Here is a 58,969-nt window from a genome sequence, read left to right as displayed (position 1 = left end):
TCTTTTGTTGTTTGCTACCAAACAAGTAAGAATTTCTTAGATTCAGTTTATATGTAAAAAAGAAAGTGCAGGATGTAAATATACGTGATATTGGCTATGGCAAAGGTGGAGCTGTGAAAACATCCAAAAACATTTCTCCATTTAAGGTGGAACTGTTTTATTGCTATGAATTAATCAATTGAAGGTCTACTGATATTGACCATAGTGTATTAGTGACATAGTAATGGTAAAAATCAATCTGAATCTCACTGACTCAAAAGGACCATATAGTTGTAACTCTGTAACAGTCAGTCAGTGATGGAAAGTACACTTCATCAAGTATACACTTATGTATAAATGTGTACTTCTTCTATCCCACTTTATTACTTAAGTGTGTTCATTGTATGCCACTTCAAACTATTATTCCACAACATGTCAAGAGATATATATTATAATACTTCGTTTACTTACATTTAAATAATTTATTTAGCAAAATAAGATTTCACATATAAAACATTTTATAAGGAAGGTTTCCCTAACCTTTTCACATCAAGGACCCCTAAAACTGACCCCTTTTTGATAAGATTTTGTCCCAGGGTCCCCATCTGATAGGATTTTTGCTTTTATATGTTTTCTGTCATTGTGTTGCTTATAAATGCAATTTTAGTCAAAATAAATGATTTTCCTTTGTGCTGGGGACCCCCCTGAAACCCCTTCAAGGACCCCCTAGGGGTCCCCGGACCCTACCTTGGGAACCCCTAATCTAGATTAAACTACCTAACGGCATATAAAGTATGCCGTTAGCTCCACCTTGACCAACTACAATAGTAAAATGCTACTTACACCTGAATGCATCAGTAATAACATTGAAATGCTATAACATGTTATAATACAATACTCTCAGGTGGCAGCTTTCTGCATAACAAGTGCTTTATCCTCTCAGTACATTTTCCCATCAACACTTCTGTGCTTCTGCTTAAGTAAGATTTTGAATGGAGGACGCGTAATGGAGTATTTTTACATTGTGAAATTGCTGTGAATATGTGGTGGAAGCAACCACTGCAGTGAGTAAGCAGACACACAACCTGACAACACAAGGCCTTTAGAAGATGGGGCTCGGCCAGTTGTGATAAAGTGATCATCAGAACACATCTCTGGGTCAGGTGTTGATTGGAGTCCAACTGTTGCACAGAACAAAAAAAAACTTACAAGTGCACACACACACACACACACACACACACACACACACATACAGTTTTACTATCTTTGTGGGGACCCGTCATTGACATAATGCATTCCCTAGCCCCTTACCCTAACCTTAACCATCACAACTAAATGCCTAACCATAACCTAATTCTAACCCTAATCCTAAAACCAAGTCTTAAACCTCAAACAGACCTTTAACCTTGGGGGGTCCAGCATTTTGGGCTCCACAAGGCTGTGCAGACCCCACAAGTATAGGCTACTGTATTCCCCGGTTTTTGGACCCCACGAATATAGTAAAACAAGCCCCCCCCCCCCCACACACACACACACACACACACACACAGAGTTATGTTCCTCTTCTTGGATTTAGATTTATTTTATGTCTCTTTATTTAGTGTCTACAAATTTCATTTTATTTAATTCTTTATTTTATTTTGAAAACGTTTAATATTTTATACCGTTTCAATCTCAAAATACAATCCCATGTCTTATTATATCATCTGTTTTATATCTGTGAATGTAGGGTGTGTTTTAATAATTATTTTCATAATACATTTTTTTTGAGGTCAGTGTATGATTTTTCATCTATTGTGAGCCAGGTAGGGCTATTGTCATTATTAACCAATCTCTTGATGCTTTTCTGCCTACATGAATATCATTTTATTATTCCTTCGTGTAAATAAAAAAATGAGCACTGACACAACAATCTACTGTATGCATAATCTTCTTTGGCTCAATAAAGATGTTTAAAACAATGACACATTTTTGTGCAGATTATTTTTCTTCCCTTTTTTTGGAGCGCGTGTGCGGTAGGAGGACCCCACTTGTTTTTGACACAATGTAAATAATGGCCGGTCACGTGACACCGCGGGTATATTCGAGGCGGGACGTAAACACCGAGAGAGCAGAGAGAGCGAGCAGCAGAACAGGGCTAACCGTCCAGTGGAGCGGCGCTCACTTCAGCTCCTAGCTTTGTGCTTTTGCGACTAACGCACTTTTAGCGCATAAAACTATTTCTTTCCGACTTCAGCTACAGTGATAGCTAAGTTTGGAAGGGGGGAAAGGGGGATAAACGCCGTGTCTTTTTTAGTTTCTTAACCGTTACCGACAGTAAGATGCAGTGATAGCCGGGGTCCGCCTCCTTCACAACATCACAAAAGAGGAGACAGCGTCAAGCTAAAAAAAAAAAAAAAAAATCAATATTCTCTTGGTTATATTTTTTGACATTTGGACAGCTTTAAAATGGATAACCCTGGACCTAAAAGCTCATGCTGTGGTAGGGAATTTTTCATTGCATGCCATATTACAAAATATGTCCCACATCACTGGAGAAGGATGGGTATAGTCTATGGACCACCAGCTGTCTGACCGTTAACGTTACATGTTTTCTTCACAGAGTCTGTCCGAGACTTCTTCACTTCAGCTAAATTCCTTATTTACATGGGACATGCTCTGTCAACATGGGTAAGTGAGACACTGACACCATTGCAATTGGCCACTGTTGTTGCCTATTTAAAAGACATTCCATCATACTGTATGTGTGTGTATACGCTCATCGTGATGAAAGGCTACATATGCGGTTTTTCAGTATCAAACTTAATGCAATACAACATGCATGTGATATTGTTACATTATGTGCTGCTATTATAACTGTCATAACAATACAAAATCACATGCTTTACCTGTGTAGCTCACCACACAAAACGGGTCTTTACAAATACAGCTCTAAAGGATAGAATAAAGGGAAGAGGGTGTTAGTTGAGTATTGTGTTGAGTATTATTTATTTGTTTCTTTTTAGTTTTATGTGTTGGTTTCTGTGGGCATCGGCATCATTGAAAATGAGGGAGAACTCAATGATTTCCAAGATTTTAAATAAAGGTTATGTAGTTTTTCAGTCTATGGAAGCATTATTATTAATTATGCAAAGCTCAGTGTCTATCAGCCCTAACCTGGATGTCTTGAATCAAGTACCAGCCTTGCCTTTAAATAACCACATTTTGAATTGCCAGGGTGACCGAATGTGGAATTTCGCCGTGGCTGTTTTCCTAGTGGAGCTGTATGGGAACAGCCTGCTGCTCACGGCCGTGTACGGGCTGGTGGTGGCCGGCTCCGTGCTGCTGCTGGGGGCCATCATTGGGGACTGGGTGGACAAAAATCCAAGACTCAAAGGTAAGGCAGCACAAACCAAAGTATAGCTGGAGGGATTGTCATAACACAAGTTTGTCATGAATAAAAGGCCATTCCTTTGTAGATTTGATCCTGAAAATAGATATTGAGCACTTCTAAAGGATCTGGCATTACAGTGCTGTATACAGTGTGCACATGTGCTATTCCCCCCCTCATTTTCACAGTTAAATGCACCTCTTTTGAAATGTTTATTCAGAGGAATTTGGCAAAGACACTATTACATTAGCTCAGGGAGCGGGGAATGTACCCAACCATCTCGTGGAAGCGCTCTAATGAACTAGTTATCAGACTGAAATCTCTTGTCTCTGATTACATTTCTGTCCCTAATGTTGGCCGCGGTGTTTCCACAGTGGCCCAGACTTCGCTGCTCGTCCAGAACAGTTGCGTCATCGTGTGTGGGATCCTCCTGATGGTTGTTTTCCAGTTCAAAGAACAGCTCGTGGAGCTTTACAATGGATGGATTCTGGTAAGATCCCCCCCTCTGCTTACACACTCGCCCGTTTCAACGTGATCTGATGGGCTTGGAACTGAGAGCATTTTTACCCCTTTTCCTCAAGTACAACACTCTGACCCCGGGATTGAAAGTTGCTTACGTTTACTGATATGGATTCCTGCGTCAATATGATTTATGACCACTTGAACAACTTTTACAGATGATTGTGGTTCCCCTCCAGAAGACCTTTGACTGTCCAGCTAACTTAAACTGACAAGAGTACTTTTAGTATTTTAGTTTTCAAAAATTGCCCTATCAAAGATGTTCTCCTTTCATAATGCTCATGGTACTCTTGCAGTACAATATTTAATTATTGAACTTGTGTTAGTATTTTGTAATCACAAGAGTACAAGGCTTGCTGTGACGCAATCATAAACAATTAGGGTTTTTTTAAGCATGAGAGGTAATTACACACACGTGCTCAACACTTGGCTGTTGGAAAAGAAAATTTGTGTGCCAGTGTTTTGCACGGGACACTTGTTGAGCTACGTTGCTACGGAAGAGCTCCCTCACCACAAAGATTTTGGACCGGCTTCTGCAGCTGACCGAGATACAGAGCTGCAGACCAGAAACTGGTTATGGCGTCGGTTTGAAACACAAATGCCTTGCAGCGTTGCCCTCGGAATTTGTAGGAAGCATTTTGGGTCTTCAAAGAAAGGGGGGGGGGGCGGTGTCAGAGTGTGTGTGGAGGTGGAGAGCGGTCGGGAAAACAAGAGATTGAGTGTCTCGTTGAAGGCTGTGCAGTCAGCAGGTTCTTCGAGGGCCTGTCACATGACCGAGAGAGAAATGTAGTCTGGCCTGGTGAAGCATTTCAGTTGCTTTTCAGACCAGAGCAGCTGTGTCGCCATGTTCGCACAGATCCAAAAAATAAAGTAGCCGACTAGTGTGCTTCAATGTCTTTGGGGGCACTGTCATCCAGTGCTTCTTCTTTATTACTGCTGTTGAGGTGACATGCAGTAATTTTTTCCCAGAATGTTACTGATTTTTCCACAGGGCCTTATTGATTTCTTTAGTGTACATAAGATGACACTAGTAGCACTTGGGCTTTGACTTTGGTAATGACAAAAAAAGTATTTGGTTGTCAGTATCAGGTGAAATCTGTACTTCCAAACTAGCAACTCTTTAGCAGCCAAGTCTCATTTTACAGTTAGACTTTTGATGTTACAGAGTTAGAAAGGGGGGGTTTAACCCATAAAGTTGCCTGACATTCTTGAATTTAAATCATAAAAATACCCAAAATCTGGGTCATTGCATTTTTACAAAATAGTGACAATCTAATGAACACTAGATGCAAGTCTTATAATTCCACATTTAAAGGACTATTCCGGCGCAAAATGTACCTAGGAGTTAATAACATGAGTACCGAGTCGACTGTTCTCTGGGATATGTTTTCATGCTAATCGAATGTTTCTGTAGCTTGAAACAAGCTAGCGCGAACCGCTGATTAGCTTAATGCTAGGCATTCAGGGCACTGGTAGAGTAAAAAGAAGTCGCTATTTCTATACCACTAACAAGGCTCAAAATAGCACCACACTTCCACGGTAGCATAATGAAGGTCCCTACATGTAAACACAAGCATTGAGAACTTTGTAAGTGTACAGACAGTTTATTAAAAAGACGGTACCTTCGGGTATACAGGCAATCGCCATCTTGGTAAAAACAGTCATGATCAGTCGAAGGACAAACGTAATTGTCCTTTTAAGGATACTGATTGGTTGATATTTTTCTGTATTTTATTGTAAACAAAGCCCATGCAAATACCAAAACAGTATTAGTCTGTCTCTAAATATGTGTGTGGCACTCCGGCACAGGTTTCTCCTGAAGGTATAAAGTTACTTTTCTGAAACGGCTCAGCACTGTAGGTTACTCAACCAGTGGTAAATACTGCCTTTGTTGGGGACTAGATTAGGCCGTGGATTAATGCACATTTGATCTAGTGCAGTGGGGTGCACTGGAAGATGATTAAAGGGATTATAAAAAAAAAAAAGAGCCTACATATTTCTGTTAAGCAAAAGTTTTTTTTCTTCTGTTCTTACTTTTCAGACTTTTTTGCTTGGAAAAATGCGGAATACTTTCACCCAGGGCTGGGCAATATGGCCAGCATTTTCTATCCCGTAATAGGTCATTTCATATCTTGATAACGATAAATATCCCGATATAGCATGTTTTCTGCTAAACAGTTATTAATAATATCAACTCTTTGTTGGTTGTAGGCTTACCAGCCTTGTCCTTTTAATGACACAAAATGGATCATGTTGATAAAACAACAATACATTCAAATGTAAAAAATACCCTTTAAAACGGTTGAAGGAATCTGAGGCACCCGGGAGGTATTGATTAAAACAACTTTAATATCTTTGGCATGTTTTAATGACTTAATAGCCAAGAAGATATTCAAATATTTGTAATCATTACCCTCCTGAGTGCCTCAGCTTCTAGCCAACCTTTTTAAACTAGCCGTACCCCCCCAAACTGAAAAGCACCAGAGGGACACTTTCTGTTTCCACACCCCCGAGCAGCACTCCACGCAGACTGGATTGTGGCTGAGTGAAAATACCCTTATTCTGTTGTTTTTTTCAGACCACCTGCTACATCCTGGTGATCACCATCGCCAACATCGCCAACCTAGCCAGTACGGCTACAGCCATCACCATCCAGAGGGACTGGGTGGTGGTTGTGGCAGGTCAGGACAGCAGCAAGTTGGCAGGTCAGTGTTTCTATCCCGCCGCTGGCTTATCATCGCATGTAGCGTCACATGACCCGTTATCGGATCTCTTCAGCAGGGCAGACTTTGAACCCCGGACGCTGACTCACTCTCGTTTTAGCTTTTATGTCCCTGATTGTTATATGATATTTAAAAAATTTGCTCATGTGGTGGAAAACACTCATGAACAGCTGAAGAACTCGATGACCTCTATCATTGTGCCGTGCTAGGACCTGTGGGAGGGAAAGCATTTGGACTGAAATATGTTCACTTCATACATCTATTACATACATACATACAGTACATACAAAAAAAGGGGGACTTGAGGGGAAGTGACATCTTATTTCCACTATGTTTTGTTCACCATGGCCTATATTATTTCATTTATTGTTAAAATTCAAATAAAAAAGAAAATTGGAAAAAATAAAGACGGGGAAAAAAATCCCCAAAAAAGCATAATAGGGGCTCTTACCCTTCCACCCCCTTCCACTCTTGTATCAAACAGACATGAACGCCACAGTGCGGATTATCGACCAACTGAACAACATCCTGGCTCCCATGCTGGTGGGTCAGATAATGTCCTTTGGCTCCCATTTCATCGGCTGCGGCTTCATCTCTGGCTGGAACCTGTGCTCCATGTGTGTGGAGTACGCGCTGCTGTGGAAGGTCTACCAGAAAACGCCGGCGCTGGCCGTGAAAGGCGGTCAGAAGGAGCAGCAACAGGAGCTCAAACAGCTCAGCCCCACCAAAGGTAGCTGCGAGTGTTTGATTTGTGCTGGGGGTGGGGGAAGAAATCCATACAGCATAGTATCGCCATATTTCACGTGGACAGCTTTTATTGCATACATGTTGGTCAGTGTGTCTGCTTGACAATCCCATTTAGCAGCAATGATATTGAAGTGAGATAAACAAACAGAGAAATGTATCGTTTTGGATGAAACAGATGTTGACAAAGTTTCCCTTTGGGGACATAATTTAAAGTTGAAAAAAAAAGTAATGAATTGCAGTATATTGCAGAATATGTTTAAAATCGCAATAATATCGTATTGTGACATAAGTATCGTGATAATATATGGTATCGTGGGGCCTCCTAGCCACCCCTAGTTTGTACCATCAGATAGTAGGGGTGGGAATCACCAGAGGCCTCACGATACGATATCATCACGATACGATATTATTGCGATTTTAAACATGTTGCAATATTCTGCGATATACTGCAATGTATTACCTTTTTTCCAACTTCAAATTTTTCTCAATTTCAAATGATGTCCCCCAAAGGAAAATGTTGTCGACATCTGTTTTATCGAAAAAGATACATTTCTCTGTTTGTTCATCTCACTTCAATTTTAAATGTTGCAATATGGGATTGTCAAGCAGACACACTGACCAACACATATATCTTAAATATACTTGGCGTCTGTGTATTGATACACTATTGCCACGAAAAATATCACGATACTATGCTGTATCGATCCCCCCCACACCCCTATCTGAGAGCTCCTGGTTGAACTCATTGGTTGAGTTTGGAGAGTTGTGCCCTTTTTGTGACGATTCAGACTGAATGTAACTAAATCTTTCTCAGACTTGGAGATCGACCAGAGTCCGGAGGAGTCGTCTCAGCCGCTGATGAACGAAACGTCAGCCGTGGCCACGCCCGACTCTCCCGAGCAGCGCGGCTGTTGCTCCCAGATGATGGAACCCCTGCGCACCCTGAAGGCCGGCTGGGTGGCCTACTACAACCAGAACATTTTCTTAGCCGGGATGTCCCTGGCATTCCTCTACATGACGGTGCTGGGCTTCGACTGCATCACCACGGGCTACGCCTACATGCAGGGCCTCAACGGCTCGGTGCTCAGCCTGCTGATGGGCGCCTCGGCCGTGTCGGGCATCTGCGGCACCGTCGCCTTCACTTGGGTCCGAAAGAAGTGCGGCCTGATCCGCACGGGCTTCATTTCAGGCACGGCCCAGCTGTGCTGCCTCATGCTGTGCGTTGCCTCGGTCTTTGCCCCCGGGAGCCCCTTCGACCTCAGCGTCTCGCCCTTCAAGGACCTGTACACCCACCTGATCGGAGAGAAGATGCTGCCCGAGGCCGAACACAGCCTCACCAGCGCCCTCACCTTTGGGAACGCCACTACTGCCGCCCCCGCTGAAGAGGTGTTGCCCCTGCAGTCCTACATGTCTGTCAGCCTGCTGTTTTCTGGCGTCATTGCTGCTAGAGTTGGTGAGTAAAAAAAAGCCTAGAGCTGAAAAGATGAATTGATTAATCGATTAGTTGTCAACTATTAAATGAATCGCCAACTATTTTAATAATCAATTTATCGGTTTGAGTCATTGGTTATGAAAAAAAATAACTTTACTGTGTGTGACAGTAAAGTGAATATCTTTGAGTTGTGGACAAAACACAACCTCATTCTTCACCCTTTTCGGACATTTTATAAACAATTAATCAATTATTTGAGAAAAATTATTAAAGTTTGCAGCCCTAAAATAGTCCCCCTTAAATTTTTTATCTAAATACCATGATATTGTATTTAATATGACTTTGTTTTGGAGCAGCGTAGACGCTCCAAAGTGCAAATGATAATTGATTGGCATTGGTTCATGGTCATTGTTTTATTGTTTGATTTGAGAGGAAATTTGAGTGTTTGTTGGCATGTTCACTTCCTTTCATAAGATTAGAAAAGGCTGTTTCACAAATTATGACTTCCTACAGGTGACTCACGGAAGTCCACAGGTTGAACTTTTACATAAGTAACCGGAATTTCACACAAGACCTGTAAAGATGTGCCGCGGATGTCAGAGCAATATTTGCAACCTTTGGTTCCAATAATATCGGCTGAGAATTTGCCGCCACAGCTGCCATTGTCTTCCAAAAGCGGTTACAACGTGGCGGTAAAGACTTGACGAGGGCTGAGCGTTTCTGTCTGTCTCTGTCCCGCAGGCCTGTGGTCCTTCGACCTGACGGTGACCCAGCTCATCCAGGAGAATGTGATCGAGTCGGAGCGTGGGGTGATCAACGGCGTCCAGAACTCCATGAACTACCTCTTAGACCTGCTGCACTTCATCATGGTGATTCTGGCCCCGAACCCGGAGGCCTTCGGCCTGCTGGTCCTCATCTCCGTGTCCTTCGTAGCCATCGGTCACGTCATGTACTTTTGCTATGCCTTCAAGAGCCTGGGCAGCCGCCTCTTCCTCTGCTGCTCGCCGGAGCACAAGGAGGAGACGGTGGACAGCCTGTCACTCCCTACCACCGTCTAAACCCCGTTAAAGAGACTCTGTCCTGGGTACATATCTCTCAAGCCTTACCCTACTCCTGCATCTCTTATCTAGCTAACTAATGTCTTTGCTTGTAGCTGGCAGAATGCTAACCTAAACCAGAGAAAGGTAACTTAACATGCTATGCATACTGAATACAGCATTAATCGTAGAAAGTGGTGAGTAGAACGCTTACGGTCATAGAAAAACGAATCCACAGTGAAACTTTTAGACGACGCTAACTTTTTCAGGGCCGGATTCAGACGAGAGCCTCTGCCTCCCGCCTGTCCGTGCTCCGCGATACATACGTGCAGGAGGATCCATCACTTCCAGGCGTTTGAAGTAAGAATTCAGGGGACACGGCACTGCACAATATTCGCCTTCTAGCCAACAGCCTGGATCTAGCTGTAAAGATTTTTAAAAGGTGCTACAGCTAACTAAAAGGCGACATGAGAGCGAAATCCTGCAGGGAAGCGGTCACTGAGGCTTGGATTGTGAGGGACGACTGTCTCAGACCCCCCAAAAGAGAGCGCGCGTCCCCTATTTGTGACGCTTGGCTCTCAGTGACTGCATTGGTGCTGTAGCTGCGTCTCCTAGCTGTTCTCTGATAGCCGGGGCTTTACACATATATGTATGATAAGCAGGTTGGAGCTTTTTTATTTAACCAAACACAAAACTGGGATCTAGTCTCTTTAATACGCAGGTATGAGGGTTAATTGTATTTATTCAGGAAATGGCGGACGGTGGTTTTTATAATAATCGTATACTCAGTATTGTGTATCGCGCGGTTGTGCCCTAAGAAAGAAATGAGAAACCCTATGCACCCTTGTCTATAGCTCTCTCAGTTACCAAAGTGAAAGTCCATATGTGGCATAAAAGGAAGTGAGGGAAAGCAGATATCTGTTCGAAGCCTTCCAAATGTAATTATTTACATCAGGTGACAGTAGTTGTGTAGGTTCACTAATGCATTTATACACCCTTGGTATACCTGAATATGTCTAACCCACTCGGAGATTGTACTTCAATTTAGTTTTCGGTTTAGTTTCCATTAACAGCTTCGTTTTGTCACCTTTTGATTTTTTTATGTTCTGAATTAATTTTTTTTTAAATCATGATTGTTGTTACACAGGCACTTTAAGTGATCGACGTCTGTCATTTACACCTAACGCGTGATCAGGCATTTGATCAATATTTTTGCACAAGGCTGAAGTCCCGTAAAACCCCTGCACAATCTTACACACAATCACTTTGATTCTCTCGGTCAGTCTGGTCAGACGCTGTGGTTTAAAAAAAAGAAATAAAAAGAAATAAAGGCACATATTGGAACACTTATGAGGAAAAACTGTACCAGCTCCTGTGAAAAAGTCTGGAAAGTTTACCTCAGAGACCCATGTTTCCTCAAAAAGTCAGCCAGGAAGCTCAGTCAGCAAAACCTCCCGGATCTCAGACTGCCAACAGAATCTGGACCTGGACTCAGTTTGACTTCTAATTGCTGTAAGCTTCAACAGAGGTGGACCCATTTCACTCAAGTCAAAGTTCTTGCACTTATATTGACATCTCTGTACAGTACTAGTCTAGAAAATGTATTTTCATAGTATCTCATGAGCGTTTGTGGCTCTGTTTGCATGCTACTTGTCCTGTGAAGTGATTTTGTAAGTAAAAGAGTGTTTCCAAAAACAGCTAAACATCACCGATATTTGGAAAGTAGCTTTGCTACAAAGTGAGCCTACTATACATAACTTTATCTGATACACGTTGAAATTGCAGGATAGTGATGAATGCTAAAACATAGTGTAACAAATAAGTCATTATCTAAAGTTTTCTAACATCAGCCACCATAAGCTAAGTAAAGCTGTAGCAGCAAAACCCCAGAGTTCAACTTTTGATTTGTAAGAGGAATAATGGGTTATTTCGTCTGAATTTACATGATATCACCCAAATATAGTTGCTAATTTAGCAGTAACTAGGCCCTTCAACTTCTGACCTTCCATGATTTCCGTTGCCTTACTGTAAACTAGCCTTGACCGCTGTTATGCGCACACATGTGGCTACATCAAGACGGTTACTAGCCGCACCCTACCCATGAAAAATCAAGCCAGTCTAGCCCAGATTTTGGTAAGTGCGAAGGAGAAATATTTAGGTTGGAAACGGAGGTAGCCACACAAGATGTAGGAGAACAGAAGGCCACTTTTTAGCTGCATGTGCTGAGTCAGGATTCAGTCTGCAGGTGTGCCATTAAGGTGCTGACTCACTCATGTTCCACTCGGGTTTAATGTAACCTTAAACTCAGTCTGGGCATGGAAACTAAACAGCTCTTACAACGCTTGATCTGCTGATTCAGGAATATCTCACATAGCCATAAATCTATATTTTTTATGTAAATAACATTAGCAGCCAGGCGATACAAAAATTTACTTTAGTATACAATAAATAAAAAAGGATATTGTGTATACTGTTGTCATGCTGTTTTTACATGTTTTTATACACCTAGTGTTAGCATTTTGTGTCAGATGAGGTTTCTTAAAGATTTTTGAAAATTGTGTATAAAGCAATTACTATCTTTTCTTTGAATACATTTGTATCATACTGCTTTAATCTGACAATATACACACATTTCTGTTTGTATTTATATATCAGTGTTTTAGATCAAAAGCATCAAATTTTAAAGAAATCATTATCAAATAATCACACTCCATGGAATATAAGAATGTTGGTAGGTACTGCTTGTCTAGCATGAGGTCTCCTAAATAAAGAAAATCTTCACAAATGCCTGTCTGTATGGTCTTCTGTATGGTCGTGTGTGTCTGTCTGCTGCTGTGTGAGGTCACATACCACAGCAGAGTTAGCTGCTAATTTCCTCCCCAGAATCCCTTTCTTTCAGGCAGCCAGTGTTAAACTGGCTGACTTTAAGCTGAGCTGGATGATCCCGACTCGCATGCCTGCTGAAAAGACAAAGAGTGACCTGGTTTTTGTGACAGAAGGTCTCGGCCTGGGGCACGTTAGTGGGGCCATGACTCAGCATTATGTGCTCATTTAGGCATTTTAACTGATTTGGCTTAAAGTGCTCACATTATGCTCATTTTCAGGTTCATAATTGTATTTTGAGGTTATATCAGAATAGGTTTCCATGGTTTAATTTTCAAAAAACACCATATTTTTGTTGTACTGCACAATGCTGCAGCTCCTCTTTTCACCCTGTGTGTTGAGCTCTCTGTTTTAGCTACAGAGTGAGACATCTCACTTCTGTTCCATCTTTGTTGGGAGTCGCACATGCTCAGTAGCTAGGTAAGGACTACTAGCCAGTCAGAAGCAGAGTATGAGGGTGTGCCCTGACAGTACCTAGGTAAGGACTACTAGCCAGTCAGAAGCAGAGTATGAGGGCGAGCCCTGACAGTACCTATGTAAGGACTACTAGCCAGTCAGAAGCAGAGTATGAGGGCGTGCCACGCTAGCAGCTAGGCGAGCATTATAACGTGTGTTACAAAGTGACCACGTTTGTGAACAGTGTTTTCTGTTGGAGATGGTAAGTCCCTTTGGGGGGGACTTTGGGCTTTTTCACTTTGTAAACCTATAAAATGCACAAAAACATATAACACAATAAAGGAAAAGCAAAAAGGCCAAAAGCCTAATATGAGCACTTTAATATGTCTACATGTTATTGCTGATATGCATTAAAGAAAACCGTGAGCGTATTGTAATGGTCCTATCAGGAGTAAGTACCACTTTAAGAGGTTTACATAACACCAAATACCAATGCACTGCTAATCAGTGCTACAACAGTGGCTGTTTGAGTCTCTGTACGGAGTTTTTACCTTTCAAATGTTCTATCCCAGCATCAGACACCACTTACAGGAATAGCTTTCATTTTGTACCAAGGAAACATCACACACACAAACCATTACATTCAGCCTGAAGAGGGATGCTTTCTGGTACAACAGCGTATGACATCAATTAAAGAAAGAACACACCTTTGGCTTTGTACCTTAAAGCATATGTTATTTCATCTGCTGCTTTATTTCCATATAGGACTCTAAATTACCACACGTAATTCACCACACATTTTTTTAGAGCGTAATCCGCAGTAAGTATTAAAATGGGACTATTTGTGCTGTAGACCTAAATATGTTTTTTAATGACGGCGGGATTCATACTCGAACAGAAAAATACAGCTGACTGCAGCGAAAGTCCAATATCTCCAGACAGGAACTGGGATTTATTAAGTGTGCCCAGGGAAAACATATCTTCCTCTTTATGGGCAACATCTTTAGTATCGTATCTTCTAAAATAACGAGCACTCACACAGACGCAGAATCTCTGGAAAACGGTTTTTGCATGCATGGTCAGAACGGCAGTTTTCCTGATAGAGGAAGTGAAAAACGCTGAGATGAAAGTGTCTTGACCAAAACGTGACCGTCAGGTCAAGACTCAGCGGAGTCCGACCTGACTTTACAGCACCAATAACGGGACATTCCAAGGTCCTGGTTTATGCCCAACATACATTTCCAAGAACTCAACCCGAAGCTGTGATATGAAATATCATGGGTTGCATTTCCAGGCATTATTACAAAAAAATGTTATCACTCTTTTCTTCTTTAATTTGGCTTTATTTCTTAATCCTAATTCTTGTTTTTATTTATTAATGTTTTTTTTGGGGGGGGGGGGAGAATAAACCTCTCCGTATATGTGCGCCCGCTCCACCAACTGAGCTGATTGTCAAAGTTCACCTGCTTATACAACGTGAGAAATGTCATCTATACATGGAAACCTTCCCTGGCCACGATGCTGAATTACATCACACAGAACCTGACAATGGACTCTGGAACACGCACTGCTGTTGTGTTAAAAAAATAAGTGAGGGGACGTGGCAAAAAAGCTTTAAGAAAAGCTTACATCTTTTTTATTAAATTCATTCATCAAAGTATGGAAAAATGGGTAATTGCACATACTGCATATGTGTGTGCATACAGAAAGTTTTCACCTCGCAGTTGGACTTTTTCTGGTTTAATATGAATCACAATGGATCTGATGTCTACTTTTTTTTCTTTTCAACGAAAAGTATCCATCCATCCATCTTCGTCCGCTTATCCGGTGTCGGGTCGCTGGGGGAGCAGCTCCAGCAGGGACAAAACAACAAAAAGTATTTCATGTGCAAAAAAAAAAAAAAAAAACTTCACCCTACAAATAGATCAAAACAAATGATTGCATAAGTATCCCTTTAACTATGATATACCAAAATCAACACTGGTGCAGCCAGTTGTTTAAAGTCACATGATAAGTGTTTAGTCAAGGCATGGCAGTTAAATAAAGCTGTATGTGGCAGGACCAGGTGTATTTTAGGATTTCCCCAACTATGGGACGATTATGGATTAGCTCAGCTGATATGAAGAAGAAATTATAAATGGCTATAATGAGCACACTGCACCAAATTCCTTGCAACTTAGTTGCAAGGGAATAGAGCATTGCATCTTGAATTGAATCTTAATTATGTCAGACAAGAAAAGGGCGGGGAAGACAAAACGTTTTCAGCCAAGTCTGTGACAAACAAACTGAAATGAACAAGCCAGAGGAAGGACACACAAAACATTTACTATGCGCCCAGTCTCCCTCCGAGTTCAGTAAGAACAGAAATATGGCACGGCCATAGCTGTGTAAGTCAAAGCTCATAACATACTCTGCTAGTTATTAACAGCAGGCATGCAAGACTGAAAAAATAAGAGAAGGTTCTGTGGTCTTTTGAAGACAAAATTGAGTTTTTTAATAAGAAAACTAAACCGGAGATCAGTAAAAACACACCATCCCCTGCATGAAGTCTGGTGGTGGCATCCATCCCTTCTCTGCAGCAGCAACTGGGAGGTCCCGAAGTCAGCACGTAACAGGGAGCCATTTTACAAAAGTGATTTGCGAGCACTGGCTCTAGCTGGAGAGCGAGTGTCACAAATGGTGGCCGTTGACCATTTCAAAAAAAGATTCAACGTTGCTGAGAAACGTGGAAGTCCTACGGAGCCTTTTGCGTGCTTGGATTTGCAAGTATAGTGTTGGTCTAGGCAGCATCAAAAGAAGAGAGAGAGGGAAAACCTGCACATTGCAAATGTGGTGATAGAAGCCTGGAAGTGCAGCAACCAAACTCAAAGCTATGCAGGAATGGCATGAAACACTAATGTTAATAGTCTGGAGTGGCCGAGTCAGAATCCAGACCAATGTAGTCCAGAGTCTTTGGCAAGACTTAGACTGCTGTTGACAGATGATCCTCGTCAAACAGAGGATAATTGGAGAGTTTTATTGCTTGAATGTGTAACCCGATACAAATATGTCCACGTTGACTCAAGGCTGGAATTGCTGCCAAAGGAGAGGATACTTGTGCAATCAAATATTTTCTGTTTAGTAATTGCCTTTTTTTTCCCTTTCCAAAAGAAATCCATTCTGATAGAATGACGTAACACAATAAAACATGTCTTAAAAACCCACTGTGCTGAAAACTTTCTATAGGCAGTGTGTGTGTGTGTGTGTGTGTCTTTGCACAGGGTCATGTTCAAGAGTGCAGGAGGCGTGTGAACCAGCTGTGGTCCAGTTTCTTCACCCTTCTCAGTTCCCTATGCTGGGCCTTTGTCAGAGCGGGGGCCGCCTGGCCTCCCAGCAGCGCCTGATCTTGTCTCTGGGTGCTGGATTCCATTTCCCCTTCTGAATCATCTTCCTCTTTCTCGCTCTCCATTTCCTCCTCGGCGTGTTTGGTTTCCTCCCTGAGAACACATTGTGTAGTAAAAAAAAAAAAAAAAAAAAGCGTGACTCTGCATATTATTATCAGATAAACAAGAGTCACATTTCCCATGTGTACTTTTGCCAGGCTCTCAAGTTGCCGAGTCACGCAAAGCCTGAATGCCAGAATTTTGCCAACTCATGCTGACATTCAGACCCACAGTGATGGAGTTAGTTAGCGTCAAAAATAGACAGTCAACCCCCACCCTCCAAAATCAATATTACCATACTAAAAAGGGCATAAATAATCATTATGACTGTCCTAGGTGTTCAGTTTTTATTGACCAATAGCTGGATAAGTTTTCAGAGCAGCCTTAGTGGACTACTGACCTGCCGTCGGTAACGGAGATGAGCAGAGACTGTACAAACATAGAGCAGAGGAAAGAGGTAGAGGGCAAGACGTGGGCCGGGGTCTGCAGAAGCTGTCAAGAAAAAAAAAAAAAAAAAATAGCTTTAATGCACAACAAACTGACACATCAAAAAAAAAAAACTACAAAGATCTGAAAATCTTGTAAGTCAATGTCACAAATTTGAGATGCACAAAGTGGACGTGAGCCCATGCGGGGGCTGAACTACCGACCTCTTTGATAGCAACAGAGCACTGTGGCAGAGGCCTTCTCTCAGCAGACAGGCTGCTCACTGGGTCGGCTTCTTCCTGTTGCCGGTGTTTCCCCAGCAACAGGTAGAACGGTGTCATGGCGACACTGTCATCGATTATAAGCTGGAAAAGGGGGGGTAAAAAAAAAAAAAAAAATCACATTGTCAGGAAACACAGGAATGTTTCTTTTTAGTCTATTAAAAGAATAGTTCAAAAGGGCTGGGACAGTGGTAAATCTGGTTTTTATTTGATAGAGTGGAGAAAGACAACAGAGGAGGTACAGTTGGATACTTAGTGTTCTCTTTCTCCCTAATAAAGAGGATGTATAGTTGGATACTTAGTGTTCTCTCTCCCTAATAAAGAGGATGTATAGTTTGATACTTAGTGTTCTCTCTCCCTAATAAAGAGGAGGTATAGTTGGATACTTTGTGTTCTCTCTCCCTAATAAAAAGGAGGTATAGTTGGATACTTAGTTTTCAAGTCCATCTTTTTATTAGGGAGAGAGAACACTAAGGCTACATGGATCCACAGATGGCTGGTTTATTGGACCGTTTCAGTAACTTTAGCTGAGCTGATCAACAGGCTCTTCACCAGTACCCTGCGTTCATTCCACGAGAAGACATGTGAAGCGACGCCCGATACAGCTCAGTTTTTTTATTGTGTTAGTTCTGTTATTCAGACTGCCGAAGGAGGAGGAGCTCTCAACATGCTCTGTATTTAACACCCTGAGGTGTTGAGTAGCCAAAAACATGCCCTGGGTGACACGGAGCAGCGGTTGGTGCTCAGGTGTGCCGTTACCTGTTTGCTGGACGCCATCAGTCGGTCTTCCTCCGCCTTAGTAGTGAACGTCACGAGGTCCTGCAGAGGAGAGTCCACATCAGCCGACAGAATCAACACAACAATAGCACGCAGAATGTACAAAAGGTTATTACGGAGCAAAGGGTTTTTTATTTTTTACTGCAGTTATTTTTTCCTAGCCTAGAAATGTAGACGGCCCCTAGCGGCAGCAAATGTAATTAGCAGCCAGGGTCAGTCTAGCAACTCTCCGTTGGCTTGCAAGCTGAAAAGACCAAACTCTAGTCAGGCCGATGGCTGCTGCTGCTGGGAACAGCGGTCTTTGGAATCGGCTTTGGCCGCGACTCTGGAAGACTAAGAGTTAAAGGAGAACTCCGGGCAAGTTTTACGTTAATCTTGATTGCTATATGTATATGAGTACTGCCAATAGCAAAAAAAACGAGCCGAATCGTTGCTAGCAACACGGAGCTGCTGCAGCTAATGCCAAGAGCTCCCACTCAGCTAAAACGGCAGTTATGGGGGCATAAGATAAAGAGTGCCTTTGTGCCCCTTAACAGACACAAAATGCAATTAAAATGTCTGTGCAAAATGAACAGGGACCTTACATGACAAGATGCATTTAGCAACTTAGCTATTGTTTAAATTCACCTACCCTCTTAGCTGCTACCTGCCGTCTGGGATGAGTGAGTGTGTTCAGCCAGGCTTCCGGTAATAATCATCATGTGTATCATGTGTTCCATGTGTATTTGAGTGGCTCGTTTTTTTTGCTATCAGCAGTACTCATATACATATAGCAATCAAGATTAACGGAAAACTTGCCCGGAGTTCTCCTTTAAGCTTTTCTTTGAGAAAAGAACGGCACTGAAGTCATTCTTAAAAAGGAACATGCATGTATGTACAATCACAACATGTAAATAGGAACATGTTGGCGTTATTTTGTCACTTATTGGGAGCAGTAGGCTGGTTGGAACCGGTTACCTGCAGGATCTGTGCTAGGCTAAGCTAACGCTGGGGAAGTCAGGCAGCTTTACAGCACGCACAGAGATAAGAAGGGTATGTATGGACTTGTCTAACTCTGGGGGTTACAGTGAATAAGCTTAAGTCCCAATAAGTCGGCGTGTTCCTTTAAAAAGGAAGATGTGTTCTGAGTTTTCCCGACCGGATACGGCAAAAGTTTAATCCATCAACTAGAGTAGCTTTGGTTGGCTATGAGTGCAGAGGGAGTTTGAAAGACAACAGTTTATCCCGCCCCTCGGATTGAGCCCTGCCAATGGTGAGTTCCCAGACCCAACATGTTGATGTGGGTCTGGCTTGTCAGGCTAACTTTTTCCCCCAGTGGCACACAAACTAAAACGATATAATAAGAGCCATGACATTCAGGTCACATAAGGACGTTACTGGGAAGACACCGAAGCCGAAGATTTAGTTGGGTCCATCCGGTTTGACCAAAGTCACTCATTTCATCAGTAACAAATAGGTCACCTCATAAAATAGTGTAGCGCCCCCTTTGGACCAATCACGTAATTGTAAATAAATAAAAAATGCCACACCACAGTAACCAAATATACTATATTTTGTCTGTTGGAAAATAATCTAAAATACAGGTAAAAAGACCCATTTGCTTCAAACTGCCTCTGCGGGCCAATGCAAACCAGTCCCACATGTATCTTCTGTTAATGAACATAAGAGTAGAGCAGATTTCTTGTGTTATAATCTCAGTTGTCAGTGAAATAGAAAAAAGGTATGGTTAGAGGAGTTGGTTTCTCTTGTACCATGTACGGAGTGAGGAAGTAGAGCTGGGAGTGGTTGAGCCACTGGCTGCTCTCTTCACAGCTCTCCAGCATCTCCTCCCTCGGGGCAAAGACAGCGCGAGTCACCTTCCCTGAGCACACGGCCTTCTGGGAAAACACGGGCCGAGGCTCGCTGGGCTTAAAAACAAACACTGAAAATAGAAAAGGAAAAACAGCAAAAAAGAAAAAACATTACAATGGTAACCTCCATTTCTACAGCTGACAGACCGACAGAAAAAGCCCTCTCACAGTAACAAGAAACAATCATTGACCTGGTTATGTTTCTGGATAAACTCTTTTTTTTCCATTTTTAATCTTGTGTGAAGGTCTGCAGCAGCAGTATCTTGGATCAAAAGGCATTTTTGAAGAGTTATTTGACTATCGGGGGTGGCAGTAGCTCAGTCAGTAGGGAGTTGGGCTGGGAACCAGAGAGTTGCTGGTTCAAGTCCCCATACGGACTAAAGTATGGTGGTGGACTGGTAGCTGGAGAGGTGCCAGTTCACCTCCTGGGCCCTGCCAAGGGGCTCTTGAGCAAGGCACTGAACTCCCCCACCCAACTGCTCGATGCGCCTTTCCATGGGCAGCTCCCTCACTCTTACATCTCTCCATTAGTTAGTGTGTGTATGTATGTATATATATATATCTATCTATGATCTGATTTTTAGGACCATCCTGTGAAACTGTGGTTGAAGTAGGTTTAATATTATTTTATAATATATAACTATAATTAAAAAAAAAAATTATGGTCTTCGAGATCCTGCGAGTAGCAGAATAACTTGTGTTGATTTGATTCTCAGTAATTTGCAGTAAAACTAATACCAATACTAATACCACCATGTAAAAAAACAGTTCAGCATTGAAAACATTAGATAAAAGTACACATGCTAAATGTACACAGGGCAGTAAAATGTCCCCTGTGGGTGTGGTCAGAGGTGTCAAGTAACAAAGTACAAATACTTTGTTACCTTACTTAAGTAGAAATTTTGGGTATCTATACTTTACTGGAGTAATTATTTTACAGCATACTTTTTACTTCTCCTCCTTACATTTTCACACAATTATCTGTACTTTCTACTCCTTACATTTTAAAAATAGCCTCGTTACTCCTATTTCAGTTTAGCAAAGCTTTGAGATGTGATTACAACTTGGAAAGGCTAAAACAGCCAGTTGAAAGCTTACAGTCGGTGGAGCCGGCCTGGCAGCAGAAGGCAGCCATGTTCTCAGTGAGGGGGTCGGCCAGCAGCAGGCTGATGTCCATCGAGGTGCTCCACTCCACTGCAGGGAGGGCAACAGAAAGGAACAATTACATATCAGCTAAACTAAAATCAATTGCAACAAATGCATTCAGCTGCAAAATTCATTTTAGACAGGTACAGTATACATTAGCGGTGGGAAAAAAAAAAAAATTGTGAATTTTTTGAGACGATTGTTAAAAATTATTTTCCCTAGAATCGATATTTAATGATTCACCTAAATATTTCCTGTTTATACGCCACTGCCGACCACGACCAATCATATTCGTTTTCTGACCGAAAGCAAAACATGCAGAAAATACATGTTACGTACTTCTTAACAAGTTAATGTCTCAAAAGAGAAATGTCTCATGATCTATTGTCTCTAGAAGTATAGAATTCAACTTTTGTTTTTGTTAAAGAAGGAAAAGACAATCTCAATACTTTTGAATGGTAATATTTCTATAATCACAATACATGAAAACCACATTGGCACCCATGTCTCATGAAATAATTAAAACGGGACAAAGCATATGGCCCTAACCCTTCTATACGAGCTGCCTTACATGAGCAGGTGAGGAGGTTCCAGCAGCAGAGCAGGTCGTTGGCCGTGGTTCCCAGCAGATACTTGGAACAGCTTAGTCGCCCAAAACAAAGATCCCTGGTGGAGAAGGAAAAAGTCAGTTTTGTTCCTGACTTTCTTGACTAAAAAGAACCCCAAGTGCACTCCTGCATCCCCCCCTCAAACACCACACATATTTCACAGGATTAGCTTTTGACAAGTTTTCTGCTTTAGGGGGGGGTTCAAATTGCAACCCACAAGCAGAGTCTTAACACCCACCAAGAACCAAACTTCCAGAAAACGTGCGTCTGGCAGACAAATTAATAATGGCCACCCTTTTACACTTCAAAATGCTGCGTTCCTCATATTATTTATTTCATGAGAGTCTCTGAGATTCATATATAAAAGAATTCATTACTTTTCTTCATTAAAAAAAAAAAAAACTTGTCCGGTGACTTGTGTCTATTATAGCTCTCTGCAAGAGAGCCAAAAGTCATCAACTTCTGGAGGTGCCATGTAAAGAGTCTAAGATTGGGTGACGGAGGGCAAGTCATTGACCCAGCTCTACACAGCCATAGGTGGTAGTTATGTAAGTGGTAACGGGCAGCTGTCAAAACAGCAGACCATTAGCGTTTTCCTATTTCCTCCCTCCAACTTTCAAGTCCTATTAAGCACAAATTCCCCTTCAGCTCCCAGTCTATACAGGAAATGTCATGTCATTTGAAGAGGCTTTCTGGGCATGATTGAGTTTTTTTGAACAGTTTATCGGTTATGCAGTTTGTATGAAAGAGGAGAGAACTAAACGTCTGCCTGCACCCACTAATTATCAAGAGACCTTTTCTAGTGTTGTTTACTCTGATTTTTAAATCATTTATTTCATAGTTTTGAAAGGCTTCTTGACAATTCAAATGTTTTTCTTAGCCGATCGATTGTTTGACTTGCAAACATGCTTAAGGCTGACTCAGGGTTCTGTGCTAGAAAAGTGGTACAGAAACCAGCAACACTAGTTTTGTGTCCTCAGTGAACTTTAAGGGGCCCTTTCTTTAGCGGGAGGACAGATATTTGCCAACATTTCTGAGACCCAAACAACAAGGTTGCGAAACTGCAGCCGGTCCCCGTGCTCTGCTGGCTGACAGACAGCACTTCTTTTCATCAGGCGGTGACATGCCCTGTCCGCTGTGAGAAACAACACCCTGGAATTTTGCCAGAGTGGTAAAAAAGACATTTAACTGTTCAAAGACATCCACCGCTGAGGAACCTGGACAGCAAGCAGCCAAAGTGTAAAGCAGCTGGTTGCTTAGTGAATCCGTGTGTGCGCACTGTCACTTGTCTGTCCTTGTTTTTCTGAATGTGAGTCCCAGTGTGCCCAGTCTGCGCTTACTGGGGATGGAAAAAATATCCAAGCTCGACAACCAATATTAATTTAGTGAAGCTACAGTGCAGACAACAACTGTACTCCATGACCATTTTGAAGTCAAAGCTTGTATCCTCATTAAGCACATTTTCTTGCAGCGGTCTTTGCTCAGTGCTTGTGAAACTGATCGTCTTTGCTAAAGCAGTTACTTCCGTGTTTGGCATGTCTTTTTCCAATTTACAGATTTAATGTAGTATGTAATATGTAGTTTGTAACTGATGTGCTGCCAATTAAGGCAGAGACCATCTGGCTTCCTTGTACCCATATAAGGCCTTGATGTCCCTGTATCTAGTCTGTACTTCCTGTTATATCTGTTTGAACCAATCTTAAACAATAGCTGCTTGATTATTTTTGTGGCATTTTTAGGCCTTTATTTTTGACAGGACAGCTTAGGGGCCTTAGTTTAACGATCTAAGCACACCGTTAAGCGCCTGGCGCAGGTGCATTTAGGGCGTGTCCAAATCCACTTTTGCTTGTTTGATGGTGGAAAAAAATGGTCCGGGCACGTGTCTTCATTAATTCATAGGTGTGTTTTGGGCGTAACATGAAATAAACCAATCAGAGGGTCATCTCCCATTCCCTTTAAAAGCCAGGTTCGTTTGGACCTTGGAGCATTGCTATTATGACAGAGGATTTGCTGAGTAGAAAGGAGAGATTTTCAGGAGAATAAACTAATCTGCTCGTGCGTGAAGTGAAAGCAGATCATATTATAATACTATTTCACACTGTAATATTTTTATTTGTAATCTTTTGCATGTTTGTGTGCTGGATTTTGTTTTGGATGCATTTCAAATGCATTTAGTTACTTGTGTCTTTCTCATTATGCATGTAAGGGTTAAGTAGTAGCTCTAAAAAAACAAAAAAGGTATCAAGATTGAACACCCAGCCCTGGTGAATGTGTGGGTATTTTAGTGCATGTTTATGCTCTGACCTGACAGCTTTTGGCGGCTGGGAAAGAGTTGTCAGGAGCTCCCAGGAAGCCGGGCTCCACACAGTCACCACCTCCTGAAAGCTGACAGCAAGCAAAGATCCGTCGGCTGAGAAACAGCAGCACTCAGGCACCAGGCCGTGATAGGCTCCCACAAAGTCACACGACCAGGAAGGACCTTCATCTGCTGGCACCGAGAGGGTTGGATTAGTGACAAATACAGCAGAATTTGGCTCAAACCCAACATTCAACCTGATGTGGTGGACAGTTTCACTGCTGGTAGGATGTACATCATGATTTGGAGTTCAGATGTTTTAGGAAGAATTGAAACTTAAATGTTTTTAAATTCCAAGAGGTGATTTGGTCTGTTGAGCCTGGTAGTTGCATATGATTAAAGGTAATGGATCTCTCCGTCTTACAGTTGCTAAGTATTTGTTTAAAAGGATGACCTCTACATTAATCTTAGGGTGTTTATCATTGAGATCAAAAAGTGATTGGTAGAGATGTAAATGAAAATGTTAGGTTATTTTTTTTTCCAACTATACAGTTACAGACTGTATTTTGCGGTGATGTTTTGGTACATTTTTTCCAAAGTTATGCTTGAATGTTGGAAAAAGACCCTGAGCTGTGTCTAAAGAGAGTTTTTCAAAACCGATTTAGTTACAGTTAAACTGCTCAAACCATATGAATGATGACAAAGCACACAGAGCACTAACTCAAAGAACACAGTTCTTGGAGATGCACACCGAGAATCAGAAGTGACACAACAATAGAGAAGGACGGCGAGTTAAAAAGAGCACGGTCAATATCACCACACTTTAACAGAACAGCCAAACTCTGCCTTTCGGTAGCGTGCACGGTCAGAAACTGAGCTGAACTGCTTACCCTCTGTGTGGGCTGGCGCGGCCAGCTGCCAGGCTTTGAAGTGTCCGTCCTTGCTGGTGGAGACCAGCATGGTGGTCTGGCTGTCGGTGGCGTGGCAGAAGCACATGGCTGTAATCCGCGCCTCGTGGGGGGCCGAGATGGTCGTGTTCAGCACAAAACTGCAGGTGATACAGTTGGCATGTTACAGGATTGTGGTAAGAAAAAAGTATAGTATAGTCCACTGCTGAGGATATGAGGAAAATATGCAATAACGTTGTTGAATATTTTGTTAACCATTAAATTGTACTCAGTTCTGCTACTTTCAGTATTCTGCTAAAATACAAGAAATTGCTTGTTGAATTTAAAACAAATGAAAGGCAATCACTTCCAACATTCTTTTATTGAACATTGAATTAAATATAAAAAGGCACCACTAAATAAATTACACACATTAGGAAGTTTTATTATAAATTTTATACTTCTATTTCATTTCAACTAATTCAAAAAATCTCAATTGTCTTTCGTGATATGTTGCAGCCTTTTGCGATGCGTATATTGTGCCAGTTGATACTGTGAGGACGATAAAAAAACGACATTGTGCAGCCCTAGTGCTAAGCTATTGCTTGAGACAGACAACGCAGAGGTGTAGTTTATTTTTGTAATCCAAAATAACCTAATCTTCCCACAACAGCATGATTCACAAAGTGTAAACACTTTTTCGACCAGTCCACCACTGAATTTAATCTGTGTCGATGACTGACTAAAAGCCCAACATATAAAAATTTCATATGTAGTTTTAGACATATGTACCTCTGTGTCTGTTCATCAAATGCCCACAGTTTTAAGTTCAGCTCCAGCTCAGCGTCTTTCGTTTTTCTCTCTTCCACTGTTGCCAGCCAGCTGCCAGAGGCATCGAAGGCTGCCTTGACCACCTCAAACTGCTCCAGGCCTGACTCATGGATGTACTCCTGCTGCACTATGTCCAGCTGTGGGAAACACGGAAGACAACAGACCTCAGAATTTGGTTATTACAGATAATTCACACTAAAGGTGACATAACTGGGGATCAGAACAGATTTGTGGTTCTGTCTTCTGTTTGTAATCGAAATACATTCTCTCCAAGTACTCGTAACCACATTGATGCAATTTCAGGTGCTGTATTGGCACACTATGTCCATAAAAAGCTTCCAAAAAATGATCCACAAACTAACTTGGTCTGGCTTATGTGTGCCATCTTTGGCTCCGTTTTTTAAAGCAGAGTGCTTACGTTGTACAGCAGTTTGTCTCTTTGGAGGGAGTAAAACTGCAGGTGGCCTGGTTTCCCGTTTAGCACCAGGGATTTGCTGCGTGGGTCCACCATCATGTCTGTCCTCACGCTTTCTCCTGAACCACGACAAAGAAAGGAAGGAAAAAAAAGAGTGAGAATCAACTGCTTCTTTTGCGTGCACAGAATAACCTAGCAGATTTAAACCTTGATTTCTCGTTTTTATAAGCCATATGAAGAAAGAAAAGGTTTGATGCAAGCAGCATCCTAAATCGATTGATTTCCTAAATCTCTTTTGTTAATGTCTTTGAACACAGCACTAGAGTCAAATTTAGTTATTTGAAATTAGATATTTTTTTAAAGATGTTATTTTTGTAAAATGGGCAAGATCATCCTTATAGAAGCAAGATTGTTCTCCTAGAACTGTGGATGGTTATTTATGATAGATATGTTTATGAGCCCATACAGCATGTTTATGGTCGATGTACGTGCCGTTGCCACCTACAGTCTGTACTCACCTTTGACCAGGCCCTGAATGACAGCTGACACTTTAACACAACTCTGGATGATCGTAATCTCTGAAACAAGAACAGACAGAAATCAGTCACCACAGCCTTCCTTTCGTACAGAAATCTCGGAATCTACTATTCCGTCTGCACATTTTACAGCTGCAGTTAGTGTTGCATTTCTCAACGTCATCAGTCAAGGACACAGATGTGAGCTCTGGGGAGCAACTTGTGCCCCTCAAATGTAAAGCCAGTAGGGTTCAAACAAAGTGGCACTGGCAACCATTGCAACTATAGGGCATTAATGATGTAATAAAGTTACTGGCCACTTGATGCTGGCTTTCTATTACCATCATTTCCCCAACAGCTTGTTGTTCGTTCTTTTTTTCCACCAGAGTGCATAATACAGGTTACAGCTCCTTACTGTTGTCACTGTGTGAGGTACAGAACAGTGCTCCGTCAGGCGAAACAGTGATGTGCGTGATGGCCGAACCCAAGCGGGGCAGGAAGTCCCGCTCGCTCTCTTGGTTGTATCGCCACTGGACGAGCACCGACTCCATGCCTCCACTCAACAGGTTGGTGCCTGGTTAAACAAAGACAACATAGGTACAGAAGCTGAGACAGGGCGGGCGACGTGGAGTTTTTTCTTAAAGCAAAACAAATCCTGAGCTCATTGGGTCACCGTAACGCAAACTTCATTTTTTTTTTTTTTTTTTTTTAAAAACAGGACAAAAACTCCAGTTGCCCATCTGAGATCTTACAATAGCTTGATTGAGAGGAATACATCTCTCTGAAATAGATGGGGAAAGAGAAAGAAATCATAAGACAGGTGATGACATGTGTGTACCTTCTGGGGTGAAGCACAGCGAGCTGACCGCACTGTGGTGCCAGTGCAAGGTGGAGTATGTGTACTCCTTCTTGTGGTTGAAGTTTCTCCTGAAAGGATGAACAGTAATGTTAGAAGAAAGGAAAGAGGATCTTCTCCACTACATGTACACACTTCATAAAACACACACTGCAGAGGCTTAAAAGAGTGCTTTACAAAATGAGAAGAAATGTATGCTTTACCTTGGTTAGTTCAAATTCTGTTTACTTATTGTTGTTTCCTGTTTTCTCAAATACTTATTTAATTTTGCTCAATTTGTATTTTATTCTTTTCTATATAAAATCGGTAACCGATGGATACGTGTTGTGCTGTATTATGTACATCAACTGAGACTCAAACACAAATTGAATGGGGCGCTATGCAGTTTTGGCCATTTCTTCGCCGTTTTCTCGCAGGTTTCTCTATAGAGCCCCACGCTACAGCTTTCGGAATAGATATTTGGCAGCTCCTATGTTTACTTGTGTCTGAGTCCTCGCTCGGTCAGTCTGCCGTTTCCTCTTTCTCTGTTCCTCTGACAATGCTTTCCTAGCTTTCTGCTTCTATTTTTTTGCCGGCTCAGCCATGACGATAGTGTGAAAAACTCCATCGCTACCTTGTTAGCCGGTTCCTGAAAGGCCGTATGTGTGCAGTGCCGTGAAGCAATTCATTACATTGCGAGACCTGATATCACGCAATCCTTCCTGACGCTGAGATCAAAGTTGCAAGGGTGTTTTTTTCCCTCTCACAGGTGCTAGGGGGTAGCGAGACGACCACCATTCAAACCGAAAAAAAAAAAAAAAGTCATAAACCATTCCAATGACTCCAAAGCTGTTCAGTTAAGGTAAATTAACAAAAAAAAAAAAAAAAAAAAAAAAAAAAAAACTGTATAGTTCCCCTTTAAATAAAAAGAAGAAAAAAGTGTGAAGAAAGCGATACAAAGTTTGTTTCCCTATCATGCTACTGGAGTGCAGTCAAATGGTGCAGCTATCAGAAAAATGCATGCAACACAAGGGAGCAGCAGACGTTTGGACTAAATAATGTTCAGAATTATCAAAACACTGCATGTGAGTGCATATGCTTCAAGGCCATGTCGTTACTACACTCACCACAAGCGAATCTTTCCGTCTTCATGCCCCGTGGCAATGCAGTCATCTTTTGGATGACAGGCGACGCACGTCAATGTGTTCTTGCCTCCCTTCTTGTTGTCTTCTTTGAGGGAAAACCTTTTAACAACCCACACAATGACAGACACGCGGTGTTACAGAACATCCTCTGTGAACATCATCAGGGTTTTAGGATTCATGACCTTTGTCACATAGGACACCTTTTATATTACTTATGATATTGCGTTCAATGGTAGAGACATGTTTTTGTGGCATTTGCAATCTAATGCTGTGAGATTTTTTGGGGGGTTTACTGGGTTTGAAACAAAATGTTTAAAGTGATTTGATCTTCAATTCTTTTCCAATCTTCAATGAAATACTCCCACCTCGTAACTGAAGCATCTCACACTGCGGCTCACCTGTAGGACTTCTGCTTCTTGAAGAAGTAGACCTCCAGATGCAAACCATTAGCTGAAGCAATATACTCCCCCTGTGAGGAAGATAACATTTGGTCATTAACACAGACATGCAAGAAGGGCTGACCAAGGATCAGTATTTAAAACCTGTTTTTGAGTAATAAATACTGGTGTCAATCTGAAGAGGTTTCCAATCATATAACAAACACTGTACTCAAAAGAAGTTAATTGTAATGCTATATATCCAATTTGAAAAAAAAGGGGGGGATCATTATCTGAAGTTAATTTGATAGAGACTCATTTTATGCTTCATTTGTTCGTTTGTTTTGAGTTTTTGAAGATTGACACAACATTTGAAATGAATGGCCAAACATGCATCATTTTATTTTGCCACAGCAGAAAAGTGTGATCAAGTCAACAAGCTTTCAGATCAATATCCCTCTGATACATCAGCAATCCATGTAGGAAACATCACTTTCGGGAGTGCGACTGCTCCAGATGGTGTGTTGGGGACAGTAGTGGTGGTGTACTTACCCCTCTGCCGAAGACGATGGCTGCTGGGTTGGAGCTGACGTCACTGAGCACAGCAGAAAGCTCTCGGGCCTCCACCAGCTGATCTCCGCTCTGTGGAAGATCTACCGCAACCAGCTGGAATAAATCTACACACACACACACACACACACACACACACACACACACACACACACACACACACACACACACACACACACACACACACACACACACACACACACACACACACACACACACACACACACACACACACACACACACACACCCAGTGACCTTTTACCCAAATTCTACTTCACACATGTTAAATCACTAGTGAGAATGATGTGACTAGTGACACCTAGTGGAAGCATCAAAAAACAGACACTGTAAAAGACACTATTACACATGGAAACCCCAATGCACACACTGGTCTGACCTGCTGACACTACAAAAAGAATTTGCTACAAATAAGTATTCTACACAAAGAAGTTTTACCACATCTCAGTATTGCAAATTCAGGTGAGATTTATTCAGAAGTTTTGATTTATTGACACTATAAGCAACAAAACCACTACTTAACATTTAAATGGTGTTTTAAGTAGAAGTGTGAAGCTGTATAAAGACAGCTAGCATTCCATCTAGCCTGGTTCTGCAGTTTGGTACCATTTCAGAATTATTATTGATCACTCTCCTCTTGGTTTCATATAGCGGAATGAGGAAGTGCATGCTAAGGTTTTGGGTTAAGACTTAAGTCACATTTGCCAAAGCACACAGGGCGTCTAATGGATGTTGAAACAGCTCAGGCATCACACCTAAGCAATGACCACGTTTCGAAAAGATGTCAAACCTACCAGATCTTTTGTCACTGAGCATGGGAGTAACGATAAAGATGACCCCTTCATGGTTTGCAGATGCGCAGATGGAGTAAACCGGGTATCCAATGACGTACGTCTGGAAGAGATCACACAGCTGTGACACGTGGCTGCCAGACATCAGAGAAAACACAACACCGGCTCTGCCGCAAAGCGATCTCAACCCACTAGTCTAACGAGTCCCTGTGCATCAAGTCAAACTGCTATGGCCGGCTTTCCTCACTAAGCAGGAGGGTACAAATATACAGTAAAACTGTGTGATGTTGATGCATTAACTGCAAAGACTGGAGCAAAAACAATACAAGAATCAAGCTGTACCTTAATAAGGATGCCATCTGTATAGTCCCAAAGTCGGACAGTGCCATCTGCTGAGCAAGAGTAGACCTACAACAAAAAACAGGAATGCATTGTCACAGGAAAAGAAGTTAAATGCAACAATAAAATCCTTATATGAACAGCAACTACCTATATCCATATTTCAGTAATGTATGTAGCAACTAAGAGGCATAACTTGGCCCCTGATATTTGCCAGTTACAATCAATCATCATGCAATCACATGACTAAACATATGCAGATCAAAACAGCTAAAAAATTTCAACAGCAATAGTTTTATACTTTCAACACCAGGGATAACGTCAAAGCAAACACATTTAAAGCTGTGGTAGGCACTTTAAATGTTTAAATTCTTTTTCCAAAATAATCATTCAGCATATTGTAATTCAAGTGGTATGAGAGAAAACTAGACTTCTGCACCTTGTCGTGGCTATTTTCAGGTTTTAGAAAATCTAGCTGTGACTTTGGCCAATCACATGTCATTTCACAGAGAGAGAGAGAGCGTTCCTATTGGCTGTTCTTCACATGCATTGCCCGTGCGACAGAGACAAGAAATGGATGATGCAGGAAGAGGTCTCACTCTACTTCAAATCCTGGCTTTTTTTTTTTTTTTTTTGCATTCTACCCACTGCAGCTTTATAATATAACTTAATGCTTAATTAGAGAATTTCTTTTTTGCCCCAAACACAGAAATAAATCAATCCCTACTCCATGCTACAGGACAATCCATCAATCCAGGATTTGCTGGGGTTTGGAGATATTGGCATTTATGAATATGTAGCCGATCCCCATCAAATAGATCTTAAGTGCACTTGATTTGTGGTGCTCAGAGTGCCAAAAACGGACATAAAAAAAAAAACAGCTGCTTCTCCTTCCAAATCTTATGACAGTTATCCATAATCACATAAACGTATATAAGCAACAGTCCCTTCTGCATGGAGGTAGACTGCTAAAGGTAAAACATTGTTCGCAATGAAACTGCTCACACTGCCAACAAATACTTTGATAAGGCTTGAATTTGGAAGAAAAAAAATACACTTAATTCCAAAATCAACTGTGTCTATGTTAAACACATATACATGGCAGACCTTATCAAATCTAATGCACATTTGTTATTGAGTTAGTCTTGGATCCATACCATTTTTTAGTGCTGAAAAGATTAGTCAATTAATCAATGAGACAATCAACAGAAATATTGTTTTTGATAATTGATTCACAATAATAATTATAATATTTATCAAGCTAAATGCCAATTGCTGGTTTCATCTTATCCGTTACCATTTGCTGATTTTCTCTTTATTAAAACAATTGTAAATGTTTTATTTTTAGGTTTTGGGCTATTGCTCAGACAAAGCAAAGACGTCACCTTCGGATCTAGGGAATTGTGACTAGCATTTTTCAACGTTTGTATTCATTGTCAAAATAAACAGGGGACACAATTTCTATTATAAAAAAATATGCTTGTTTAGAAGTCCTCACTAAACTGGAGAGGGACTGACGAGCAAATTGGATTTATAATGAACAGATACGATTCAGGAAGCCACCCTGGCCCTTTAAATCAAATACGTTATAATAAACGGGCCCACCACCTGTGGGAGGAACCGTTGGGGTCGGGTGCGATGCCACATGGGTGGCAGTGAAGGTCAGGGGCCTCGACGGACCAGACCCGGGCGGCAGACGCTGGCTCTGGGGACGTGGAACGTCACCTCTCTGTGGGGGAAGGAGCCGGAACTGGTGCGGGAGGTGGAGCGCTACCGGTTAGATCTGGTGGGGCTTACCTCTACGCACAGTCTCGGTTCTGGAACCGTACTCCTGGATAGGGGTTGGACTCTTTTCTTCTCCGGAGTTGCCCAGGGTGTGAGGCGCCGGGCGGGTGTGGGGATACTCACAAGCCCCCGGCTGAGCGCCGCTGTGTTGGAGTTTACCCCGTGGACGAGAGGGTCGCCTCCCCACGCCTGCGGGTTGTGGGGGGAAAACTCTGACTGTTGTTTGTGCATATGCACCAAACAGGAGTTCGGAGTATTCGGCCTTCTTGGAGACCTTGACTGGAGTCCTGCATGGGGCTCCAGTGGGGGACTCCATTGTTCTGCTGGGGGACTTCAACGCACACGTGGGCAATGATGGAGACACCTGAGAGGCGTGATTGGGAGGAACGGCCTCCCTGATCTAAACCAGAGTGGTTGTTTGTTGTTGGACTTCTGTGCTAGTCATGGATTGTCTATAACGAACACCATGTTCGAACATAGGGATGCTCATAAGTGTACCTGGTACCAGAGCACCCTAGGCCAAGGTCAATGATCGATTTCATAATCGTTTCATCTGATCTGAGGCCGTATGTTTTGGACACTCGGGTGAAGAGAGGGGCAGAGCTGTCAACCGATCACCATCTGGTGGTGAGTTGGGTCAGGGGTGGGGAAGACTCTGGACAGACCTGGTAAGCCCAAACGTAGTGCGGGTAAATTGGGAACGTCTGGAGGAGGCCCCTGTCCGACAGACTTTCAACTCACACCTCCGGGCGGAGCTTTTTCGTGCATCCCTGTGGAGGCTGGGGGCATTGAACCCGAGTGGACAATGTTCAAAGTTTCCATTGCTGAAGCTGCGGCGAGGAGCTGTGGTCTTAGGATCTTAGGTGCCTCAAGGGGCGGTAACCCACTTAACACCGTGGTGGACACCAGTGGTCAGGGAAGCCGTCCGATTGAAGAAGGAGTCCTTCCGGGATATGTTATCTCGGAGGACTCCGGAGGCAGTTGCAGGGTACCGAAGGGCCCGAAGGGCTGCAGCCTCTGCCGTGAAAGAGGCAAAGCAGCGGGTGTGGGAGAAGTTTGGAGAAGACATGGAGAAGGACTTTCGGTCGGCACCAAAGTGTTTCTGGAAAACTGTTCGCCACCTCAGGAGGGGGGAAGCGGGGAACCATCCAAGCTGTGTACAGTAAGGATGGGACACTGTTGACCTCCACTGAGGAGGTAATAGGGCGGTGGAGGGAGCACTTTGAGGAACTCCTGAATCCGACTAATACGCCCTCTATGTTAGAGGCAGAGCTGGAGGATAACGGGGATTGTCGCCGATTTCCCAGGCGGAAGTCACTGATGTAGTCAAACAACTACACAGTGGCAAAGCCCCGGGATTGATGAGATCCGTCCAGAAATGCTCAAGGCTCTGGGTGTGGAGGGGTTGTCCTGGTTGACACGCCTCTTCAACATTGCGTGGAAGTCTGGGACGGTGCCAAAGGAGTGGCAGACTGGGGTGGTGGTTCCTCTTTAAAAAAGGGGGGACCAGAGGGTGTGTGCCAATTATAGGGGTATCACACTTCTCAGCCTCCCTGGTAAAGTCTACTCTAAGGTGTTGGAAAGGAGGGTTCGGGCCGATAGTCGAACCTCGGGTTGAGGAGGAACAATGCGGATTCCGTCCTGGTCGTGGGAACAACGGACCAGCTCTTCACTCTCGCAAGGATCCTGGAGGGAGCCTGGGAGTATGCCCAACCGGTCTACATGTGTTTTGTGGATTTGGAGAAGGCGTATGACCGGGTCCCCGGGAGATACTGTGGGAGGTGCTGCGGGAGTATGGGGTGAGGGGGTCTCTACCAGGGCCATCCAATCTCTGTATGACCAAAGTGAGAGCTGTGTCCGGGTTCTCGGTAGTAAGTCGGACTCGTTTCAGGTGAGGGTTGGCCTCCGCCAGGGCTGCGCTTTGTCACCAATCCTGTTTGTAATATTTATGGACAGGATATCGAGGCGTAGTCGGGTGGGGAGGGGTTGCAGTTTGGTGGGCTGGGGATCTCATCGCTGCTCTTTGCAGATGATGTGGTCCTGATGGCATCATCGGCCCGCGACCTTCAGCACTCACTGGATCGGTTCGCAACCGAGTGTGAAGCGGTTGGGATGAGGATCAGCACCTCTAAATCGGAGGCCATGGTTCTCAGCAGGAAACCGATGGAATGCCTTCTCCAGGTAGGGAATGAGTCCTTACCCCAAGTGAAGGAGTTCAAGTACCTTGGGGTTTTGTTCGCGAGTGAGGGACAATGGAGCGGGAGATTGGTCGGAGAATCGGCGCAGCGGTGCGGTATTGCATTCAATCTATCGCACCGCCAGGGACGAAAAGAGAGCTGAGCCAGAAGGCAAAGCTCTCGATCTACCGGGTCAGTTTTCGTTCCTACCCTCACCTATGGTCATGAAGGCTGGGTCATGACCGAAAGAACGAGATCCAGGGTACAAGCGGCGAAATGGGTTTCCTCAGGAGGGTGGCTGGTGTCTCCCTTAGAGATAGGGTGAGAAGCTCAGTCATCCGTGAGGAGCTCTGAGAGCCGCTGCTCCTTTGCGTCGAAAGGAGCCAGTTGAGGTGGTTCGGGCATCTGGTAAGGATGCCCCCTGGGCGCCTCCCTAGGGAGGTGTTCCAGGCACGTCCAGCTGGGAGGAGGCCTCGGGGAAGACCCAGGACTAGGTGGAGGGATTATATCTCCAACCTGGCCTGGGAACGCCTCGGGATCCCCCAGTCGGAGCTGGTTAATGTTGCTCGGGAAAGGGAAGTTTGGGGTCCCCTGCTGGAGCTGCTCCCCCCGCGACCCGACACCGGATAAGCGGACGAAGATGGATGGATGGACGTTATAATAAACATGCAGTAACGTTATACAATGAGCAGTTGTACTCACATTCTGTGAGAGTAGCTACTATTTGAGTAAGTCAGAGCTGTACTCCTTCCATGGCCGTTTACTAGTTAACTACGTGGTGAGTTGACTGTACCTGCAGGTGGTTGGAGGGTTTGAGCAGCACCCCCGTCACCAGGCCGGTGTGTCCCCGCAGGTCGTGGATACACTCCTCTGTGGAGGTACTGAACACCTTCACGCACTCTCCCGAGGCGCATAGGAGATACCTGGAGCAACACAACCACAGCTTTTACAAAATCACTTGGCTAGTTTACGGACAAAAATACTTCAACAGTTTAATGGTGTGTGTGTGTGTCGTTGAATTTACCGTTACAGATAATTGCCAGCGTGTCCGTGAGCCAAACTAGTGGCACTTTGTAAACAGTAGCAGCAATATTAACAGTTAGCTAGCTAGCTAGCAGCTAATATTGCTAATGCTAACGGCTAGCACCGGCTTCAGCTCTCTGGCTAATAAAAACTTGTACAACCGCGAGAATCTCTTCCACCAAATATTAATCATCATCGGACTGAAAACACACACTCACCTTGAGTCGTGGGTTATGACAGGCTCCCTGAAGTTTAGTTTACTGCCACCTCGGTGAACCACGCGGATATCCCCGTGTTCAACCATGTTTTTACTAAAGTCAACTTTCACCTCTGACCGCTTCTTCTTTGTGGTTGTTCACCGGCTGGCGAGACTGTTTATAGCTGCTTTACTGCCACCTGCTGGACTGGAGTGTAGCTGTTACTACAAAAATCGATAAGAAAAATGCTTATTTAAAGCAATTTAGTTATCTAAGTATTGCTAATTGCAGAACACATTTATACCAAGAGGAGAAACGGAGTTTCCAGTAAAACTTGTCTTGAAGTGAAAGAGGAGGACTAGAATTCACCTAGAATCACCTTTCGGGATGTTTCATAACTTGTGGGTTGACTGATGGGTTGATGCTAGCTTTATTGAGCGAAGTCTTCATTTCCAGTTATGCTCATGTCTTCACTAAAGCAGTTAAGTCCAACCCCACGTGATTTATTTCATAAATAGTTCTTCTTTAAATGGCATTTCAAAAGAAAAATAGAAAAGAAAGAAACGTCTCACGTTTGTGATGTATGGTCTTTAATTAATGCCCGTAAAAGGTTATCTCTCTCACCACAAATATGTGTGTGTGTGTGTGTGTGTGTGTGTGTGTGTGTGTGTGTGTGTGTGTGTGTGTGTGTGTGTGTGTGTGGATGGGCGGGTGTCGTGATGAATAGCTACAGCCAATAGACAGTACCAGGGTACAGCCCATAGGTACAGCCCCTACAGAGAGTTAATGAGGTCGCTTCCTGAACATTAAAAAACGAAAGTCATAGAGAGAAACAAGTGCACATGGTAACGGAGACAGACGGAACAGCAACGCAGAAACAGCACAGGTAACACACAGAAAAATATAGCACTGAACTGTAATTATTATTACAATATTATATGTAGGATACATCATTACAATCATAGACAAAAAAAATAAGATAGCCTACTTTACTTTTTTTTCCTCCATTTTAAGCATGGTGATTCTCTCATTGCCTGTGTGTGTGTGTGTGTGTGTGTGTGTGTGTTTTGTGGTGTGTGAATGCAGGCAGCATGACCCAGTGGAGCCAGATTCAGCAGCTGGAGATCAGACTCCTGGAGCATGTGGACTACCTGTATGATGATAACTTCCCCATGGACATCCGCCAGGGTCTGTCCAGCTGGATCGAGTCTCAGGATTGGTGAGTAGTGTGTGTGTGTGTGTGTGTGTGTGTGTGTGTGTGTGTGTGTGTGTGTGTGTGTGTGTGTGTGTGTGTGTGTGTGTGTGTGTGTGTGTGTGTGTGTGTGTGTGTGTGTGTGTGTGTGTGTGTGTGTGTGTGTGTGTGTGAAAAGCATATACATCACACTGACTTTTAGTGTATTGGGGTGGACGCTGGTATCTCAGAGACAGATAGCTCAAAAAGATTAATAAAATATTAAGAGTAATTGAGAAAATGTGTTTTTTTGCGGATGGGGTCCATTTCATTTCATTTATTTATTTATTTGATAGGGACTATGCTCATTGATCAACAGACAAATTACTTGCTGTAAACAAGCCAGAGTTAGCTACAAGTGCTAGTTTCCATCTGTTGTCCCTAGCCAGGTCTTAACAGGCACCCTAAAATACAAAAAGCAATACAAATACACTATAAATCTAAGAAATACAGTAGCAATGTAATAAATACAGCAGAAATTTTAAAACAATATGAATATACCTGCAAACAGACAATATGTTGCTCACCTCATCTAATCCTCAGCTTAATTACATTCATGGGTTTAAGTATTTGGTGTATGATTACAATTGTAATTGTCCCTAATCCAAGATTTAAGATGTTTTTTAAAAGAAGAGAGACTATTACAGTCCCTTAATTCATTGGGCAGACTATTCCAAAAAATTGTGGCTCTGATAGAAAAGGCTGTGCTTCCAATCCTACTTTTTCTAAATTGAACTATGCAATCCCCTCTGGTGGTTGCTCTGGTTACTCTATTGACCTTATCTTTCTGTTTTATAAACTGGCACAGTGGTGGTGGAGCAAGCCCATGGAGTACCTTAAAGACAAGACAGGCATCAGCAAAGTTTCTAAAGTTTTCAAAGCTAAACATGTTGTGTTTTGTAATTATGTGACAATGATGATAGCTATTACCCTTACGGTCCAATGTCTTTAATGCTTGTTTATAAAGTGACTCCAATGGTTGTAATATTGTTTTATTGGCTTGCGACCAGCTAGTTAAACAGTACGAAAAATGTGAGAAGATCATCGCATGCAAGAAGAGCTTTGCGGCCTTCATTGGTAGGTATGGTCTTATGTGCTTAAAATTTGCCAGGTTAAACTTAACAATATTGGCAACCTTTTTTGTATGCTTTTTAAATGAGAGTTGTGAGTCTAGGATAATTCCCAGATATTTAAAGTCAGATACCACTCTAACCTTCTCTTGGTTAACAATTACCTCAGGGTCATAAGTCACAGTAGTTTGTTTTGTAAAATACATACATACTGTTTTACTTATGTTCAGGTGTTATGTGAATTAGTTATGTGAATTAGTTAGCCATATGGATACCTTACTCCCTTAGTCCTTACCCTTTACATTTATAATGTGTGTTTCAGCACCTTTAGCTCTTTGTTTTGGTTGTAAGGCCTTTACTGTCATCAATCTCATTGCTAGTCTAAGTAAAAAAACAATTAAAAAATACCCATCTGAAGCACCAAACAGCAGACAGACAGGGTTAGTGACTAGCTGGTGAAAAGGGCTGGATATTACCAATGATTGCCCGAAATGATTCAATTCCAATTCACATGGTCCCGATTCGATTAGATTTCCGATTTTATTCTATATCAATTAGTTTAGGGAAATTTCAGTTATAATACAAATTTTATAATATAAATATATAGAATATAAAATAGATTCTTAGAGAACGTGTTGCTGTAAATTGTACAAGAAAGAAGCAACCAGGTTCATGTTTACTATAAGAATTGACCCCCCCCCAAAAAATGAAAAGGACCAGAAAATGATGATGATTAAAAAATGCTAATGTTTCTGTGTAAACAGGTCATTCTTGGTAACACTCATACCAACATTTTGCTGGACAAAAAAACTAAACAAATGCAGTTGTCTTAACTTTTCCAAATTGGTAAATAAAATATTGCCCTCTACACGCTTGTTAGCGGTCGCATATATACTAGCATCTGCACCAAACACTTTGCATGCTAGTAGAAACATGTCAGGCTTCATTACAAACCATCACAGAGCAACCAACTGGGTTCAGTTGACTATTACCACCTTTCATGATGAAGTTATAGCCTCCATTATTATACAGTTACATTTGAGAAGCTATTAGCAACTAGTATTGTATGGGGAGTTGTACTGACAAAGTGTAACTGAAAAATAATAGCACAGCCATAATTACTTTATTTGGGTCTAGTTTTTCTGTTTTACAGCATAACATCAGCTATCTTCTTCTTCTTCTTCTTCTTCTTCTTCTTCTTCTTCTTCTTCTTCTTCTTCTTCTTGGGTTCTGCTGGAAATGTCCTAAACGTCACACACTGTCTGTTTTTCAGGGACATCGCAGCTAACGATGAGTCAATGGCGGCGGTACTGTTCACCAACCTACTGTCCCAGTTGGATAGGGTGCGCTCACAGGAGCAGAACTTCCTGCAAAGACACAACATGAAAATCATTCAACAGCAGCTACAGGTGCGTCGCCGTCCTTTAACCCTAACCCGATATTTTCAACAAAAGGGACTTTATTTTGTGATTAATTCTAACCAACGCTTTTCAAAAGTTGCTCTACTTACTTTAATACTTGCGCTATGCAATCATTTGTTAACTTTCTTGCGTTTCACTGTACTTTGTATTTGTCTCTATGCTTTAATTGGGGGAAATCAGACACTTCTCTACACAATCTAAACTTAATTTCATAGTCTGAAATGCTAATACAGTACTTCATGAATGGCATAAGCAATTTTCACCGTAACGTAGAGAAAGCAGTGTATCTAGAAAGACATCAAAGAGTAAACAAAGGAAGTGCTGTCACCATAACAAAAGTGGCATCAAAACTGTATGAGAGAGATACCACTGTACAGTAGATCCTTTTTAGCTGACATGTATCATTACAAAGGTAGTAGGTGGGAATAACCTCTGATGCTAAACACCTGGTGAGACTGGTGGTCTGAACTGATCCGTGTGGAGGAAAAAGATCCAAATGTGGTTCTTTCAAAATTGCTTTTAAAAAGGTTACAAAATGGGACGAAGGCAAAAGGTAAAGCAGGGAGAACGAGCATGGTTAAAAGCATGAAATACAACAATTTAGAGGATAACTTACACAACCGAACAGAACAAGGAATGGCAGGCAAAGGTAAACCAAAAAGGTTTTAAAGGTCCCATCTTGTAAAAGGTGAGATTTTCCACGACTTCTTTTATAAAGCAAGTCAAGGTGCTTCATTGTGATATCACAACTAAACCATATATATGTAGGAAGTGCTGCTACAGTGCTGTTACAGTTCTTCCCCGGCTGCAATGATGGTGACCAAATTCTGACCAATCAGAGCAGACTGGGCTTTTTCAGTAGGGCTGAAAGACACAGGCGCTAAAACGGAGCGTTTCAGACATAATGTGTTTTTTAAACATTATAGCATGTAAACATGTTCCAGTAGAAAACCAAAATACAAGTATGAACCTGATAATGAGCACCTGATGACCTTTACATTTCTGCAGATCCCTGGTGTTTGCAATATTTCGGGGAAGGAAAAAGGCAAAAGCCCTAGAACAATTTTAGTGCATCTAGTCTGTTCTGTATACCCACGTCCACTTACAGCACATTTGCTTGTATGCCTGTATAGACATCTGCCTACATTACAGTAGTCTTCAGTCTGATCATTGTCTTCATCATAACAAGATCAAACTTTTTCATTTCAAACATGTAATTATCTCAGCCCGACCGTTGTTTTTTGTTTACATAAAATGCCCAACACTCGCTCGCGTGCTACGCGGTGGAACTAAAATTCAGCCACAGACTGACAGTCAAATCTAAATTATCTGTAATAAGGAGAAGTATATGTACTAGAGGCGAGAGGGAAGTAGAATGAAGAGTCCCGTTGAATGTGTAGCTGGTTTTGTGTTGTTTCTCTGCGTTATCTGAGAGCAGCGACTGTTTCTACTGTTCACTGACTCAAATGTCAAAGAAAGGGGCCATGCGACTACTGATATGACTATTTGGCATTTTACACAACATTAAAGGGAATTCTTCTACAAATGATGTACTTACGGCTTGCTTAAATACTTGTACTAAGTACAAAAGTTATGTGTTAAGGGAAAGAAGACTTCCCATGTCACTTTCTTTCGTGTTTTCATGTGGTGGAGGTAATCTCTCTCTCGGTGAGCTCACGGGAGAGCAGAGTTTGGTCCAGGGGCCTTACAGGATGTTGTGGTCAGAGCTCAACGACGTCATGAGCCTCAGCACATATTTTATTCTGGAAAAGACTATACCTTTGCAGAACAAACCCATGAGGCTCATACCACAGTTTCTGTGTGTGTGTGTGTGTGTGTGTGTGTGTGTGTGTGTGTGTGCGCGCGCGTGCGTGTGTGTGTGCGCGCATGCGTGCGTGTGTCAGAGTCGATACTTTTCAGAGGAAGCAGTCACTCCGGTGCGGTATAGTCGAGGGTTTGAGAGTTGTTGTTATTGTGTGATGCGTATGAGTGAAGTTTATTTCACGATTCAAACAATGGCTGGGCAGTGTATCAATATTATATTGATGTTGTGATTTTGATGATTGTAATACGACATACGTGTTGTCTTTTCCTGGTTTTAAAGGCTGCATGAAAGTAAAGTGATGTCATTTTCTGAACTGACCAGACTGTTCTAGCTGTTCTGTTATTCGCCTTTAACCACTTAGTCACTGTATCCACATTAGTGATGAATATTTAACACAAATCTCATTGTGTAAATATTTTGTGAAAGCACCAAGTGTCAACCCTACAATATCGTTATATCAATATTATTGATATCAAGGTATTTGTTAAAAAAATATCGTGATAACCGATTTTCTCCATATCGTCCAACTCTAATTTAAACCGTAGTTGTGTTTGAGTCTCTCTTCTATTCGGTTTTCTTATCACCCACATTCAAGTATAATTTTCCTCAGGAAAATCCCACTGATGCATGTAACAAAAAAAAAATGCACTAATGTTGCACTTACGTGTCTTACTACTTTGTAATTTGGCTTATTTGTAGTGTGTGATTGTAATGTGATTGAGTGTGCATTGTGATTCTTGGTGTTCTGAGTTTGTACCTTCATGGTTGAATGAACTTCGGAAGTCGCTTTGGATTAAAGCATCAGCTAACTGAAATGGAATGTAATAATGAAATGTTTGATCTTTTACTGATGTTTATCAGAAATATGTAGAAAGACAATGTCTGCATGCTGCCGCTTTGGCTGACAAGTGGTCTCTGAGATGTGTATTGGGTAAACACTGCAGCAGTAAGAGGGAAGCACCAAAGGTGCTAAATAATGCAGGTCTGTTTAAACAGAAGTGAGCTTGTGGATGGCATTTAGAAACGCTGAACCCAACTAATTTGCTACTGGCCACTGCTAAATGGCATCAGAGATGAAAGAGAGTGTGTAGGTGTGTGTTGATGCATCCTCAGTCATCATTCTGGCAATGATGCTGATGCACTAAAACTTTAAAAGTCACACCTGGAGGCGAGAGAAAGTTTCCTCTTCCCACAGCAGAATTTTCCGTACTTTTCGAAGTGCGCCTTTGAACGGGCTGATGAGCAAAACAACACCATAATCTTCGTCTAAATCTCAAGCACAACATGAGAATCATGTGGTAGAAGCAGCGGTGGAGGCAGGACGGTGGCTGAGGGAAAGTTTGTGTTTGCTCCATATTTTAGATACACTGAAGGATCATAAGGCATTGCTGCACTCCATAGGTGATGAATCTTTAACAATTGGAAACAGTAAAATATCACTCAAAAGGAATGTAAACAAATTTGATATGATGAGGATGATGATGATGATGATGATGATATTTTAGTTAACATACATGAAAGAAACAATTATTTCCCACAATTTGCCACCGTAGCTTATTGAAAAAGAAATAAGCCAAGGCTTATTTTTGGCTATCCTATAATCCCCATAGAGTAACCCAGATAACCCTGATGATGTCATAGTGATGTCATCAGGGTTTTCTCAGCTTGGAAAGTAGTAACAGGAAACTGTTACAGACTGCGAGCAAAAAGTTGACGAAAAAGAAGTGTGGGTGTGTACCAGGCAAGGTCTAATCTGTATCCTCGTCGTTCCACTTCCGGGATTGCTCTGGTGCTGCTGGAAATTCGTGCATATCTTTTCGCCGATGTCCGTCACCTTCCTCTTTCTTTGTGTTGTAATTCTAACCTCCGGTGGATTTGTGAGGACTATGGTTAACTGCTCCTCAGATCTTTGCAGGGTAAATCCAGACAGCTAGCTAGACTATCTGTCCAATCTGAGTTTTCTGATGCACGACTAAAACAACTTTTGAACGTACACATGTTCCACCAAAACAAGTTCCTTCCCGAGACTATTTTGCAGCAGCTCCGTAAGGAGCTAACGGCTGCCCAAGACGATTGTGATTGGTTTAAAGAAATGCCAATAAACCAAAGCACGTTTTTCTCCCATCCCAGAATTCTGTGGGGACTAGCCAGACCCTTCTCCGCAGCGCTGTGGAGGACGGTCTGGCAATGCGAGACTAGGCAAGGTCTAATGAAAAGATGCTACGGTTGCATTATGGGAAATGTAGGATGTTTTTTGGAGCTTGACCCAAATGAGGGTCTAAAAGTCAGGATATCTCTTTCTCTTAATTTAGACTATTCTTTGAAATATCTCATGTCTCATGTTCCCCAACTTTATAGAAGTGCATCAGTAAATTACTGGTGTGTCTTTTTAAAACAATCAACGCAATTACAAACTAAATCTAAATATAAAAAAAAAAAAACAATGAACCTCAAGCACTGATTATTTTCTTTTTTTGTGATTAACAATTTTTTTTAATTTGTTTTTTAAACAACACACAGCAACTACAATATTCAAGATAGACAATAAACCATAAACCAAATGAACATATGTATAAATGACAAAACCATAAGCATAGATATAGAACAATAAGCTCATCATAAACGTTTCTCCCCAGCACAAAGCTCCATAAAAGCCCTCCAGAAAACTTAGGTACGTTCCCCGCACTGAATATTTACAAAGAATTTTTCAAATTTGATTGGTTATTAAGCTGATAGTAACAAGTTGCTCAAAAGCCAAAAATATACTGTTATTTATTCCAGGAACAAGCTCTATTAATCTTATTAAAATCTTCTTATATTCAAGCAAGTTGTAAAGTGTTCATCAGTATTTTCCTGAGGATCACACCCTCAAAATGTTCTCAGAGTCTAATGAACGTTACGGTTACAGGCTGTACTGTAACGCCCTTGAAGAAAACTGGTTATTCTCCAAGTATCTGTGCAGACCGTGGGCCCATTTACACTTTCATTATGACTGACGTATAGTCCTTTTATTTATTTTTTTTAACCTCATTCCGTTCCTGTTTAAATACGTTGAAACACTTCCAGTAAAAACCTCGTGTCTGAGAAGACCCATGATGACTCTGACTCTGATGATTCTCTAGATAGCAAGATAAACACACACTGTGGAAACTAAACCAAACATGTAAACCTCCTTATGCTGTCGGTTCTTGTATTGCTCCTGTACATCTCCATGCTAGCATTAATGAAATCCAAGTGCTTGGGTGTTTTTGTAACCTGGAATATTCTGTGTGTGTGTGTGTGTGTGTGTGTGTGTGCTCCAACAGGTGAAATACGCAACAAACCCTGCTACCATGGCCAGGGTTATCTCCACGTGCCTCAGCGAGGAGCGCCGTATCCTCTCCAGCGCCTGCATGCAGGAACAGGTTTGTCACTATTGTCTTCCTCTGAGGGGAAAGTCCCGCTGGTTGCTTAATAACAGATGCTGCGGTTACTGGTAAATCAGAGCCAGTACCAGGAAAACACTAATGTATAAATAACACCCCCACGTTCCCAACCGCTTCACTTCATTCCCGAGAAACAACGCCGCATGGCATTTATGTCTTGTCTTATGTTACTGTAAGTGCTGCAATAACCAAGTAGTCATTGGCAGTGGAAATCTTGTGCCTCAGGCAAACAACAATGCCCATTAAAAACCTAAAAAGTACATCAACACATAAAATATAAATGAAGTAATATAAATATAAAATATAATTTGTGAAGACAGTATTGCAAATGAATAAGGCTGAATTCAATTCAATTCAGTTTATTTACGAAAGAGGACAGTGCAAATTAATAAAACGCATGATTTTACATGGGTTACAAATGCCAGAATTAGCCAAAAGGCTATTTTTCATCTGTAGTCCCCTGCCCTCGATGTTTGAAAAAACAAAAAAGGCTTTTTAAAATATAAAGAAACTAAAAGGAAGACACAATCTGATGGACCAGAGAAAAGAAAAGACATGTAGACATACATGTATGTATGCATCGTGAGATGTAAATATATCTCTAAAGGTAAAGTGACATGTGAGTCTTATGGCCTGTGGGATGAAGCTGTCCCTGGATTAAGGATTAACTTCCTGCACCCCTGGGTGAAGAGGTCCCCTATAGATGGCAGCGCCGTCACGGTGATGTGCTGAGAAGTTTTCACCACCCTTTGCAGAGCCCTACGGTTGAGGGCGGTGCAACTGCCATACCAGGCAGTGACGCAGCCGGTCAGGATATTCTTTTTTTAAAAGATTCTTATTTTGGGCCTTTATTTGATAGAACGGCCGAAGACATCAGAGGGGGAATGACATGCAGCAAAGGGCCGCAGGTCAGAATAGAACCCGCTGCGGCAAGGACTGAGCCTTGGTACATGGGGCGCATTGAGGGTTGAGGGTGCCTTTCAAGAAGCTCAGGATCCAATCACAGGGGGGTGGTGTTGAGTCCCAGGTCTCTGAGCTTGGTGATCCCCTGACTTTTCAGACAGGTCAAAGATGTAGTTTGACCAATGGCTTATAATTTGCAAAAGTAAATTAATAAAAAGTAAATTAATAAAAAAGAAAACACACACAATATTTTCCAACAGGGTCCACTGGAGAAATCATTGCAGAATTCCGTGGCCTTTGAGAGGCAGAAGAACATGGACAACAGAGTTGGGCTCATCAGGGCCAGCGTGCAGGTACAGGAAACAAACAGACTCTTCAGGGAATATCAAGAAAAAAGAAATGAACTTACATTTCCATCCAGTCAAATGCATCCAAACCTAAATGTCTGTCTCTGTCTAGTTGATGGACCAGGCTGTGAAATACATCGAGGACATACAGGATGACTTTGATTTCCGCTACAAGACCCTACAGTCTCGAGGTGTGCCCTGTGAAAAAAAACTTTTCTTACCACTGTGCAAAAAACTGCACCGCCTGCAACACACAATATTATGCTCAAACCTGTGTGTGTGTGTGCGTGTGCGTGTGCGTGTGCATGTGTGTTTCTCAGAATCAACAGATCCTCGACCGAACTCTGAGACGATGAAACAGGAAGTAACAAGACTGCAGGAAATGCTGAACAGGCTCGACTTTAAAAGGAAGGTAAGCACTGGTGTCATCTTGCAAAGCTCTGACACAGGAGGGATGTCTCCACCAAATCAAAAACAAAGAGACAGAGATGCCTCACACAAACCTCATCGGTGTACAAATACAGACTTGTTAACATCTGGTCATTTACAGTTCATAAACCATTACAGCTGGTTTTTTTATGCATATCCTTTGATAGGAGATCTTGTCAAAGATGGATGTTGTGATCAAGGATATCGATGACCTGATGACGTCTCAGCTCAACCCCGAGCTGCAGGACTGGAAGCGCCGGCAGCAGATCGCCGCCATTGGCGGGCCGCTGCTCACTGGCCTGGACCAGCTGCAGAGTTGGTAATGACCTAGTCTCCCATTGCCAGACCTTCCTCCACAGCGCAGAGGAGGAGGGTAGTAGTCCTAGTCCACACAGCATTCCGGGATCGGAGAAAAACGTGCTCTGGTTTATTGGCATTTCATTAAACCAATCACAATCGTCATTGTAAAAATTCCAACACAAAGAAAGCGGAAGGTATACGGAAATCCTGCAAAAAAAAAAAATGGACATCCGCGCGGAATTTCCAGCTGTACCGGAGCAATCCCGGAAGTGGAACCTCGTGAATGTAGACTAGTAATGAGCTGAATGTTATTAAAGTTACACGCATTGTTGTGCATTATATGAACATTCAAACCTCATATGATCCTTATACACTTTTGGCTTGAGAGCTGGGTCCGACTCTGCTCTGATTATGGTTACGTCCAACGGTTCCAGTGTGAATTCTCACCAATGATGGCTTCGACCCAGATCAGCATTACATTACATTTCAGGAGAGACTCCATTAAGAGTGAACAATATATTTTCATTCAAGCACGTCTTTGGTGGTTAGACCCCATCATGACGTGATATATTTAGTGGGGTTAGTAGTACCGTAATTAGTTGAGGATATTTCCCCCCTGGGGTATAGACACTTATGATCATAAGAGTTGCTGAAGACCTAGATGATGGAATGTGGAGCAGGACTGGGCACTGATGTGATGAAGGGGTGGAGGAGGGTCGCATCCGTTTGCACTGAAAGGACTAAGGACTAGGGTTGGCTACCAAATTCAATACTTTTAAGGCACCGGCTGAATTTCCTCCTTAGTATTGAGTAATGAAAAATGCCTCGTCATTCAATATCAAATTACAATAACTAGAGAGTAAATCTCATCAGCGTGTGTGAGCCGATAAGCATGCAGCATGCTTCTACCAAGATCTAATAATGCTGATGATTGTCTGTCTAACGTTACCTGTCGTAGAGACACGCAGCAAAAACTCTACATTATGCAAAGAGACGGGGCTCACGTAGTAGGAGAGGAAAAATAAAAAGATTTTTTCCTGTAATGTGTGAAGTTGTAATTTCCTTTTGTTAAAATTATAAAATTAGTAAAGAGAAAGTATCGTTCAGGAACCGGTATCGTAGTCAAGGTATTGGTATCGGCACCAGTAAAAAAAACGCCCACTGAGTAGAAGCCAGAGAGAGATGTTATGTATGAATGAGTGATTAAAAGTTAATTTGTATTAAATAATCTGTCCCCTTTCCCCCTCAGGTTTACTCTGACGGCCCAGAGTCTCTTCCAGATCAAGCGTCAACTGGACAAACTGGTGGAGCTGGTTGTTAAGGTCACCTACGAAAGTGACCCAATCCCTCTGCAAAGACCTCAGATGGAAGAGCGAATCAAATACCTCATCTATCACCTCATCAAGAGGTACTCTCAACACAACGCAACATTAGCTTGCTAGCTCAGCTGTTAGAGTGTGCTCCATTAAGGCTGAGTTCTTACTGTAGCAGCCAGGGTTCAAGTCAGGCCCAGGGACTAAAATTGCAATACTACGCAAAGTAATGCAGATGCAATTATTCTCCTTTTAGTGTTCCTACACCCTTTTTATTAGTAATTAGATGTTTTGATCATGAGTAGGGCAGCAAATAATGATTATTTTCATTGTCGATTAATCTGTCAATTATTTTCTCAATGAATCGATTAGTTGTTTGGTCTAAAAAAAACATAAGAAATTGGTGAGAAATGGCGATCAGTTTTTCCCAAAGCCCAAGACGACATCCTCAAATGTCTTGTGCTGTCCACAACACAACATTCAGTCTACTGTCACAGAGAAGAAGAAACTAGAAAATGTTCACATTTAACGAGCTGAAACAGAGAATATTTACTTTTTTTCATAAAAAATGTTTCTAACCGATTAATCAAATAATTTAATAGTTGACAACTGATCGATTAATCTTTGCTAATCATGACTACTGTACTCTAATGTACAACCCTTTTATTTCAAACCAGTTTTCATGCTTTGAAGTTTAGTTGGGTCTGTAAACATGTAGAACTGAGAACACTGACATGTATGAACAACTTCCTCCTGTACTCGTAGCACTGACAACACATAGTACGATACAGCAAGGTGCTCAATACAGGACCAACGCAACCAACTGGTGGCTGGAATGCTCTACAGGCATTCGCTGTCAAGTGAAATGAACATGGTAGAAACTGTGTAAATCATATGAGGTGTGGTTTGTTCTCAGCTCGTTTGTGGTGGAGAAGCAGCCATGCATGCCCACACATCCACAGAAACCCCTCATCATCAAGACCGGAGTACAGTTCACCACCAAAGTCAGGTATCATTACGTGACACGTGACAAGATGTTTTGATGATTCTTTTTTCAGCTATATTTGGCTCTTTCACTCCTGTTTAAACCTCAGTCTTTAGTTAAGTAATTAACAGCAATGCTGGTTGAGAATTCAATTCATATATTTTTTTTTTCTCTCTTCCTGATCCCTCCCAGACTCTTGGTTAAACTTCCAGAAGTGGATTATCAGCTGAAAGTGAAAACAACATTTGACAAGTGAGATTTTTTAAATGTTTGTAACTGTTTTGCACTACTGCCTACTTCAATATACATAAGTGCACATAAAGTATTCTATCTTTAAACTTACACGGACACCACTTATATCTATCTATCTATCTATCTATCTATTTATGCAATGTAAAAGTCATATTCCTCAGACTAATTTGTCTAAGTGCTAATCTTTATATGTGTGTGTGTCTCTCTCTCTCTCTCTCTCTCTCTCTCTCTCTCTCTCTCTAGGGACCTCCCTCCTGGCAGAGTGTGAGTAAAAATGTCCCCAAGGACCGGTCGTACTGCTGATGTTAAATTTGAACACCGATTTAAGCAGTGTAGCAGTAGGTTAGCCTGTTGGAAGAACAGTGGCCAACAGACATGTTGTGATACCGCGGTCAGTACTGTATACATCTTTTGACTGCTTCAAGAAATGGGTTCTTTCCAAAATGCTACAAAGTGTTTTGCCTGAAATTCATGGCACAGTTTAGAAGCAAGTAAAAAAAAATAAAGTTTAATTGTACAGGTATATTTCTTTTTTTTTTTTTTTTTACCTATGACACAAACAGCTCTTTTCCGCATTCACTGTAAGACAAAGTACTTTACTGTAACTGAATATTTAGCTGGAGAGAGTCATCACTCCTAGGAGCACACTCTGTTTAAAGTCTTCAGCTGAGATTTACTGTAAAAGCTGTTCCAGCAATCTGAAAACAAGTAGTTTTCTTTTATAGTTCAAGATGGTTTTGAGATTGGAGTTTGTATTTGCTAACCATACACAAAACATTTTTAAATTGTAGGTATGCAGAAAAATGTACTCACCTTTCAGATTTTAGCAATTGCATTTGTATCATCTAAAAACAGTCAACAATTAGCATAAACGCACAAATCCAAAAGGCTTCTCTTTTTACCTGGATTTTCTCCTCAGAAGTCGTCAGTTTTTCATCCTGACCAACAACACTAAAGTGATGGACATTGAGGACTACTCAAATGGCTGCCTGTCAGTGGAGTTTAGACACCTGGTGAGACTACCCACTCACTGTCTGATTTTATTTAATGCGTAATATGGAGTTTTTCCATTACATGGTTACCTGCTCGACTCGGCTCGGCTTGACCTTTTTCCATTGCAGATTAATAGCACAGCTGTTATGTGGCTGGCCGTCATAGCACCGCCAAAGGAAACTGCCGTGACCTAACATGAGACACACACAGAGAACGTCGAAGGTGTGTGTTTTTGACTCTCAGCATGTGGCTGTTGCCACAGCCAGAAGACACATTTGTTGTTTCAAAAGAAGCTGGAGGCTGTAGAGGAGTGATTAGTGTTGATTCTCTCTGACCAGTCAGTAGTCTGCAGGTTTTCACGTCACCTTTTGGTATCTAACTAAAAACAGTACCTGTTGGCAGGTACCAGGGACTTTTTTTTCAGTCAGGAAAACCAAAAAAGGCAAAGTAGAGGCGAGTCGAGCAAGTTATTTTTTTTTTTTTTCACCATGTAATGGAAAAACGCCTTTAGAGATGGTCTGATACCATTTTCTTTCTTCCTGATACCGATTCCAATACCTGAACTTGCGTATCGGCCGATCCCGAGTGCCGATCAGATAGTAGGGGTGGGAATCACCGGAGGCCTCACGATACGATATCATCACGATACTTGCGATGTATTACCTTTTTTTCAACTTCAAATTATTCCCAATTTCAAATGATGTCCCCAAAGGAAAATGTTGTCAACATCTGTTTTATCGAAAAAGATACATTTCTCTGTTTGTTCATCTCACTTCAATTTTATTGCTGCAAAATGGGATTGTCAAGCAGACAGACTGACCAACACATATATCATAAAAGATCGATACTTGGCGTCTGTGTATCGATACAGTATTGCCACGAAAAATATCACGATACTATGCTGTATCGATCCCCCCCCCCCCCCACCCCTATCAGATAGCAGTGTATAATTTATTTATTATGTTTTAACAGTTGTATACTACATTTCTATCTTTGTTTTATGGTCTGGCTCAGGTTTAACACTTTGAGGAACACAGGAACAAACACAAGCAATGAATGCCACAGAACATTTCTTTGATTATCCAGACAGAACATAAATAAACTATTTTAAAGTAGATTTTCTTCTGGGCTAAATTACGTGGTATCGGATCGTTGAATAAACTCCAGTACTTTCCGATATTGATACCAGCATTTTAGGCAGTATCGGAGGCTTTTCACGATTCTGGTATCGGAAACATCTCTAATGCGTATGTGTCATATATATAATCAGAAAATATATAATAATACTTAGAGACTAAACACAGCCAGTCCTCCACTGACCCCCGACAGAAGAGGAAAAGCTGTTTTCCCCCATAACTTTATGAACTTTACATCATTGTATCAGCTGTCAGTAGCTATCATGCAGTACCACTAGACTAAATCCAGTTTCACTTACACTTGGATATGGTATAAAACATTAACCAGTTGGTGAAAGTGGTGATATGTTGAATTTAAGTTTTTGGTTTTCTGTTACTGACATTGAGTTTGTATCTTACAGCAGCTGAAAGAGAAGAAATATATCAACGGCACAAAGGGGAACGAGGTAAGGAATGCAGATGGAGTTGACCATTAATGTACCAGCAAAGTGGTCTCTTAGCACAAACACTAAATACCTGTGCTACTGTAATATGTTACTTTGTTTGTGCTAGGCATGGCTCAGCATAAGATTCTGGTAAAAGATTATTTTGAAATATCTGTGTAATAAGCACAATGTATATAATTTTAAAACACAAATTTTAGTGATTTTGAAACCGTGACTCTTTCTAAACGCGGTATACCTTGAAACCGGTACCTGGCCCATGCGTAGTTTGTGCATTGTTTTCCTGAATACAAATCTGTAAATGTTTCAACTGTCATTACTTAGATTACTGTCTAAAAATACTATTATTAATCTATATTTGTTATACCTAATATGTCTCTGTATAAGATGGACAGACTCTGAAATGGATGTGTGTTTTGTGTGTTCTGCAGGGTCTCTTCTCGGTGACAGAGGAACTTCACTATCTGAGTTTTGAGGCCTGCTTCACAGTGCAGGGCCTCACCATTGATCTGGAGGTCAGAAGCTAAAGAAGATAAATTTCCCTTGATGTTTGGCTCTCTGTTGTCGATGTCGCTTTCTCATTGTGTATCATCCTTCCAGACGTGCTCCCTGCCACTGGTGGTCATTTCCAATGTGAGCCAGCTGCCTGGAGGCTGGGCGTCGGTCATGTGGTATAACCTTCTCACTGATGAGCCCAGGGTGAGCTAACACACTTTTCAAAGACTCACTACAAATGGGCAACTTTTCAATATCATTAGCATAATGCTACGGTGAAATGAGGGGTATCAAAGGAGAAACCAAGTGTAGCTATGTATCGGTATTATGCAAGCTAAGTTTCACTATTTTTAAACAATGGCAGAGACTTGTTTAATTACAGAATAGCATCTTTGACGTTAAGTCCATGAAACGCACTATACAAATTAAATGTATTATTATTTATTATTAATGTGACGATTTTTACACACTGTAACATTATTATTGTATGTTGTATGTTTCACATTTAATTACGGTACGTCTGCTACCGAATCGGAGTGCATTATATAATAATAATAATATTTTTCAAAACTACTTCCACATCCACCACTCCTCTCCTCTTACCTTTTTCTTCCTCTTTCCTATCATCCACAGAACTTGGCGTTCTTTGGGAACCCCCCTCGGGCCACCTGGAGCCAGCTCTCCGAGGTCCTCAGCTGGCAGTTCTCCACCTTTGCTGGCCAAGGCCTCAACCGGGAGCAGCTCACCATGCTGGGGGAAAAGCTCCTCGGTATGTTTTGGCCCTCTAGCTTTCAGACTACCTGTTGACTGTAGACTTGGGGGTTACTGAAACACAAGAAAACACGTTTGGAATGGCATTAAAGGATTTTTTTTCAGCTGGCGATTGGCACTTTGTATTCAGACCACATGGGTTAACGTTGGTATGATAGCTGATAGTCTTTGGAGGCCGACCTATGAGGATAAGGCATGACTTAGTTTGGCACCATACTCATTTCATCAGGACCCATAGCTACTGACTTAAACTGCCCCGCCACTGGGTGTTGGGTACTTCAGTGCTGTCACTTATGTTACTTACTGTATGTTGTTGTAGGTCAGCATGCCTCCTGTAGTGACTACCAAGTGTCCTGGTCTAAGTTCTCAAAGGTAAGTGTGTAATAATAACTACGTATGTGGCTTACCACAAAGCACCACGTGGTCTCATCTCCATTATGGTTGTGTCATATAGTGGCCAATCAGAAAACATGTTCTGTGTTGTTGATCAAATATCTCATGTAATGTTTAAATGTAAAAAAAAAAAAAAAAAAGGACTCATTGTACTGTTTCCATGTGTCGTATATTCCTCATCCTTGTCTGTACCGTCATATGTGTCCTTCTTTTATGTCCTTAGATGCTTCGTTGATCTTATGATCTTATGTTTATGATGTTGATTTTGGAATGTTTTAAAGCAACAGATTGTAGCACTATGCCCAAGACAAATTTCCCCTCGTGGACAATAAAGTGTATTCTATTCTGTTCTATTCTATTCTATTCAAGGAGAATATTCCAGGAAAGCCATTCGGTTTCTGGATGTGGCTGGACTCCATCCTGGAGCTCATCAAGAAGCATTTGCTGCCGGTCTGGAATGAGAAGTAAGCCACTGGCTAACTTGCTATTTCTCCCAGCCCACCTCACTGTCCACCCTCTTCAACTGTCCCAATAAATCGCTGCTATGCAGTAGGACTGCTCCTCTTAGGATGTTACTATGATTCACTGGATGAGAATAGTCTGTACTGAGGCACTGGATTCTTACTCATGCACCTCAACAAAGTTCTGACAAGCTGTGGGAGCAGTCGTGCTTTGTGTACTCTAAATACAGACCACCCTTTCAAAAAAGGAAAAGTTACTTCCTATCAAAGGGATGATGTTGCAGTTTATGTGCTTGTCCATCTTGGGTGGTGTTTAGAATTTCTTTTCACTTTGCTGAAGAGGACACATGTGAAGTGTTTTAGCATTTATCTGTCAGTCGCTCCACTTCGTGCCATTGTGAGAAACTCTAAAAACTATGGGAATAGTTTGACATTTTGGAAAATATGCTTATTGGCTTTTTACCGGGAGTTATATGAGAAGATTGATATCATTGATATCGCTCTGTTTTGAAGGTAACAAAATCGGCTAACCAGCACCTCACTGATTAACAGGTTATCTCTTGTTTGATTCTGTTGTTGTCTCCGCGAGGTTGCCAGGCAACCAGCATAGACTGGGCCCAGAAATAGTCCAGCAATGTAATGTTTCTCACTAACTGTCTTTCTTGTTGTCTGGTCGGTGTCAAACAAAGAAACTCCACCTGTATTGCAATAAATAAGTTAAACATTTCTTGCACTGTAGGTCTGTTAGTGAGACAATTTTAGATGCGAAGCATCTTATGGACTTGCACGCATGTTTTGGTCAGTTATTGTCTGACTAGTTCTACACTGTCAAACTGCACTACTTATAGGAAAAAGATAGCAGCCGCATTTGGGACCTGCAGAAGTTCACACGCCAATGTAGCCTGCCACAGGCAGAGAAAGTGAAGTAATACTCAGAAACTACTATGCACCGGTTTATATTTAGCAGGTTTAAAATGCAAAAGCTTTAAACACACTCACAAATAGCAGCTATAAAAACGATTAGCTCTAAAATTCTTGCCTGAGTGAGGGCACAAGTGTTAAAATTGCAGCAGTTGCTGTCTTTGCCTATTTTTTTTATTTTATTATCCAGTTTTGATAAGCTTCAATTGTACATACAGTAATGAGTAGTGCAAAGACAAAGCAATGTAAGCATTTTGTAAATGTTAAAAAGTGATACAAGAAGCAGAAAAAAGTAATTGCTTTTCTTTCTCTTTTGCTAACACCATCCATGCAGCTTCATCATGGGCTTTGTGAGTAAAGAGATGGAGCGCTGTCTGCTGAAGGACAGACGGCCGGGCACATTCCTCTTACGCTTCAGTGAGAGCCACCTCGGAGGAATCACGTTCACCTGGGTGGAGCACAACGACAATGGTGAGGAAAATCCCATACCATTTGGCTCATTAAAGTGTATTTTTACATACTTTTTGCCCAGGGTCCGTTATATAAATCAAGTTCTACATTTCAGACGTGTTTCTTGCCTGTTGTCTTTACTGGATATATAATGCTCTGCTTCTGCTAACAGTGACCTTTTTTTTTTTTTACAACAGGAGTGGTGAAATTCAACTCTGTGGAGCCATACACTAAAAACCGGCTTAGCGCTCTCCCATTTGCCGACATCATACGAGACTACAAAGTGATCTCAGACGGGGTTGTCCCAGAGAACCCGCTCAAGTTCCTCTACCCCGACATCCCCAAAGATGAAGCCTTTGGACGTCTTTACAACAGCCAGCCAAGCAAAGGTGAGAGTGCAAAACCATTTCTCCATTTAGAGCTCATGTCTTAGTACTTGCTTGGAACTTTGGTGGTTGAATAGATAGTAGGCTACCACACTAATCTCTCTCGTATCTCTGTTAATATTTCAGTCCATCCATACATAGCATCTACCCTGATCCCCATCTCGGAATTGCGGTGAGTTCATATGAAGGCTACGTGAGACAAGGCCTGCATGAGACCCAAGGGCATAGCTTTGGGTTCAACATTGGGGGGAGTTGAGATCTCCACTTTTGAGCAAAATTTAAATTTTAAACGTCAAACACTTAATTTTCTTCATTCTGGTGAATTTTTCTGCAACAATTTGTGCCAATTTATAATGCAAATGCCAATGACTTTATTTATGTAAAGGTCATTAGACTAGGTTTTTGGGGGAGGAGGGTGGTTGCATTGGTCAAATAATATGATGAGACCCCTTATTGACTTACTTTTTGTTATTGTAAAAAAAAAATGTATCAGAAGCTTTACCCTGACATTTAATTATTGGACCAAAGTTGTGGAATAGATGTTGATTATGGGACATTCTTTGTGCTGTCACTGCAACCTACAGCATAATAAGATAACTAAAAAGGATCTAGAAAATACTACATGAGACAGAAGCAGTCCCTTCACTGGTATTTTCTCTCTTTCTCTGTCATCCCAGCTCTCACGCAAGCACCACAACACTTTCCTGTCAGTCTCCTGAGCCGCCCATGACTCCTGGGGAGTTTAACATGCTCAACGAGCACCTATGCTTTGACATTGACACCGTAAGTTTGCGTTCTTTGTATATTCTCATAAATATATATTATAGATGAGTCCTCTTTATGTTCTGCTGCTAATGTTGATCTCTTTGTTTTACAGATGAGCTCTTCATATTCAGAGTAAAGCGAGATAAAAAAAAAACATGCAACATTTTGAGTTTTCATACTGTCCTTGATCAATGTCTACATCTTTGGTATCATGAAACTAAGTGTGCCTTGTTTAAAGAGATGCTGTGGTTAAATTGGATTCATTGCTTGAGCTCTTGTTTATTGCTTTTTTAATATATATTCATAATTTTTCTAAAAAGAATGTGTCTGCTTTTTTATTGTCAGTCTGTGATGACTTGGTTTTGAATAACATTTACCTATTGACTTTTTTTCTCCAAAAGGACTATATTGTATATAAAAAAAATGTAAAAAACATTATTTTGTTTGCAATGTACCATATTAGCTTGCTTCATTATTTCTGCATCAGGCACCACTTTTGCCTAAAGTTTGCCTGTGTTGCATACACACACACTCATCTATTCAATTATCAGCTCCTCTGCCACCATGTGAGGCGCATGGCAAGGTCGACAGATGGCTTTGCAGCACAACTGAATTTTATAGAGCTTTTATTCTGGAAGTAGCCGGAAGTAAGGTTTCTGCCTCTGACTGCTACTTGATACATCCTCCTCCAGCATTTATGGAGAACCACGTGATTCACAGAGAGTTAAGAGTGGGCGGGGGTGTTCCATGATTGTACAGTATAATAAAACTATTTTACTTTGCTTTAAGGAGGAAGTAAACTATCAATTAATAACTACATACATACATACATAAATAAATATGCCTATGAAATACACCCTCACACAAATATATATTTACATGCAAATTTAAATATTTAAATGAGTCAATATAGTTAAATAAATAGGTGTTTCTTTAAATAAGGACGTTTTTCAAATGACTAAACCTTTTTATATTTCCTTCTTGTTTTTCTTTTTTGTGAAATCTGCGGCATTATTTTTGCACCTGTTTTCAGCGTTGTTTTGCCGAAATCTGAATCCAAAGGACCATTTTTATGGTACACTATCCATGAATGCTTTGTTGTTTTGGACCTCTTTCTCAATCGTGGTGCATGAGATTTGAGGTCAGGCATAATCCAGTGAAAAGGCAAGCGCACGTATGCAGTTTCAAAAATATTGCCAAAACTCTTGCTTATAAACATCAGGTTCAAACAAATGTAAAAAATACAATGTCGACAATGCATTTCCTGTCACGGAGGGACTTAATTCAGGTCTACTCAAAGATTTCACAATGGGTAGCATCATTTATCTTACATATTTGCAGACCGTAAGTTGTCAGACATACAGGACTGGATCTGTGCTGCCATTAAAAACACAGCATCATGGGAGCATAGCCGTATCTACCATTGAGGACACCAAGGTGTATTACCTCCCCCAAAAAAAGTTATTTGATTGCCTAAAATAAACTTATAAAATGCCAAGATACGACTTGTTCCTCTGATCATCATCACTGTCATTGCTTGTGGGTGCTGGGTGACGGAGTAGGCGGTGAAGTGGATTATCTTGTCCTGACTATACAATCTTTGGTCAACGCTGTGGTTTTTGGGTATAGTATCAACTGATGCTATTGTTATACAATAGTTGCTCTCCAAACTGATGGGGAGCGCTTATTTGGTCAGATCAGTTATGTTATACCCCAGGGTGAGACATTCCTCTTTCTTATTAGAGTGCTTGATGTTCAGTGTGAGCATTTCTGTATGGATTTTTGTACTTGTTGTATGTATTGTATTACAAATGAATGTAATTCCTAATTAGTTTAATAAAATGTGCTTCTTAAAAGGGTTTAATGTTTAATATATGTCCTCCTATATGCACTATACACTGGTCTCTGACCTCCTACAGAGGCAAATCACTGCTCTGCCTTAGAGGCCAATCCCTGGTCTCTGTCCTACAGAGGCCAATCACTGGTCTCTGTCCTCCTATATGCACTATACACTGGTCTCTGTCCTACAGAGGCCAATCACTGGTCTCTGTCCTCCTATATGCACTATACACTGGTCTCTGTCCTACAGAGGCCAATCACTGGTCTCTGTCCTCCTATATGCACTACACTGATCTCTGTCCTACAGAGGCCAGTCACTGGCCTCTGTCCTCCTATATGCATTATACACTGGTCTCTGTCCTACAGAGGCCAATCACTGGTCTCTGTCCTCCTATATGCACTATACACTGGTCTCTGTCCTACAGAGGCCAATCACTGGTCTCTGTCCTTGTCCTATACACTAATACATACGCTGGTATATACTATATAAACTAGTCTCTGGTCAACAGAGGCTATCCACAGAACATAGGCCAATAACTGGCATCTGGCCTATAGAAGCTATCCACTGGTTTCTGGCCTACCACTCAAAAGAAAAGAACAAACCCCCCAGTCATAGTC

The 58,969-nt window shown here is 41.7% G+C and overlaps 3 protein-coding genes across 8 annotated transcripts; 2 read left to right on the top strand and 1 right to left on the bottom strand.

Moving 5' to 3' along the window:
- Nucleotides 1-2,096: 2,096 nt before the first annotated feature.
- Nucleotides 2,097-12,592, top strand: slc40a1 (solute carrier family 40 member 1). Its single transcript, XM_028591222.1, has 8 exons — nucleotides 2,097-2,461; nucleotides 2,582-2,649; nucleotides 3,196-3,355; nucleotides 3,724-3,839; nucleotides 6,447-6,573; nucleotides 7,076-7,321; nucleotides 8,153-8,791; nucleotides 9,512-12,592. Exons 1-8 carry the CDS (start codon nucleotides 2,428-2,430, stop codon nucleotides 9,826-9,828), a joined length of 1,707 nt encoding a protein of 568 aa, XP_028447023.1. The 5' UTR covers nucleotides 2,097-2,427; the 3' UTR covers nucleotides 9,829-12,592.
- Nucleotides 12,593-14,923: 2,331 nt separating this feature from the next.
- On the bottom strand, nucleotides 14,924-36,369 carry wdr75 (WD repeat domain 75). Of its 3 annotated transcripts, none has more exons than XM_028591215.1 (22): nucleotides 36,177-36,369; nucleotides 35,819-36,021; nucleotides 35,371-35,500; nucleotides 30,619-30,684; nucleotides 30,280-30,379; nucleotides 29,450-29,574; nucleotides 28,919-28,989; nucleotides 28,503-28,619; nucleotides 27,379-27,467; nucleotides 26,956-27,114; nucleotides 26,544-26,603; nucleotides 26,029-26,144; nucleotides 25,572-25,747; nucleotides 24,783-24,940; nucleotides 23,901-24,084; nucleotides 21,560-21,654; nucleotides 20,941-21,036; nucleotides 19,744-19,913; nucleotides 17,975-18,034; nucleotides 17,159-17,299; nucleotides 16,909-17,000; nucleotides 14,924-16,562 (listed from the first exon to the last, which is right to left on the bottom strand). In XM_028591215.1, the coding sequence occupies exons 2-22, from the start codon at nucleotides 35,902-35,904 to the stop codon at nucleotides 16,355-16,357; spliced, it is 2,499 nt and encodes an 832-aa protein (XP_028447016.1). In that variant the 5' UTR covers nucleotides 35,905-36,021; nucleotides 36,177-36,369; the 3' UTR covers nucleotides 14,924-16,354. The 3 variants fall into 3 exon arrangements, with proteins under 3 accessions (XP_028447016.1, XP_028447018.1, XP_028447017.1); XM_028591217.1 differs by having other exon boundaries at nucleotides 23,901-24,081; nucleotides 36,177-36,367; XM_028591216.1 differs by lacking the exon at nucleotides 36,177-36,369 and having other exon boundaries at nucleotides 35,819-36,037.
- On the top strand, nucleotides 35,285-56,655 carry stat4 (signal transducer and activator of transcription 4). Of its 4 annotated transcripts, none has more exons than XM_028591221.1 (25): nucleotides 35,285-35,355; nucleotides 36,525-36,683; nucleotides 36,884-37,016; nucleotides 39,372-39,507; nucleotides 44,650-44,748; nucleotides 45,933-46,025; nucleotides 46,132-46,210; nucleotides 46,340-46,431; nucleotides 46,616-46,767; nucleotides 47,998-48,156; nucleotides 48,978-49,070; nucleotides 49,239-49,298; nucleotides 49,542-49,562; nucleotides 50,221-50,311; nucleotides 51,829-51,873; nucleotides 52,302-52,385; nucleotides 52,471-52,569; nucleotides 52,999-53,134; nucleotides 53,456-53,508; nucleotides 53,899-53,993; nucleotides 55,246-55,382; nucleotides 55,559-55,750; nucleotides 55,874-55,919; nucleotides 56,425-56,530; nucleotides 56,625-56,655. In XM_028591221.1, the coding sequence occupies exons 3-25, from the start codon at nucleotides 36,889-36,891 to the stop codon at nucleotides 56,646-56,648; spliced, it is 2,220 nt and encodes a 739-aa protein (XP_028447022.1). In that variant the 5' UTR covers nucleotides 35,285-35,355; nucleotides 36,525-36,683; nucleotides 36,884-36,888; the 3' UTR covers nucleotides 56,649-56,655. The 4 variants fall into 4 exon arrangements, with proteins under 4 accessions (XP_028447022.1, XP_028447019.1, XP_028447021.1 ...); XM_028591218.1 differs by having other exon boundaries at nucleotides 35,286-35,355; nucleotides 50,218-50,311; XM_028591220.1 differs by lacking the exon at nucleotides 35,285-35,355 and adding an exon at nucleotides 35,527-35,575 and having other exon boundaries at nucleotides 50,218-50,311.
- Nucleotides 56,656-58,969: the final 2,314 nt, after the last annotated feature.

Source organism: Perca flavescens, chromosome 11 (assembly GCF_004354835.1).
Source record: "Perca flavescens isolate YP-PL-M2 chromosome 11, PFLA_1.0, whole genome shotgun sequence".
NCBI classification, from domain to species: domain Eukaryota; kingdom Metazoa; phylum Chordata; class Actinopteri; order Perciformes; family Percidae; genus Perca; species Perca flavescens.
This window is presented reverse-complemented; position numbering and strand designations above follow the sequence as displayed.

What these genes read in the sequence shown, in the direction of transcription:
- slc40a1 (XM_028591222.1), top strand. Translation starts at nt 2,428, where the DNA reads ATGGATAACCCTGGACCTAAAAGCTCATGCTGTG. An exon ending in GGACAGCAGCAAGTTGGCAG is followed by an intron (nt 6,574 to 7,075) that starts GTCAGTGTTTCT and finishes TGTATCAAACAG; the next exon opens with ACATGAACGCCACAGTGCGG. An exon ending in ACAGCTCAGCCCCACCAAAG is followed by an intron (nt 7,322 to 8,152) that starts GTAGCTGCGAGT and finishes AATCTTTCTCAG; the next exon opens with ACTTGGAGATCGACCAGAGT.
- stat4 (XM_028591218.1), top strand. Translation starts at nt 36,889, where the DNA reads ATGACCCAGTGGAGCCAGATTCAGCAGCTGGAGATCAGACTCCTGGAG. An exon ending in GACCTCCCTCCTGGCAGAGT is followed by an intron (nt 49,563 to 50,217) that starts GTGAGTAAAAAT and finishes TTTTCTCCTCAG; the next exon opens with AAGTCGTCAGTTTTTCATCC. An exon ending in GGTGGAGCACAACGACAATG is followed by an intron (nt 55,383 to 55,558) that starts GTGAGGAAAATC and finishes TTTTTACAACAG; the next exon opens with GAGTGGTGAAATTCAACTCT.
- wdr75 (XM_028591215.1), bottom strand. Translation starts at nt 35,904, where the DNA reads ATGGTTGAACACGGGGATATCCGCGTGGTTCACCGAGGTGGCAGTAAA. An exon ending in CATTCAGGGCCTGGTCAAAG is followed by an intron (nt 26,145 to 26,543) that starts GTGAGTACAGAC and finishes GTCGTGGTTCAG; the next exon opens with GAGAAAGCGTGAGGACAGAC. An exon ending in CAGCCGCCAAAAGCTGTCAG is followed by an intron (nt 21,655 to 23,900) that starts GTCAGAGCATAA and finishes CTTCTCCACCAG; the next exon opens with GGATCTTTGTTTTGGGCGAC.